The following is a 72,089-nucleotide window of genomic DNA, read 5'->3' as shown; positions in this document are numbered from 1 at the left end:
CAATCTGCATTTTTATTTCCTAATCATGGCCGGAGACATGGGCACGATGCAGGTCTGACGTGACATTTTCTAGAAGGTCCAGTCATCACGATAAAGATTCTGGAAGTAGCCTAGTCAGCACGATCTGAGGAGATATCTTAGGGAAATCCGTTTCTAAATTGAAATTAAAAATACATGAATTATATTTTGATTTGTTTTGAATTTCTTGTTAATTTTAAGAAATTAGAAGCCTATAAATACCTTCCATGGATATGCTTTTTATCAATTTTCACAAACAGGCTAAGTATGATTCATATCGTGCTTAGCTAATTTCTTTATAGCTGAGAGCTAGAGATGACACAATTCTATATGTGAGAATTGAAATGCACTTAATTCCCTTTAGGATACATTCTCGATTTTCTATTTTATTAGTTTGGCAATCAGCCTTACTTACAAAACTAAAACGCTTTCATTTCAAAAAGTCGACGTTGGTCTGGATGTTGTTTTAATTTATAGTCGGGAAGGAAGGATCGGTCTGTGGCAAATTCGACTTCCTGTGAACACACTTAGTGGTGGTCCACTAAGGAAAATCAAGATCGAATTCAATTCTTGACGAGACAACATAATCTGAGTCAGGCTTTTCCAGTTCTTAAATCTAATTGTTCTAACGGAAATAACTATAGTTAGTCCATTCAAGAATCAACTTTTGAAGAATAACTTTGGAGGATCGGTTACTAAAGAGAAAGTCAAGTTACAATGGGTTGGGCCTTGTAGACTGTAACCGACATGAATCTCAGAGTAAAAATCCATTTCGATGATCACACGGAATTGAAACAAAGCTAGATCGAGGAGATTTTCTTATTGATATTTTTCTTTATTTTACCGCTTTCTTCCATTCTACTTGAATTTTTAATTATTTATTCTCTACTACATCTCTCAATCATAAACCCTTTTTTGTTACACCTTCTTGGACTGAAATCAACACATAATTGCATTGGAAATTACTAAGTCCTTGTGGATATACCCTTTTCTCCACTCTACTACTTAATTCTGTTTATTTTATTTGAAAAGATGATTTATTTTATTTTGACAAGTAAAACGACACTTGTCAAATTGGCACCGTTTTCAGGGACTTCGACACTTTACTAATCTATATTTTTGTTTTGATTTTAAGACCAGGGGTAATCCAGGAGAATTAGTAGAACTTGACCCAGATATCGAAAAAAGAGCTCATAGAACCCATGCCAAATACTTCGACGAAAAAAACAACTATAACAAAACAAGCAACAATCAAATCTATAATCCACTTTCAAAATGCCATCCCATACTCAATCCTACGAAGAATCAGTGATGCCACTCCAACTACACCAGTCGCAGATCCCACACTGAAACAGAATCAATAAAAAATCGAACAATTATAGAGCTAGCCGCAACTCTCGTTGTACAACAACCACTCTGTATCACTTTTCCTAATGGTAAGACCCCTTATCAACTCAAAACAATATTAATTCATCTTCTTCCTACCTATCACAGTCTTCCCAGTGAGAGTCAGAATAAATATTTCGCGGAATTTCACATGGTTTGCTTCAGTATAAAGCCCACGGAGTATTCAATGATCAAATCAAACTAAGAGCATTTTCTTTTTCCTTAGTCGGATAGGCTAAGGAATGGTTATTTTATTTACCACCAAATTCCATTACTTCCTTCACATGTTTTTCTTGATAGATTTTTCATAGCGACGAAAGTAAGTGAACCGAGGAGAAACATTTTGGGAATTCGACAAGATGAAAAAGAGACCCTCTACGATTATTGGGAGAGATTTAAAAAGTTATGTTCTAGTTGTCCATAATATGGTTTATCCGAACAAACATTTATTCAATATCTTTATGAAGGAATGCTTCTTATATAAAAGAAAATAATAGATGTCGCTAGTGGAGGTGCTCTCATCAACATGACCCCAGACGCATCAATGAATTTAATTTCCACAATGGCAGCTAATTAACAGTAATTTGTCTCCTCGAGTGAACCCAATTGATGGGTTCACGAAGTAAGTGTTGTTTCAATTGAAAGTAAATTAGATAAATTAATTGAAATAGTTAATTCGCTTATTTCAGGAAAGATTGGAGCTGTAAAAGTTTGGGGAGTTTTTACGATGTCGGATCATCCAACGAATTACTACCCAATGTTACAAGATGAATCCGATGCACAATTCAACGCCGTAAGAAAATTTTTCAGGACCTCCTCAAAGGCCTTATAATCCATACGAAAACAATCAAGACCTGAGTTACGAAAATAATCAAAGAATCAACCCGATTTATCAATCAAGACCTCCTCCTTTTCCTATCCAAACGCCACCAAAATCCTCCCTTGAAACAATTGTCGAAAAATTGGCCTTTTCCTAAGAGAAATTTCAAACTCAAACACAAACCCACCTTTAAGAAATCGACAAACAAATAAGCCAATTTGATCAAATAGTTGGGAGCCTAGAATCTCAAGGTCGATTACCTTCGTAAACTAAATCAAATCCGAGTGAAAATGTTAGTGTAGTTACTCTCCGAAGTGGTACTTTTGTCTCGCCTGAACCTCTAAAAGAATCCAAGGAAGAAGACACGCCACCAAAGAAACAAGAAGATGCGCCACCAAAGAAACAAAAAGACGAATCTTCGACTCCACCTATATCTGGTAATCACGCATCGTCTTCTTCTTTTTCTTCTCCTTATGAAATTTCGCTTCATTTTCCTTCTAGATTAATTAAGCGAGACACGAAAGAAAAAGAAAAAGAAATTCTAGATATATTCATGAAAGTGGAAATCAACATTCCACTTCTTGAAGTGATTCAGAAAGTACCCAATTATGTCAAATTCCTCAAAGATGTTTGCATAAATTGAAGGCGATTAACCGGGAACAAAAAAAAAATAAACCTTGGCGAAAACATTTATGTTATCTTTCTAAGATGGCTTCCACCGAAGTACAAGGAACAAAGCATGTTTGCCATACCTTGCAAAATTTGCAATTTCGAAATCAACCGAGCTATGTGTGACTTAGGCGCATCCATAAACATAATGTTGTTCTCCATCTACGACAAAATTTCCAACGAACAATTGAAAGAAACAAGGGTCACAATTCAACTCGTCGATAGATAAGTTATTTACCCCGTGGGAGTATTAGAAAACATTTGGTGAAGGTAAATGATTTGATATTTCCTGCTGATTTTTATATAATTGACATGGAGAATGATCACAGCAATACCGGATCCAAAATTCTTCTCGGGTGACCTTTCTTGAGCATAACGCACACGAATATTGATGTCTGAAGTGGTATTTTGACTATGGAATTTGACGGAGAGGTCGTCAAATTTGACTTATACAAGGCTATGAAATATCCGGATAATGTGGCGATCTTGAATTTTGTTGATATTGTCGATCCATTAGCTGACGAATTTTTGAAAACTAATTTGTTATTTGATTTTTGCATGGAAATGGAAAAACAGGAATTCGACGAAAGGGAGTTTAAAGAAATTTCTTCAACCATTTCTTTTACTTCCAATTTTAGTTTAACGCCTTTAAAATCTAAACATCTTTTGTCAATTTTGCATGCACCAAAGCTAGAGTTGAAGCAATTGCTAATGCACCTTAAGTATGTATTTCTGGGCGAAAATGGTACCTTACGAATCATCACTTCTAGCGAACTGTTAAAGGAGGAAGAAAATGACTTAGTTTCTCTTTTGTATGTAAATAAAGAGGCAATTGGATGGACTATAGTCGATATTAAGGGGTTAAGTCCATCCATGTATATGCATAAAATCAAGATGAAGGAAGGTGTAAAATCAACAATAGAAGGATAACGCCGCTTGAACCCGTCAATGATGAAAGTAGTGAAAGATGAAATTGAAAAGCTCCTTGACATCGATATTATTTTCCCAATTTCTTAAAGTAATTGGGTAAGTCCGGTTCAAGTTCTTCTGAAGAAGACCGAAGTTACGATAGTAAAAAATTCAAAAGGTGAGATGATTTCGACACGAATACAAAACATATTTTTCCATAGCCCAGTGGCACCTGAAGACCAAGAGAAAACAATATTTACTTGCCCATTCGAAACGTTCACCTACCGCAAAATGCCTTTCGGACTCTGCAACGCTCCTGCAACATTTTAAAGGTGCATGCTAAGTATTTTTTCCGATCATATCGAGAAAAGTATTGAAGTGTTTATGGATAACTTCACTATTTATGGCAACTCTTTTAACCAATATCTTTCTAATCTTTCTTATGTGCTTAAGCATTGCATTGAATTTAAATTGGTTCTTAACTATGAAAAATTCCATTTCATGGTAAGTAAAGGGTTAATTCTTGGGCATGTTGTTTCATCTAAGGGAATTGCGATAGACAATGCAAAAACTGATATAATTCGCTCACTTTCATTCCCCACTTCGGTGTGTGAAATCTGTTTTTTTCTTGGCCATGCAAGTTTTTATCGAAGGTTTATCAAGGACTTTTCCAAATTGGCACAACCATTATGTAGATTGCTGCAAAAAGATGTTACCTTTGAATTTGATCAAGGTTGTAAAAATTCGTTCGACATCTCAGAATAAAAGCTCGTGTCCGCACTGATTGTTCAACCACCAAACTAGGATTTGCCTTTAGAAACTATGTGTGATGCTTCAGATTTAAGTGTTGGAGTTGTCTCAGCCAAATAATTAGAAAAGAACCTCACGTCATCGCCTACGCATCAAGAACTCTATATTCGTCTCAATGCAATTACTTAACTACAGAAAAAGAATTATTTACCGTTGTTTTTGCATTAGAGAAATTTTGATCTTATTTACTCGAAAATAAAATTTATATCTTCTCTGATCATGCAACCCCTGAATTATTTGATGAACAAGAAGGAAACGAAACCAAGTTTTATTGTAACATCCTCAATACCGGGTTAGTGATTAAAGTGTAAGATTTTAAAATTCAATGACCATATTAAATAAATTGAAAAGTGAAGGAATTAATTGAGATATATTGTGTAGGATGATTTAAGAAGGAGAAGTAAAAGGGTAAATGGGTCTTTGAACAAGGAAAATAATTAAAAATTTGGTTGAGGATATTATAATACCCATGTGGAGCATATGTTTGGGAAATCAAGTTTCCATACTTATCTTCTTCATCATCTTCTTCTTCTCCAACGTGAAGCCCCAAGCCAATGTGAGTTTGATTTCTTTTGGTTAATCCTTAAAATTTAAGTATGGTTTTGGTTAAGGAAGATTTAGGAAATATGAGGGAGATGGAAAAGGTCATAGAAACTTAAAGATTTGTAAGTTATTAAGGATTAAAGATAAGAAGTGGATAAGTGAAATTTTTGAATAAGGATGTATAAATGAATTTAGAAGTTGAATTTGACTTGTCATAGGTGTGAATAAGAAGTTATAAGTGTTAGAAGTAAGTTTGGATTACATTGAAAATTTAGTAAGAATCTTAGTTTTAAGAATCTGAATAAGATTTGGGAGATAATAAGGTGTTGGAATGATATAAGTTAGTTAAAATGGTTGTAGTTGAGTTGGGTGATATAAAAGAAGTTTTATATAAGGAAATTCAGTGAAGAGTTGATGAATTTTCGGGTGAAAAGGCTTGTTTTGGGTAGAGTGTATCGGTACCCTATGTATGTATACAGATACCCTCTTGCACGAAAAATAACAGAATATAATAAAGGTATCGATACCCTAAGGAGTATATCAATACCCCCTAAAGGAAAAACTGAATATTGATTCATTAAATTCGTTTAAGCTATTAGTATCAAATTACAAGGTTTAGGCATATGATAATTTCCTTAAAATTTATATTTATATAGATACTGAGCCTAAATCAGTTCCGAAACATTTGGGAGGTAAGAACGATCGGCGGAAAAGCAAAGAGATCTAGGTGAGTGCATATGCATAGCATGAATATAGTAGTATGTTCAGTTATAGACTTGTGATAAGTCTAGATTTAATATCTTGATGCATGATTTCATTACATATTATGACACATGACATGAATTCATATTATATGGATTATGTGACAATGTTCTAAGTGAATATGTTTGAAAAGTTACATGAGCTATGTGAATTGTGAAAGCCCATGTTATGTAGATGAGAACTATAGGTATAGTTGGCATGCTAAGAGTAGAGGGTTTACGCGGTTCTTTGGGACAAATTCTACGTGGTCCTTCGGGACATATATGTATTCTTTGGAACATATATGAGGTCTTTTGACACACCTACTTGATCCTTGGTATATGTATATGATTCTTAAGGAATTTTTATGTGGTCCTTATGGACAAATTTTATATGGCACTTCGGTGCATTTCTACGCGGTCCTTCGGGACAAATTCTACGTGGCACTTCAGATCAATTTATACGAGCTGTGGTGACATCATAGTGCACAACCTCACAGTACTCACATACCTCGGGTTCTCAGTATTGTATCATGGGCTATATGACTTGTATGGATTGAATATATGATTTCATGATATTGCATTTCATTATGACATTTTCATTATATTTTATTGTCATTATTATTATGCCTCACTAAGTCGATGACAGTGTGTGAGTGTTTCACAAGTAGAATCCGAGAAGGTAGACAAGCAAAGTTAGGTAGTTGGAACAACATTACTCCTGCAACTATCAGATCAGAAGCAACTTAAATAGTACGTTATTTTGTTATGTAAATCAGTGTTGGCATGTAATCAAACGTATAAGTCGTGTATGCTCTGAGTATTTTGGGAATTTTATATAAATCTATGTATATATATATGTTGGGCCGAAATTACTGTAGCAGGGTATTGGTATACTATAGCAGGGTATCAATACCCCTGTAGCATCACTACAAGAAATTTCGATTGTTTCAATAAAATTATTTATCACTAAAAGTATTAAATTTGTCACAATATATTTATTCTGGCCAATTTTATTTGTTACCATATTTGTTAGAACAACCTTGTCATGTAAAGTATATTGTGCCAAAATTGTGTTCGTTACAATTGTATAGTATTTATTGTAACAATGAAATTTCGTTACTGTAATTAACTTATTACAATAAAATATTTGTCACAATTAACTATTTCGTTATGAGAAGTATATTTTGTCATAACTAACTTATATTTAAACATCAAATATAAATGGTTTTTGTGACGAAAAAACATAAGACAACAAAAATTATTTTGTCACAATTGCTATTTCGTCACTAAATGTAAGTTACAAGACAAAATATTTGTTAAAATAAAATTAATTATTTAATCAAAAAAATAAATTTCGTCACAATTAACTTAAATTATAACATTAAACAAAAAAGTTTTCGCGACAAAATTACATATTACAACAAAATTTATTTTCTCACTACTTTTATTTCGTCACCAAATATTTTTTTTAACTTTTTACTGTGACTAAATAATTTGTTATTGTGAAAGATTATTATTTGTTACAAATTTTTATAATGAGAAATTAATATTTGTTATAAATTGTTATTTTGATTAAATAAATTTGTCACAATTTTTTATTTTGACAATATTATGATGAAATAAATTTGACATGATTTTTTACTTTGATTAAATTTAACGCGTTATTGTGACTAAATCATTTTGTTACAATTTTGTAGATGTTCATTTTGTCCGGGGTTTTATTCGAATATTGTTAGGGTTTATATTATATTACTAATAATATTATATTATATTTATATGTGTGGCCATATATATTATTATATCATAATTATATACATATTATATATATACGTATAAATAAGTAATTAAATAACATAATATATATAGGTATAACGTTAATACACTAAATTTTATTCTTTTCTGTTACAGGCTTACATCAGATATAAACTCTAACCCGTGCTCAATTGGATTAAGCCCAAACAAGGCAACATTTATTCGACCCAAATAGAGACCCGATTTGGAGCAAGCCCGGACAAATGGCAAACCCGAATGCTTAGATCGAGCGGGTGGATCCAGCAAGTGGAAATTACGCTCGTTGTTCCAGATGCCAACCGATTCACATGAGCCAGCTGTTCCGTTCTTGCTGAAGCCGTTTCGAATGTACCTGCAACAGAAAATAACAAAAATGGATTCTCTCTCAGCCACGTAGAGAGGCCAGCAAGGCATGCAGTTATGGAATAGAAGAGGAAATCAGCAGGGACAGGGGGTATTTTTAATTAAAAAAAAACAACCATTCGAGAGGGGGGACTCATGAGAAGGAGGTTTTTCTTCTTCCCTGGGATTGGAAAAAGAGTGAAAAGAGAAGTCTTCTTCTCCTTTATTGTTTTTACATAGTAGAGCAACAAATACGAAAAAACAGTGTGTAAAGAGATTTTTCCTCCCCGTATTCAAGAATCAAGCAGTGTATCTTTTTCGAAAGTAGTGTAACAGGTGTTTTCACAACAAATAAAGAAAAGACACCTGAAACATCAGATGAATAATTTACCTTCCATTCTTCAAAAACTCCAAATTGTCATCCAATTTTTTCAAAATCTGATTGGTCATTATAATGAATACGAACATCACCTTCTATATTAGATGCCATAAGAGCAATATTTGATCCATGGACAAGTTTTGCCATTTTCAAAATGTCAGCAAAGTATTTTGCATAATTTTCCTAGAAAATGAAGAACACAATGTCGCGACCGTGTGGGTCCGTAATTGGGCTTTGACTTAAATGGTTGTGTTAGAGTCGTCACCGATCATTTTAAAATAATATTTGGGTAGATCGGACACCATCTTACCTGATCTGCGTTTTACCAGAAATATGTCGGGCTCGGGAGTCGGTTACGATAGGATTAGCACCCTTGAATCGCCCTTTCGGTACCAATTAATTTATCGGTTGTCTTAATTGCAAAAATTAAAAAATTAAAATTAAAATTTAAAAATACGATTCAAATTACTTACATTTGATCGAAAAAAATATCTAAAAAGTCAAAAATGTTATATAAGAAGTAATAAATAAATATTAAATAAATCAAAGGAACAAATAAAATTAAATTAAATTAAAAAATTAAAATTTTAAAAATAGTAAAATAAATGAAGGACCATAGGAAGGATTTCCCCAAAGTTCAAAATCACTTGGAAATTTCTTTAATCTCACGCACAAAAAGCAAAAATCTACATTCCTCTTGCTGGCGACCGCCTGTCGAATGACCGCAATCATTTTGATTTCTTGTATACCCAGCACAAGTTGAATTCATGCCTGAAAGTTGGAGTGGAAGCATTAGGCGAATCTGCTTCTTCAATAGCTTTGTATTCATTCATTTTACACTCGGTTTTTCTACCGTTGGGAGCTTTTCCGTTGTAGAAAACCATGGTTCTTTTAAAGTCGATAGGTTGATTGTCCGACGAATAAACACAAGTAAGAGATCCAGTTGCTTTCCAGTACCCAGTCGTCGTTAGCCGCTTCGGCCTTCCTCCCCGAGCCTCACTCTCTTGCCTCGGAATGAAGAAGAACCATTGCTCAGGGTCCTTATGGCATAGGTAAACTGGTAATTGTGGAAGATCGAAAGGATTGGACTCATAAATGTCGACAATGGGTATAACCCGGTCCATAAGATGGTTCAGATCATTCCTCTCTATTTCTAACTTGTGATGAAGATAAAATGAAACCACTCTTCTTCTGTCGGGTAGAATCGAAAACTAGGCGGCCTCTCCTCTTGTCAACGACTACCCCGTCGTGGTCGTGCTGTTAGAACCGAGCCCCGCCAACATGGTGGCGACGTTCGTTCATACGATTTGTGATATCCTCCGGTTTTGAGATTATACTCTCTTTCCAGATTATCTTTAGCCTGCAACTCACGTTCCCTCCAGTAATCATCGTACTCTGCGATGTGAGCCCCCTTGTCTCCAACTTAAAGTTGGTTTAAATAATAAGCAAAGCACTAATCCTCATTCCCACTCTCATTTTTGAGAGAAAAATAAGCAAACATGTGAGGTTAGTTGAACTGTACGTGCGAGGTGGTGGGTGCGCACGTTCCCGGGAGGTCTACGTTCGGTTGAATTTTTGTTGCACTAGCTAGATTTTTAGGGATTTAATAAAATGGTGGGGTTGAATATGGGGCCTACAAAAATAATAATAATAAATAATAATAATAATAATAATAAAATATTAATAATAGTAATAATAAATAAATAAATAATATTTTTTAAACCCGTACAAAAACAGGTATCTACAGTTGCCCCTATTTGCACATTATTGTATTAACAAGGATATGACAAAGACAAAAAAAAAATCAGTTTTTGTCCGATCCTCTCAAATGTGATTGGGCTTCCTGGAATTGGGTCTTTGTCTTCTTCTCGATTTAAAGATTTCGGCTTGAAAATTCTTCCAGAAAGTAGTTCATCGCTGTCATCGAGTTGAATGAAATTAAACTCGTCAGTTTTTGTTGACATATAACTTTTCTCGACTTAAGTTATACTGTAAATTTGACATGCCCTTAAAGTTGAATGGAATCGAACTCGAAGGTATTTGTGTTTCAAGAGAAACATTTTCAAAGGTTTTTTTTCCAAGAGAAACGATTTCAAAGGATTTTTTGTGTTTCAAGAGAAACTGTGTCAAGGGAGGCAAAATTTGTTTCAAGAGAAACATGTTCAAAGATTGGTGTTTCAAGAGAAGCAGTCTCAAGAGAGACAAAACTTTGTTTCAAGGGAAACTGTCTTAAGGGAGACAAAATTTTGTTTCAAGAGAAACTTATACAAAGATTTTGTTTCAAGGGAAACTGTCTCAAGAGAGACAAAATTTGTTTCAAGTGAAACTTTCTCAAGAGAGACAAAATTTATTTCAAGAGAAACTGTCTCAAGAGAGACAAAGATAAAATTTGTCTTAAGAGAAACTGTCTCGAGAGAGACAAAACTTAGTTCCAAAAGATATTGTCTCAAGGGAGACGAAATTTGTTTAATGTAAAACATATTCAAAGATTTTGTTTCAAGGGAAACTGTCTCAAGAGAGACAAAATTTGTTTTAAGGGAAACTGTCTCAAGAGAGACAAAATTTGTTTTAAGAGAAATTGTCTCAAGAGAGACAAAGACAAAATTTATTTCAAGAGAAACTGTCTCAAGAGAGACAAAACCTAATTCCAAAAGACACTGTCTCAAGGGAGATAAAATCTGGCTTGAAAACGTGAACTGGACCCATTCTGAATTAGCTCTCAAACCCTTCTGAAGTTGATTCTAAGATCTGTCGATCTTTCAATATGTCAAATTGGTTGAGGCGTAGCTCATCGCTGTTGAGTTAAGCAACCACCATCGATTTTTTACAAACTCTTTTGAATCAAGTATCTTTCGCCTTGAAGTTAAAACTTGACTCTAAAGCTGCAAAAATTAGGTATGTGAAAAATGATAAATATGATGCTCTAAAATATATGCATAATGAATTAGTTCTTGTTTTATTCCTTGGACGGAATTTCCTTTTTTGTCTGCTGGTTCCTGCATGTGGAGGAAAGGCCTTCAGAAGATCTGATAATTCGCATCAGGGTGTTGAATCCCCGAAGATGCCCCAACATTCGATGTTGAATCTCCAAAAATGCCCCAACATTTGATGTTGAATCTTCAAAGGTGCCCCCATTGTTCCTCATTTCTTGCTTCAGCATTGATTCTAAGCATGAGATTAGTGTATGAGAGCCACATGTCATTTACCAAGATCCACTCTAAAGAGATTGTCTTGCTTTGAAAAAAAAGTTTTTCTTTCTCTTTTATTTTCAAAGTTATGAAAATATCAATTAAAAGAGTTTTGATAAATATTTGATCAAAAGTTTTGAAAATATTGTCCCTTTCACAGTTTTACAATTGAGACGAATCATAAAACTAGAGTTCATCGGATATCAAAGAATTAATTACATTGTTAACCCTTCAATAAATTATAGCTATTTGACAAGTGTCAAGATCAAAGCTATCTTTGGGAAATGGTTAAGTAAGGAAATGATAAAAAAATATCAGGTTATTGTGTTTGGTCAAAAGTTTGACATTTTTGTTTATTTGATGCTCAAATGTTTGATGGGGTAGCTTGCATGCTCCTCTACAGGAAGTGTTCTCTGACTCCCAACCTTCGTGGCCACACTCGGATTGTGTGATGCCTTATCAAGGAATTTGTGCAATAGCCTCAGCTGCATAATTTTTATATTCGAGCCTCCTTTTCAGGTTTTTAACTCGAATTCGCCTTTGGTTTTAAGACGTCATTCAGAATTTACGTCTTGAACTCCGTTTTGTTATTTTTCTCTATCATGCATTAAAGATTTTAGAAAACTTTTTACAAATAAAGATTAATCCTGATGTGCGGGATGAAATCTGAAGATAGTCTCTTCTGTTTAGAAATCCATGTATGATTAAAAGAGACTTTTAAGGCATGTAATGTAGATCAGGGTTCATGGTTATGAAAGAAAAAGATAAATAGGCTCAAACAAGTGTTTCAAGGTATTGAACCAAGGATCAATTTATTCTGATGCCTTTAATCATGTCTTGCTCAATTTGAATATGCTCGTATGTGTTTCTCTTGATTTTCTCTAGATGCTCCATAATCTTCGAGTGAAGTGATTCTGGAATGGTTGTGTCTGATCAATCTCATAATTTGAATTTCGATACGTCATTTGAATCGAGAGAATCTTTGCATATGCGTTTTGTCTTCTTTTTTCTTCACTTTTTCCTTTGTTTTTGTTTCTCTTTTTTATTTTCTCTTTGCTTTTTCTTTGTTTTTTTTCTTTTTTGTTCTGAATCTTCGCACTTGGCATTTGATATCTCCTTTGGATTGATGTCTTCACTCACGTGAACAGATTTCTTCCACCTTGCCCCCAGTGTGGAGGGTAATCCTTGGTTAGGGTTGAATCAGAAGAAAAATACTATAAGCTCAAAAGGGGGCACAAGGGATATATATTCTTCTGTTGTGAATGGATGAAGAAAGAAAGATGTTCATCATTTCATATATGGAAGTCTTCACATAGAGGTATCTCTAGGGGATAGATTTTCAGGATTGATTTTATTCATATGAAAACAATGTAATTAATGCATGCTAGAATTATTTCAATTTGATTCTTCTTTCTGCTTCTTGCTCCCAACATGTCTCAATGTTCAGGCTCCCTGCGAAATGCCCCGAGTTAGAAGAATTCTCATGTTCAAATGAACAACTCAATGCCTTAGGTCTTAGTGGTATAAAAAAGTCAATTTTGAGTCTAAAAAGACAGTGGTGTGACTTTATTGATTCAAAGAAAGGTTCAAAAGTTCAAAGGGTGGTAATGTTAAAATCTGGTCTTTTGGTAATGACCATGAATTATTTTGGGTAAAAAATCAAGGTATTTTATTTTGGGATTTTAGACAAAATAAGAGAGGTCTAATCTTGCCATATGTCAAAAATCTATAATTCTTGAAGAATTAAAAGAGTCCTCAATTCATTTAATATTCAAAGAACTAAAGATTAAAACCCGTTCAATTATTCCACCTTAAAAGGTAGCATAAATTCAGTCATTTAAAAGTTTAAGAAAACATGAAAGATTAAAAATGTGTTCAAACAAGACAATGCTCTCAATGCAAATGGTAGATGCAATTCCCCTTCTTCGGTTGCCCATGCCCCTGAATCCATCAGGTTTTGGATTTTGCACTTCAATGCCTTACAATTCTCAGAGGAATGTCTGAAGCTTCCTATGTGGTGACTGCACACAACTTCAACATCACATCCCTTAGGATATGGGGATTCTTTTCTCATATCATCCTGGCAGGCTTAGTCCTACAATCAGCTGATCAGGCTCCCACTGTACTGATTTCAGTTTTTTCTTTAATTATTAAAATCTTGCTTACATGTGGTGGCATGTGGTTAAGACTACTTCATCGAATCCTCCATGAAGAAATTTTAATGTTTATGAAAATACTTAAAAATGAAATGTAGATGCAAAATGCAAAAATACATGAAATGTTCGAGGCATTGATCTGAAAACATGTCTGTTATTATAAATAATCTTTATTGGGAAAAAAAGTGTTTTATCTTTTAAGAGACAATAAACATATTTAAAGGTACATCCAGACTAAATCCTCTAGACCCTGAAATGATTTGACTAGTTTTCAGTCTTCGTCTGTCACCGGTCGAATACCCTGTCGAACCGCTCCAGCTTCTCTGGCTAAATCGTGCAAGTGACGAGCTACTTTTTGTACTTATTCCCAGAAGTATCGAATGACTGCATCTCTGGCTTTCATCCTTTGCTGAATCTGTTCTATAACGAAAACGCCATTGAAATCCTCCATCAAAGGTATTATCTGAAGATCATTTGATTATTTCTTGAATTTGTCGATAATGATTTCCAATTCAGCTATCGTTTTGTCATCTTGTTCTTGTTGTCTTTGAAGGGACTCTCGAGGTCAGTAACCTTTTTCTCGTCTTGCCCCTACCAACTTTGTCAACCCTTTTTTGAAAAGTTGACTTTTTATGTATTCGATTGTGGGCACTATGTCTTCTTGATCGAATATGACACATAGTTGTCTTGCAGATTGTCCTCATTTTCTTTCTGAGTCTTTTCTGACTATAGCCGGACCCCTGCATTTTTCACTTCTTGTATTACAACACATTTGTCCATTAATGCAAATTATTTAGGTTTAACGAACACGTTTTAGTGGATCAACACCTTTTTTAAATGATGCAAATAATAAAAATAAAATGAAAGAAAACAAAAAAAATGAAGAACAAAGTTAGTGAGATAATGATAATAATCAAAATAATAATGAAAATAAAAAATCCTACCCCCACATGATATCTACCCCACATGCTTATTATTCCTACCCGGACATGATCTCTATCCCGCAAGTTGATTTTGAACAAGTCCTAACCGCATAAATTTCTAGTTCACATGCTTTGAACAGAAAATAAAGCAGGAAATAATCTCAAAATAGCCTAGGGTTTGAAATGAGGTTTTGGGGTAGGCTCTAATTCTATGTACTCTCACGGTTTAGGTTTTAAAAAAGGTATCTGAGTTTTCCTTGCGGTGCCCCCTTGGGCTTGCCAGACCCTTAGTCCTAAGCCCATTACAAGCTTATGTGGACTAAGTTAAACTCGAGAGGATACATTCCCTTATGCCTATGCGGTGAATAAATTCACACAAAGACATAAGGTATATGAATCCTGAAAGTTACCTGCTAGGCCTGTGCGGAGAATAAATTCTCACAAAGGCGTCACTTTCACCCTCACTTAAAAAGGGTTTGGAGCTCGGGTATAAAGCCTTAAATGGAAAAACTTTGAAAATCTGAAATCATTGAAAAAATATCAGTACAACTATTTATTTGAAAAATAATCAAAAGTAAATAATTTGAATCGAATAAATAAATTAAAATTTACTATTTTCGAATAAAAAGACAACCGAAAATTAATTCTGGTCTGACTCACTTACCTATCCCCCAGCAGAGTCGCGACCGTCTTTCGGGTAGGCCCGGGATTGGGCTTTGACTTAAATGGTTGGGTTAGAGTCGCCATCGATCATTTAAAATGATATTTAGTTAGATCATACACCACCTTACCTGATCTGCGTTTTACCAGAAATATGTCGGGCTCGGGAGTCGGTTACGATCAAGGAAGGATTAGCACACTTGAATCGCCCTTTCGGTAAAAATTAATTTGTCGGCTCTTAATTGAAAAAATTAAAAAATTAAAATTAAAATTTAAAAACCCGATTCAAATTACTTACCTTTGAACGGAAAAAAAATCTCTAAAAACTAAAAAATGTTAGATAATAAATAATAAATAAATAATAAATAAATCAAAGGAACAAATAAAATTAAAAAATTAAAATTAAAATTTTAAAAGTAATAAAATAAATGAAGGACCGTAAGAAGGATTTTCCCAAAGTTCAAAATCACTTGGAAATTTCTTTAATCTCACGCACAAAAAGCAAAAATATGCATTCCTCTTGCTGGCGACCGCCTGTCGAATGACCGCAATCATTTTGATTTTTTTATACCCAGCACAAGTTGAATTCATGCCTTAAAGTTGGAGTGAAAGCATTAGGCGAAGCTGCTTCTTCAATAGCTTTGTATTCATTCATTTTATACTCGGTTCTCTTCCGTTGTAGAAAGCCATGGTTCTTTTAACGTCGATAGGTCGATTGTCCAACGAATAAACACAAGAGATCCAGTTGTTTTCCAGTACCCATTCGTCGTTAGCCGCTTTGGCCTTCCTCCCCGAGCCTCAATCTCTTGCCTCGGAATGAAGAACCATTGCTCAGGGTCCTTATGGCACAGGTAAACTGGTAATTGTGGAAGATCGAAAGGATTGGACTCATAAATGTTGACAATGGGTATAACCCGGTCCATAAGACGGTTCAGATCCTTCCTCTCCATTTCTAGCTTGTGATGAAGATAAAATGAAACCACTCTTCTTCTGTCGGGTAGAACCGAAAACTAGGCGGCCTCTCCTCTTGTCAACGACCGCCCCGTCGTGGTCGTGCTGTTAGAACCGAGCCCCGCCAACGTGGCGGCGACGTTCGTTCAAATGATTTGTGACGTCCTCCGATTTTAAGATTATACTCTCTTTCTAGATTATCTTTAGCCTGCAACTCACGCTCCCTCCAGTAATCATCGTACTCTGCGATGTGAGCCCCCTTGTCTCCAACTTAAAGTTGGTTTAAATAATAAGCAAAGCACTAATCTCCATTCCCACTCTCATTTTTTAGAGATAAATAAGCAAACATGTGAGGTTAGTCGAACTGTACGTGCGAGGTGATGGGTGTGCACGTTCCCTAGAGGTCTACGTTCGGTTGAATTTTTGTCAGTGTTTTTGAAAATCGGATCGAATCGATCGGTTCAACCGAGAATCGTTATCTAGTCCTGTTCAATCTACACTGGTTGAACCGCTACTAGTGTACCGGCCAGAACCGCTGAATCGTTTGAACCGGACCGGCTGAAAATTGAAAAAATATGCCAATTTTGTTTTAAAAAAAAAATTAAACCAAACGACGTCGTTTGTTAAAACGAGCCAAGTCAAACTCGAGTATTGCTGAGCTCGACTCGAACTTGAAAACTTTAAAAATAAACTCAACTCGACTCAAACTCACGAGTTAAAAATTATCAAGTTCAACTCAAACTTGAAATATAATATTGAAACTTGAACTCAAAAAGGCTTGAACTCAAAAAAAATTTAGAAGCTCGATTGAAGCTTAAAATTCGAGCTTGATTGAAATGAAAGAATAGTTCAATCAATGCTCACCAAAAGACTCAATGATTTTGAATGCCAAATTACATCTATTATTTATAGAAGTTAGTTGTGATGCTCTTCTATGTTTCTTAGCCATGTCAGATTGTTTTGTTCTCATATTTTTACTCTTTAGACTTTTGGAATGCTCTTCTATGTTTCTTAGCCATGTGAGATTGTTTAAAAAAAATAAACCAAACAATATCATTTTGTTATGATTTTTTTAACCTCAAATTTATTTTTTAATTATAGTTATATAATTATATTTATTATTTAATATGTTTTACCTTAAATATTATGTTGTAATTAATTTGAATCATTTTGTTCCACTTGATTTTATGATTTTTAACTTATATATGTTATGATTTGCTTTGAATATGACTTGTGATATAAAAAATTATTTTTTATTAAATATTTTTGATATTTTTATTTAATTTTTAAAATAATTATGACGTCATCCGGTTCTTCCGACCGGTCAGACCGATTCGACCGGTTGAACCAGTGAACTGGTAGCATAGCCGGTTCGCTAACCGGATCGATTCTGAAAACCATGATTTTTGTTGCACTAGCCAAATTTTTAGGGATTTAATAGAATGGTGGGATTGAATATGGGGCCTATAAAAATAAAAATAAAATAATAATAATAATAATAATAATAATTAATTATAATAATAATAATAAATAAATAAATAATATTTTTTAAATCTGAACAAAAACGGGCGTCTATACACAATTATACATAACAAATGTAAAAATTAAAACCCAGGGGAAAATAGCTTCCATTTCCGCTAATTTTACCTCCATCATGTAGCTCAAATCCTACGACTTCCAATCCACCTTTCACACAAAACAATATTATTGTGATGGCGATGACAACAATGTACAAAATTTTATATACTAAATAAAATTATAAAAATGGTGATGCCTACCTTTATGTTATTGATCTTAACAGGCTCAAGATACTTTTGGAAAAAATTTCCCCATGCTTGAACCCTGATTGAAATCAAAGATTGAAAACACAAAATGAGCCCACAGTTGCAAAATGGGTGTAAAGATCCACCTAAAGAGCAAGAATATGTTAACACCCATCGGATTTTTTTCGATTTCCAGTATTGAGTGTGTGTGTGGGATTCATTTCGAAACAAATAAAAAGACAGAGAAAAAAATCATCAACCAAAAGTTCCTACCTTTTCTCATCAGATAAACGCTACCATCATTCAGCGAAGCCATCACTTCCTCGTATAATCGAAGGTAACCCTGTAATATTATTTCAAGTTTCGTTTTGAGGGGGGACTCTCCATTCAAGTAGAAATACAAATCAATAAAAATAATAATAGTAGAAAATAAGAGATAGGAAAGAATTTCGTTTTGTTACCTTCTTCGCTTGTTGTCCCCGTCATTGCCAGAGTATTTATCACCGGGAATAAAGGCTTCACCCGTTCGTGTCATCGTGATCGAGAGATGAGCAGTTGGGTTTCTGTTTCGCGTAACTTAGGGGGTATTCATTTGGTTTTCCAAGTTTTAGGTTGAAAAAGGTAGAGTTTAGGTCTTATTTGGGGCAGTCTGGTTATTCTCAGATCGTCAAAAATAGGAGTAGAGAAGGAATCGAAGGTCGGTGTGGGTGTTGGCCCTTTAGCGGCGGCTTAAGAGTGAGGCTAGACAGGAATCGAGGGGGTTTGTAAATCAATTTGGAGGGTTGTTTGGTTTCTCATTCGTGATAGGTGGCCAGTTGGATCAGGTATGGCCACCACGATGCGGTGGTCGGTCAGATGGCCCTGGTTTAGGTGACCTGCGATCGTGGAGAAAAATGGGGAGAGTTTGAGAACTCTCAAATGCGATTGAGGGTTTAGTTTAGAGAAAATAACCTCAGTGACCAAAAATGCCTTATAATATACGATTTTAACCAACTTTTTTTTGGATTTTCCAAAATGACCAACTAAATCGCAATGCGATCGATAATTCGCAACGCGATCTCCGGTATCGCAAATCAGTTTCCAGATTCGCAACGCGATTCTAACTATCGCATTGCGATTTTCCAAATTCGCGTTGCGATTTTCCGAAATCGCAATATGAATATGTAAATCGCAATGCGAATATGTAAATCAAAATGCGAATATGTAAATCGCAATGCGATTATGACTATCACAATACGATTCTGACTATCGCAATGCGATTCTGATTATCGCAACGAGATTCTGACTATCGCAACGCGATTCTGACTGTCGCAACACTGAATTTCAAATTCGCAACAGGTTTTAGTTTCGCAACACAAATGTTTTGGGTATATAACTATGCAACAGAAGCAACTCATAACCTAAATCCTTAAATCGTAACTCATTCCATCTCCATCTATCACTCTCTCCGGCAACAGGTTATAGTTTCGCAGCTCGTTTGTTTAGTAAAATTAATTTACAATAATGAAATCATCTAATGTTGATCATGTTTGGATAGATTTGTGTTTTGGAGGGTCATGGGAGAATGTTCATGGTGTTTTACAATATATGCCTTTACCCATGAATCTTCAACTAAAACTGTCATTAAAAAAGTTAACTTATGAAAGTCTAATGTTACATGTTGCAAATAAATTGAATTTAGAGCCCTTAAGTGGATTTAGGTTATCTTATCAGAGAAAAGGTAAAGTTTATTTGTTAATCGACAATGAAGATGTTGAACGATTCATTGCTTACATTAGTGTTTCGCAAGATGATGTTACATTGTATGTTGTTGAACCTAGAAGTAATGAAGTTGAGTTAGTAGCGGGTAGTAATCAACTAAGTTTTTCAACCCTAGTTTATGGTGCTCAAAATTTAATGGTTCCACCACAATTTAATCACCAAGAAAATTTTTGTTTCACCACATTTCTAATACCAAACACAATCTCAAAACCCAAAACCTTTCCCTAATCCAAATCCCAATCAACTTTTAGCACCAAATTTCGGTTTTCGTATTGACCAGTTAGATGATGATGAGCCAACAGAAAAAATTGTGAGTACTAGTCAGTATTCAAAATTTGATCTTGGTCAATACCCGGACTTTGATCTTGGTCAATACTCGGATTTTGATGATGTTTCAGAAGAAGAAACAGACCCTGCGTGTAATGATTTTGATATTGGTCAATACCCGAATTTTGATAATGAAACAGCCGCTGCCGAGGAAGATGTTGTTGATGATAATGAGGAGGAAGTTATGACTGTGAATGAACATGTTGAACATCCATTCTGTAATTCATATAACCCTGAAGAAGAAAAAGAAGAAGAAGAAATCCCCAAAGAAAAGTCCCCGAAGAAAATACCACGGGAGTATAACTGGAATATGCTTGAATTACTTCAGATACCGGAAGAAGAGTTGGTAAAGATATCAGTTGATTATTACACAAAAATTATTCGTATCAAGAAAGATGATTGTTTTGATACAAAGGAAAACTTGAAGATAGCTTTGTATACGAAATGTGTGGAAGATGGCTATCAACTAAAAGTTAACAAATCAAGCAAAGATCGTTTCGAAACAAGGTGTATGATTGACAAAAACTGTACGTGTCGTATGATTGCAAAGAGGATAAAAGATTGCGAAATGTTTCAAGTTAGGACTTTTATTGATAAACATACATGTTCAAGAACCCAAGTTTTTCCTCGCCATAGGCAGGCAAGCAAAAAGGTGTTGGGTGGTTTTCTAGCTGAGTTAATGTTTTTGAATGGCAGGGTATATCGGGGACATGAAATTATGACTGACATGAATGCTCAGTTCAAGATTAGTATCTCATATTCTCAAGCTTGGAGAGCCAAATGTTATGCCTTGGAATTGTTGAGGGGGTCGCTAGAAGCATCGTTTGCCCAACTGCCGGCTTATTGTCACAATTTAAAGCTGAAAAATCCTGGGTCGGTAACTTATATCAAAACAGATAGAGATAGATGCTTTGAGTTGCTGTTTATCGCCATTGGTGCTGCGGTTAGTAAATCAATATAATTTTGTTGACTCATTTTTGTTAGTTACATGCATTTCACATTTAAATGATTATATTTCTTGTGTATATGATTTTGTAGATTCGTTTGTTTATTACTTGCATGCGCCAGTTATTATAGTTGATGGAGCACATTTAAAAGGTCGATACCTTGGAGTAAACTTATTAGCAGTAGCCATGGATGCTAACAATGGGATACTGCCAATAGCTTACGGGGTTGGCAAATCTGAAACCTCTGATTCATGGACATGGTTTATGGGGCATCTTAGGGATTGCATAGGTCCTATTAGCAATATGACAATCATATGCGATAGGGCAAACTCAATTGACAACACTGTTAGAAGGTTTTCCCAGATGCTTTTCATGGGCTTTGTGGTGTTCATTTGTATAGAAATCTAAAATCAAGGTCTGCTGGTATAAAAAATCACAAATGGACATACTGGAAGGCTGTAAAAGCTTATCGGGAAGTGGATTTTAATAAGCATATAAATTGTTTAAGACGTGCTTTGCCTCAGTGTGCTCAAACACTAGAAGATGTCGGGTTTGAAAGATGGTCAAGAGTACATCAACTTGGAGCAAGATATGGTTTCATGAAGTCTAATAGTGCAGAATCAATCAACGCTCTAAGTCGTCATTCCCGAAAATTACCCATTACTATGTTAATGGAGTTTTTTCGAGCCTCTATTCAACAGTGGTACTACAAGAAAAGAAATCATGCAGGTATTATTTCTTTAAATTCGTAACTTAACATATATTTTACTAAGTATTATTTATTTAAATTTGCAGGAACATTAGAACATCGTGTTACACCATGGACTGAAAAAAGATAACGAAACGTGTTGTGAAGTCAACGTCATGGAGAGTTGAACCATGTTCAAACACTTTGTTTGAAGTACTGGATAATAACTTAAATGGGCTTGTCGATCTAAATGCAAAGACGTGTAGTTGTATGAAATGGAAAACATCTGGTTATCCGTGTGGCCATGTTATAAAAGTTGCTCTTCATCTAAACCAAGATGATTCAAGCGCATACGCTACGGATTGCTACACTACAGAAGTATATCGATAGTCAGGATCACGTTGCGATAGTCAGGATCGCGTTGCGATAGTCAGAATCTCGTTGCGATAGTCAGAATCGCGTTGCGATAGTCATAATCACATTACGATTTACATAGTCGCATTGCGATTTACATATTCGCATTGCGAATTCGGAAAATCGCAACGCGAATTTGGAAAATCACAATGCGATAGTCAGAATTGCGTTGCGAATCTGGAAACTGATTTGCGATACCGGAGATCGCGTTGTGAATTATCGATCGCATTGCGATTTAGTTGACCATTTTGGCAAATCCAAAAAAAGTTGGTTAAAATCGTATATTATAAGGCATTTTTGGTCACTGAGGTTATTTTCTCCTTATGATATACGATTTTAACCAACTTTTTTTGGATTTGCCAAAATGACCAACTAAATCGCAATGCGATCGATAATTCGCAACGCGATCTCCGGTATCGCAAATCAATTTCTAGATTCGCAACGCGATTCTGACTATCGCATTGCGATTTTCCAAATTCGCGTTGCGATTTTCTAAATTCGCAATGCGAATATGTAAATCGCAATGCGAATATGTAAATCGCAATGCGATTATAACTATCGCAATGTGATTCTGACTATCGCAATGCGATTCTGATTATCGCAACGAGATTCTGACTATCGCAACGCGATTCTGACTGTCGCAACACTGAATTTCAAATTCGCAACAGGTTTTAGTTTCGCAACACAAATGTTTTGGGTATATAACTATGCAGCAGAAGCAACTCATAACCTAAATCCCTAAATCGCAACTCATTCCATCTCCATCTATCACTCTCTCCGGCGACATCTGTTCCTATATCCAACCAACATCCTTCCCCATCCGGCAACATGTTTTAGTTTCACAGCTCGTTTGTTTAGTAAATTAATTTACAATAATGAAATCATCTAATGTTGATCATGTTTGGATAGATTTGTGTTTTGGAGGGTCATGGGAGAATGTTCATGGTGTTTTACAATATATGCCTTTACCCATGTATCTTCAACTAAAACTAACATTAAAAGAGTTAACTTATGAAAGTCTAATGTTACGTGTTGCAAATAAATTAAATTTAGAGCCCTTAAGTGGATTTAGGCTATCTTATCAGAAAAAAGGTAAAGTTTATTTGTTAACCGACAATGAAGATGTTGAACGATTCATTGCTTACATTAGTGTTTCACAAGATGATGTTACATTGTATGTTGTTGAACCTAGAAGTAGTGAAGTTGGGTCAGTAGCGGGTAGTAATCAACTAAGTTTTTCAACCCCAGTTTATGGTGCTCAAAATTTAATGGTTCCACAACAATTTAATCACCAAGAAAATTTTGTTTCACCACATTTCTAATACCAAACACAATCTCAAAACCCAAAACCTTTCCCTAATCCAAATCCCAATCAACTTTTAGCACCAAATTTCGGTTTTCATATTGACCAGTTAGACGATGATTAGCCAACAGAAAAAATTGTGAGTACTAATCGGTATTCGAAATTTGATCTTGGTCAATACCCGGACTTTGATCTTGGTCAATACTCAGATTTTGATGATGTTTCAGAAGAAGAAACAGACCCCGCGTGTAATGATTTTGATATTGGTCAATACCCGAATTTTGATGATGAAACAGCTGCTGCCGAGGAAGATGTTGTTGATGATAATGAGGAGGAAGTTATGACTGTGAATGAACATGTTGAACATCCATTCTGTAATTCATATAACCCTGAAGAAGAAAAAGAAGAAGAAGAAATCCCCAAAGAAAAGTCCCCGAAGAAAATGCCACGGGAGTATAACTAGAATATGCCAGAATTACTTCAGATACCGGAAGAAGAGTTGGTAAAGATAGCAGTTGATTGTTACACAAAAATTATTCGTATCAAGAAAGATGATTGTTTTGATACAAAGGAAGACTTGAAGATAGTTTTGTATACGAAATATGTGGAAGATGGCTATCAACTAAAAGTTAACAAATCAAACAAAGATCGTTCGAAACAAGGTGTATGATTGACAAAAACTGTACGTGTCGTATGATTGCAAAGAGGATAAAAGATTGCGAAATGTTTCAAGTTAAGACTTTTATTGATAAACATACATGTTCAAGAACCCAAGTTTTTCCTCGCCATAGACAGGCAAACAAAAAGGTGTTGGGTGGTTTTCTGGCTGAGTTAATGTTTTTGAATGGCAGGGTATATCGGGGACATGAAATTATGACTAACATGAATCCTCGGTTCAAGATTAGTATCTCATATTCTCAAGCTTGGAGAGCCAAATGTTATGCCTTGGAATTGTTGAGGGGGTCGCCAGAAGCATCGTTTGCCCAACTGCCGGCTTATTGTCACAATTTAAAGCTGAAAAATCCTGGGTCGGTAACTCATATCAAAACAGATAGAGATGGATGCTTTGAGTTGCTGTTTATCGCCATTGGTGCTGCGGTTAGTAAATCAATATAATTTTGTTGACTCATTTTTGTTAGTTACATGCATTTCACATTTAAATGATTATATTTCTTGTGTATATGATTTTGTAGATTCGTTCGTTTATTACTTGCATGCACCCAGTTATTATAGTTGACGGAGCACATTTAAAAAGTCGATACATTGGAGTAAACTTATTAGCAGTAGCCATGGATGCTAACAATGGGATACTGCCAATAGCTTACGGGGTTGGGAAATCTGAAACCTCTGATTCATGGACATGGTTTATGGGGTATCTTAGGGATTGCATAGGTCCTATTAGCAATCTGACAATCATATCTGATAGGGCAAACTCAATTGACAACGCTGTTAGAAGGTGTTTCCCGTATGCTTTTCATGGACTTTGTGGTGTTCATTTCGTATAAAAATCTAAAATCAAGGTCTGCTGGTATAAAAAATCACAAATGGATATACTGGAAGGCTGTAAAAGCTTATCGGGAAGTGGATTTTAATAAGCATATAAATTGTTTAAGACGTGTTTTGCCTCAGTGTGCTCAAACACTAGAAGATGTCGGTTTGAAAGATGGTCAAGAGTACATCAACTTGGAGCAAGATATAGTTTCATGACGTCTAATAGTGCAGAATCAATCAACGCTCTAAGTCGTCATTCCCGGAAATTACCCATTACTATGTTAATGGAGTTTTTCCGAGCCTCTATTCAACAGTGGTACTACAAGAAAAGAAACCATGCAGATATTATTTCTTTAAATTCGTAACTTATCATATATTTTACTAAGTATTATTTATTTAAATTTACAGGAACATTGGAACATCGTGTTACACCATGGACTGAAAAAAAGATAACGAAACGTGTTGTGAAGTTAACGTCATGGAGAGTTGAACCATGTTCAAACACTTTGTTTGAAGTACTAGATAATAACTTAAATGGGCTTGTCGATCTAAATGCAAAGACGTGTAGTTGTATGAAATGGCAAACATCTGGTTATCCGTGTGGCCATGTTATAAAAGTTGCTCTTCATCTAAACCAAGATGATTTAAGCGCATACACTATGGATTGCTATACTACATAAGTATATCGATAGACTTATGCCGAGATTATCTACCCTATTTCACATCCTTCTGAGTGGGACATATCAGATGACTTACAAACAGTTTTGCCACCAGCCATGGACAGAAGACTACCTGGCCGACCAAAAAGTCACGATCGTATACCGTCTAAGGGTGAAGAGAAGAAGAGATCGACATGTAGTCGGTGCAAGGAAAGTGGTCATACAAGGTTGATATGTGGATCACCAGTGCCATCATAATCATCTTTTCCTCTACCAAAATATGGATCCTCATCAAAATCCAAAGCTCATATGGTGTCAAGAAAAAGGCAATCAAAATCAAAATCCCAATCACAACCGGCTTCATCTTTTAGGACTATTAACTTAGGTGATTTTTAAATGAAATGTTGTAATATGTGTATTTTATGTGTAAACTTTTAACATTTTCAGTTAGGCATGTATTAGTAACTTGAGTTTGAACATTGCTATGATCTGTTCAGTTGTTCAGTTGTTATCACTTATTACACAACTTACATTATTTATTATCGTATACGGTAGTAAATCTTCCCATTACTGCAAGGTCCGTTTCCTCTTCCAGGAAATAACCCTAGGAATATCATTAGAAGTTTTTAATGCATATGTCTGCATGGCGGGAAAGGGCTCAAATATCCAAATCTACAAACAATATAATAACAAATATTAGTAATTGTTAAATAATTAATTATAATTTTGGAAACATTATATAAAAATTCTTACCTTAAAGGCCCAAATAAAGCCTGACAAAGTGTATTTGGAACCATCGCCACATAAACTTTTTCGATCATCAAAGGCAGACGACAACTTATTCCATTAGCTTTCCATAGATATGAACCCCACAGAAATAGGTTCCATGCATTTAGGTCCTCTACCAATTTAATTAGATCATTAGGAATAGGTTGTCTGGCCTCTCTGCCTAAAAAGCTGGCATGCAAAAGTATTAGAAGGCATACTCGGACAACATCGACGTCATCCATCTGAGTAAAACCATCTTTCTTATTCAATAATCTCGTCAAGTCTTCCACGTGTAAATTCGGCTTCTCCATTGACAGCTCAGGAAAAACCCGGGATAACCATGATAGGCGGGGTAATATGTCTAGTGTAGACCTACATCATCGTGTCCGAAGCGTAGACCGGTGATTAAGCAAAATTCCTCCCACCCAAAACACGTATACGCCGGTAGAAAATCAAACCATATCTCTTCATCACGACGTTGTATAGTCTCTGGTAGATCGCTAGTCATGGTTTGAAGAAATAGATGGGTCAACATAGCATCTCCACCCGGATGTTGTACTTTCAGCCATGGCCCGAAGCAAGTATCCTCAAATATTTTTCTTTGTGCAGGTGAAAACTTCGACAATTGTTTTGGCCAGGCTTACTTTATTTTTAAGGTCAATTGAGCCGAATAAAAGTTCTACAAAACAATAAACATACCAAGTTAGATATACCAAAAAACTACACTGTGAAGATATACCAAGAACAATAAACATAAAGAGTAGTAGTTTATTCTTCAAACTTAAATTTGCAACACTGTGAATTTAGTATTTGTCTTTGTTTTTTGTTGAAGTAATGCAATTCATTCAAGTTTCAATTTACAGAAGAAGAATAGTTTCTGAAACTTAAAATCGCAACACGAAAATGAAAATCGCAATACGAAAATGACTATCGCAACGAGAATTTGACTATCGCAACACGAAATGAAAATCGCAACGCTAAACTAAAATCGCATTGCGATTCTGTCGTTGCGATTTTCATTTCGCGTTGCGATTCTCGGTTTCAAATACTAAAATTGAAACTTGAATGGATTGCATTACTTCAACCAAAAGACAAAACAAAGACAAATACTAAATTCACAGGGTTTAAAGACTAAACTAGCAGTATTGGCAGCAATCGAATGAATAATAAGCAATCTAAATGAAATGGTTAATCTATTATTGAAATTACCAGTAAAATTATCATCAATTTCAATATGAAAAACCTAATAATAATGCAAAAATTTTAAAATAAAAATAATTAAAAAAACTAACCCTCGGTGGTTGGTTTGGTTGATTTTCCATTTCTGACCGTGAATGATTGTGAGGGTGGCTCTGAGAGATGGAGATAGATGGATTTCGCCGGAGATCGGGACGGATTTCGCCTTAGAGAGTGAGAGATGGAGATGGGACTGAGTTGTGATTTAGGGTTTTAGGTTATGAGTTGCGATTACGGGATATATTGTGGACGGTTCAGTGTTCCGATTGGAATTTGAAAAAAAAATACGCGTTGCGATAATAATGGCGCTTTGAAAATCGCATTGCGATAGTCAGCATCGCGTTGCGATAGTCAGAATCACGTTGCGATAGTCAGAATCTCGTTGCGATAGTCAGAATCGCATTGCGATTTACATATTCGCATTGCGAATTCGGAAAATCGCAATGCGATAGTCAGAATCGCGTTGCGAATCTGGAAACTAATTTGCGATACCGGAGATCGCGTTGTGAATTATCGATCGCATTGCGATTTAGTTGGTCATTTTGGCAAATCCAAAAAAAGTTGGTTAAAATCGTATATTATAAGGCATTTTTGGTCACTGAGGTTATTTTCTCTTTAGTTTAAGTTAGGTTTAATATTTTAATTATTTTATATATTAAAATTTTCGGGTAAATTAATGTTTAGCCATCATAGATTAAGGTTAAAATTATCCTTTGGTTCCCATAGATGTAGAGCTTATTTACATTTTAGTCACTTGAAGGGTTAATTTTGTAATTCAGCTTTATTGGTTTGTCCTGATATCGTTATTTTCCATATTTACCTTCTTGTTTAATTTGTTTGGTTTATTTCTTTTTAAGTCCCTCAACTTTAGGCATGTTTTTTTATTTTAATCCCTGCTTTAATTCTTGATATGCATGTCTAATTTTTGTTTATTTTAATTTAGTCCTTAGTTGAGCTTGCGAATAATTTAAATTTAATTCCTGGTTAATTTTTTGTTTCCTGATTTAATCCTTTGTTTGCTTAATTTGTTAAATACTAACTAAAGTTTATGTTTATTTTATTAATTAGATTAGTTTTTTTTCTCTTTTAAATTGTTCCAAATAAATGAATATATTTATATATGTTTTTGACATATTTTTAGGTTACTAGGTTTTTAGAATAGGTCACTAGGTTGATAACCTCTCTTTTAAATAATTATGGTTAATTAGAGCCTTAGTTTAGGTTTAGTCTCTATTCCTCATGTCGATCTTTAGATTTAGATTAATTTTTTTTAGATTGATTCCTTAAATTTAAATTTATTTTAATTTAGTCCATGGTTAGGATGGCTTTCTTTAATTAGTTGTTATATTTATTTTGAATGTTTATATGTTTATATATGTGCAAGTATGTGAATGATTAATTTACAAATCGTATGACATTTTTTACACGAATTGTATGATACACTCATGTGCATAATTCGACCCCTATCAAATAATTAGATTAAGGGTAATACCCTTTTATTTTAAAATCGTTGTGAGGGGCTTGTCTTAACTTTGCCAAGTATTTACACTTTAGTCATCTGATTTCTTTGTTTTATTTATTTATTTCAAATTTGAGCATATCAATTTTATTGTTTTATATTCTGGTTATTTATCTATATTATAGTTATTTTAACTTTGCATGCTGTTTTTTGTTAATTATATTTTGGTCATTCATGTTTTTGTTATTTATTTTGAATACAGTTTGGTGCTATTTTTGTTGAAAACATGATATTTCGATATAACAAATTAAGTTAAATGAATTTTAAGATTTTCCAAATGATTTTCTAAGTATATTCGATATAATTATTCGAATATCAAAACATTACTCCAAATATTTCAAAAATCATTTTTAATCCTTAAGTGTAAAATTAAGTTTTAATCTTAAAACAATTTCAAAATAATCTTTCAAAGTATTTCGAACCATTTCAAAGCCAAAAATTCCAGATTGCTCAGAGGGAACCGATTCCCCCCCAAGGGGGTACCGATTCCCCCTGAATGGTTTGGCTCCGAGATTTCCAGAATGCTCGGAGGGAACCGATTCCCCCATAGGGGGTACCCGATTCCCCCTATTCAACGGTCGAAATATTTGAATTTTACACTTAGGGAACCGATTCCCTATGAGAGGGTATCGATTCCCCTCACGCTCCAAGCATTTTTAATAAATGTTTTCACACTTAAATAGCTATATTATCTTCATTAATCATCCCTAACGTTCAGAAGTGATTCAAGGTGTATTTAAGCAAGCTTAGAAGCCATTGATCAAAAACAAGAACATCAAGCAACTAGAATCAAGAGAGAATCAAAGAGAAAGCATCAAACCTCAAGTTTGAGCATTTCAAGCCTATTTTCATTCAATATTCATTTTGCTTTCAAGAACACATATTGTGCTCAATTGTATTCATCTTTGAGTGTTCTTTTCTTTGTTCTAGAATTGTGCAAACAATCTACCTTGTGAGGATTTCCTTGTAAGTTTGCAAATTTGTATTGTTCTCTTTGGGAGAGAGTTTTCTCAAGAATTTGGGGTATAATTCTTGAGGGTTTGTAAGGTTACTCTTTGTCCTTAAAAGAAAGATAAATTAGTGAATTTGTGGAAAATCCTTAGTGTGGATAGCTAAGGTAGTGGACGTAGACTTTGATTGAGAAAGTCGAACCACTCTAAATCGCTGTGCAAATCTTTTCAATTTTCTGCAAAAGCTTCCACCGAAATTTTAATTGCCAATTCACCCCCCTCTTGCCCGATTCCGTCGATCGATTAACTCAACAATTGGTATCAGAGCCTAACTCATTTGAAGGTTCGCCTCTTGAGTCGATTCGGGAAGAGTTATATCAATAATCAAAGTCATCAATGGCCTCCGCTTTAAACTTCAACTCCGGTCTCAACTCGATGCCCGTCAACAAGCCTCCTTTCTTCAATGGAGCTAACTATGCCTATTGGAAGAATAGAATGATGTACTTCATTCAAGCAAGTAACATGGGAGCATGGAATGCTGTAGAAGAAGGATACATCAAACCTCTCACTCATCCAAGGTTGTGGAGTGAAGGAGAGACAAGAATGTTTCAGCTCAACTCCAAAGCCATCCATATCATTTTTTGTGCTCTTGGACCAGATGAATACGGAAGAGTTTCATCGTGTACAACCGCCAAAGAAATATGGGACAAACTTCAAGTCACTCATGAAGGTACCGATGAGGTAAAGAAATCTAAAATTAGTATTCTAACGCATAGCTATGAAAATTTCAGGATGAAACCAAATGAAGATATCAAAGCTATGACGGATAGATTTTCAACGATTGTCAATGGTCTCAAATCATATGGAGAGATCATTTCAAATGAAAAGCTTGTGAGGAAGTTAGTCTACTCCCTCCCAAAATCGTGGCAATCAAAGAAGATAGCAATCATCGAGTCTAAGGACTTAACGTCCTTAACTCTTGAAGAGCTAATTGGGTCACTCCTCACTCATGAAATAATGCTCGAAGATGAGGTGGACCTCGACAAGATTGACGAGACACCAAAGGAGAAGGAGAAGAAGAAAAACATTAGAGTTGCTCTCAAATCCACAAAAGATGAGAGTGATTCGAATAACGATGACGAGGAAATGGCATTGTTTGCCAAACGGTTCAGAAAAATGATGAGACCTTATCGAGGAAGAAAATTCAAACGAAATGAAGGCCTTAAAAATGAACCGAAAGAGAAGGACTCAATCATTTGCTACGAATGCAAAAAGCCAGGGCATGTTAAATATGATTGCCCACAATTGAAGAAAAAGGGTCAATCAAAGAATAAACACAAGGCTCATGTGGCTACATGGAGCGATGAAGAAAGTTTTGATGAAGAGGAACAAGAAGTAGCTAACTTGTGCTTGATGGCATTTGGGGAAGATTCTAAGGTAACCTCTAACTCATCCGATTTTGATGATTTATCCTATGATGAGTTATTAGAGGAATATAATGGGTTGGCTTCAGATTATGAGAAATTATTTTTAAAATATAAAAATGATGTTTCAAAATTGAAAAATGAAAACAAACTCATATCCAAAACCAACAACGATCTTGAAAGTAAAATCAAAGATTTGCAAATCAAACTAGAAGAGTTTGAAAAGAAAAATTTAGATTTGCAAAATTTACTTTCAAAGATCAATGATGATCATCAAAAGAAAATGGATGATCTTAAAACTTCTTTTGATAAAGTTAGAACAAAACATTTTGAAAAAAGTGGAAATTCAAAATCCAACTTTGTTAGAAAAAGTTTTAGAAACTACAATCATAGAGGTCCCCAAAGAACCTCTAATGGAAAAATCGTTAGAAGTATGTGAGTTCCTAAAGAACTCATTACTACTAAAGATAAAAATATCCTACACAAATGGATACCTAAGGGGACTAGGATTTTGGAAACTAATGAATATGGACCCAAAAGAATTTGGGTACCAAAAATCAAAAACTAATCTATGTTTGTAGGGAAAGGAGCATTGCTACAAGGCACGGGAAACAAATTCAAATTCATGGTACCTTGATAGTGGATGCTCAAGACACATGACCAGAGACAAAAGCCGGTTCATTGAGCTTAACGCAAAAAATGGAGGAGAAGTGACTTTTGGAGACAATTCAAAAGGTCACATTGAAGGTATTGGTACAATAGGTAATACCTCTTCCATACAAATTAAAAATGTTTATATGTGAATGGATTAAAGATAATCTATTGAGTATTAGTCAATTATGCGATAAAGGATTCAATGTCTTATTTGAAATTAATGGTTGTAAAGTCATTGACATTGCATCTAATCGGATTATGCTTGTTGGTCATAGAATAAGGAACATATACATGGTGCATTTAGATTATTTTGATATGACTAATTTATGCCTAGTTGCTAAGGATGAACATGATAGTTGGTTATGGCATAGGAGACTAGGACATGCTAGTATGAGTGTTTTGCAACGGTTAATTCAAGGAGACCTAGTAAGAGGGTTGCCTAAGCTTAAATTTGATAATGATAAAATCTGTGATGCTTGTGCTAAAGGAAAACAAAAGCGAGTTTCTTTCAAATCCATTAATGATGTATCAACTAGTAGAGTTTTACAATTGATCCATTTAGATCTTTTTGGGCCAACTAGAACTACTAGCTTGGGTGGAAAACAATATGCATTTGTCTTGGTAGATGACTATTCTAGATATACTGGGTTCTTTTTAAATACTAAAGATGAAGCATTAGAACAATTCATCACATTTTCAAAAGTAATCCAAAATGAAAAAGGTTACTCTATAACTAGTGTTAGGAGTGATCATGGAACTGAATTTGAAAATCTTGGATTTACTGAATTTTGTAACTTTAACGGTATTAGCCATAATTTTTCAGCACCTAGAACCCCTCAACAAATTGGAGTTGTTGAGAGGAAAAATCAAACTTTAGAAGAAATGGCTAGAACCATGCTTTGTGAAAATAATTTGCCAAAATATTTTTGGGCGGAAGCCACAAATACCGCTTGTTATGTTGTAAATCGAGTAATGATTAGGCCAATTTTAAAGAAAACTCCATATGAAATTTTTAAAAATAAAAAGCCTAACATTAGTTATTTTCATCCTTTTGGATGTAAATGTTTTGTTTTAAACAACGGTAAAGAAAACCTTGGCAAATTTGATGCTAAAAGTGATGAAGGAATTTTTCTGGGTTATTCCTTAAATTCTAAAGCCTATCGTGTATTTAATAAAAGAACTTTAGTTGTAGAAGAGTCTATACATGTTGTTTTCAATGATAATCCCCTTTTGAGGAAGGATTCTTGTGTGAATGATGATATAGGTGTTATAAATACAAATGACGTTAGACATGACGTTGGAGAACCATCATCAAAGGAAGAAACGAAAAATGAGGAAACTCATGATCCTCTTGAGAATCCAACCATTGAAGAAAGGGAAGTATCTTATCCAAGAGAATACAACTATGTCAAGGATGGTGAAATTATAGGTGATCCATCAAAAGGGGTAACAACTCGATCTTCTCTTAGAAATATTTGTAATTATGTTGCATTTATCTCATGCATAGAGCCTAAGAATATTAAAGAAGCATTAATGATGAACATTGGATTATGGCTATGCAAGAAGAGTTAAATCAATTTGAGAGAAGTAAAGTATGGACATTAGTTGAAAGGCCTAGTAATAATCTACTGTAGGTACTAGATGGGTATTTAGGAATAAGCTTGATGAGAGTGGTAATATAGTGAGAAACAAGGCTAGACTTGTTGCTCAAGGGTATACTCAAGAAGAGGGCATAGACTATGATGAAACATATGCTCCCGTAGCTAGGATGGAAGCAATTAGAATGTTATTAGCATTTGCATGTTTCAATGAATTTAAATTATATCAAATGGATGTTAAAAGTGCATTTTAAATGGTTTTATAAAAGAAGAAGTGTATGTGGAACAACCTCCAGGTTTTGAAGATTCAAATTTTCCAGATCATGTTTTAAAATTGACAAAAGCACTTTATGGTTTAAAGCAAGCTCCTAGAGCTTGGTATGAAAGATTGTCAAATTTTTTAATTGAAAAAGGTTTTTCAAAAGGGAAGGTTGACACTACATTGTTTTTGAAGCATAAAGGTAAAGATTTATTAGTAGTTCAAATTTATGTTGATGATATAATATTTGGTTCTACTAATGATGTTCTTTGCCAATAATTTTCTAAGCTAATGCAAAGTGAGTTTGAGATGAGCATGATGGGGGAGCTCTCATTTTCTTGGGACTCCAAATCAAGCAAAGAAAAGATGGCATCTTCATCAATCAAGCTAAGTACGTCAAAGATATGCTCAAGAAGTTTGGACTGGAAAATGGGAAACCTCATGACACTCCAATGAGCTCTTCAACAAAGCTTGACTTAGATGAAGGAGGTAAATGTGTAGATGTTAAATTATATAGGTCAATGATTGGATCTCTACTTTATCTAACTGCAAGTAGACCGGACATTATGTTTAGTGTTTGCTTATGTGCTAGATTTCAATCATGCCCTAAGGAATCACATTTACTAGCTGTTAAGAGAATCTTTAGATACCTTAAGGACACTCCTAGTTTAAGACTTTGGTATCCTAGAGACTCTAGCTTTAGCTTGCATGCTTTTTCTGATGCGGATTATGGAGGATGCAAATTAGATAGGAAAAGCACCTTCGGTACTTGCCAATTCCTTGGAAATATGCTAATTTCTTGGTTTTCAAATAAACAAAATTGTGTTGCATTATCTACCACTGAAGCCGAATACATTTCAGCTGGTAGTTGTTGTGCACAAGTTTTATGGATGAAACAAAAACTTTTTGATTATGGAATTGAAGTAGGTACCATTCCTATCAAGTTTGACAATACTAGTGCTATTTGTCTCACTAAAAATCCCATCCAACACTCTAGAACTAAGCACATTGAAATAAGACATCACTTTATTAGAGACCATGTCACTAAGGAAGATGTAGTTCTAGAATTTGTTGATACTTTGCACCAATTAGCGGATATCTTTACAAAACCTTTAGACAAGGAACGATTTTGGACACTTAGGAGAGAATTAGGTTTGACCAATCTATCTTCACTGAGTGTTTAAAAAATAATTTTAGCACTTTTAAGAATAAATGAAAAATGCTTATAATAGTAATTTTTGATTGCATTCGTTGCTATTAGTTAGGGAGAGTTTATGATTCTTGATGAAAATTAGTTTTATGTTCAAATATCGTTTAAAGAATAATTTGATTGTTTGAACATGATTAATTTTCAATATATGAGTTGCCAATACCACTAAAGAAAATTAATTTAGCATTTTGAGTGTTTAAAATCGGATTTTAGCATTTTTGTGCAGAGGGAATCAATCCCCCCATGAGGGAACCGATTCCCCCTTTGAAGGGGAACCGATTCCCCCCACAGGGGAATCGATACCCCCCTGGGGTTCTGTTAAATCGGGCAGAACACCCAAAACCCCAAAATACTCAAACCTTCTTCCGCCGTTCTCTCTCAACTTTTCTCAAATCTCCATTTTTGCCTCAAATCAACGATATTAATCGGAATTCGATTCAAATATCATCTTCTAAACCTGTTGGAATCATTAATCGTGCAAACAACATCAAAATCCCCTCAATCTTCATCTTTCAAGGTAAATTTTTCTAAACTCTCTATTTCATTGATTTTGAACATAAGATTAGTTTTAATTAGTTCTAGGTTGAAATAGTGATCGGGCATTGATTGTTTAATGATTAGAAACTAGATGTTACAACTAATTTCATCAAAAACACAAGAATTTTACAAAATTTTAAAATTTTCGAAATTAAAAAAATGTTAATTTCAAATTATTGTGTTTGATTAAATTATGTTGTTATGAAAACTATATATATATATAATATATATATATATATATATATATATATATATATATATATATATATATAATATATATATATATATATATATATTGTTTCTCAAAACCATATTTGTCAAAAAGTTTTTCAAAAACTTTGCCCAATAGGATTGATTTAGCGAACCTTGAAATATTGAGGACTCAATTGAGTTTGGGATTAATTGAATTGCATACATTTGTTTTTAAAATTGCAGGTTATCCAATCTATTCCGATTTCCTTTACCATGTCCAATCCTAAACGTGCTAGGTCTTCATCTAGTCGTTCTAGTCGTCAACCAAATTCACCTCCAAATCCTCCTCCTATTCCTCCTATTCCCGGGTCCTAAAGATTATCGTTTTTGGTTTTACCAATATTTTGACTCGTATAAGATTAGGAAGAACGTATCCATCTCTTCAAGCTATGGTTGCTATTAACTTTAAATATCTCCCTATCTTGCACGAATGGAAATTTGATAAACTTTTCGAACTTGAACCCGTTGTCTATCATCAACTTGTTCGTATCTTCTTTTGTAATGCCGTTTGTATCAAAAATCGTGACAAAACCAAAACCATAGGAGTACGTTCCTACCTCCTAGGTCAATATTTCCATCTTGATCCGGCTTACATAGCCAATGCCTTAGGCTTGGATAATGAAGGTTTATCAAATGAAAAACAAGTTTTAGGCTCTCGATATAAACGAAATGATAGTGCAAGTGTTCTAGATCTTCATGAGCGTTTTCTTCATCTCATGATCACTTGGTGGTTTCGACCATCCGGGGGTCGTTATTCTACTCTCAGAGCTTTAGATCTTTGGTGGTTGCATTGTTTTGAACACAATATAAAAATAAACCTTTCCGAGATTATCTTTGCTGAGATTGTTGAAACCGTTAACCTAGTGCCAAATAAGAAACTCTGTTCTTCACTAGTTTACGGTTGTATCCTTAGTAATCTATTTTCTAAAGCCGAGCTTCGAGTTGGTCTAGATGCCTCCTTTCCTCTTAAGAAACAAATCAATCTTCTTTCTTTAACAAGAGCGGGATGGGTCAAAGATAAAGAAACCGGTGAATGGGTTTGATCTTCTGCAACTACTCCGGGAGCTAGTTCTTCACAAGCTCCACTCGAAGCTGACGAAGATCCAGAGTTTGAACAATTAATGAGGGATATCGATGAAGCTGAAGATGAGCCTGAGCAACCCGAGGAGCACGCACATCAATCGACTCAAATGCCTCCATATTTTCAATCCTTTATAGAGACATTTGATTTCCGATATGCGACCATGGATTCGCGCTTTACTTCTATAGAGTCCCATTTATCCACAATGGGAGCTCAACAATTAGAGATTCTCTGAAAGATGCGCACAAACAACGCTTCGATGAATGAACGTATTAATGACCTCACTAACGAAATAGCCGCTATGCGCGCTCGTTTTCCTCCTCCTGATCCGGATATGTGATTAAATGTTTTACTTTGAACTCCAAACTTATTGTTTTAACATTTTGAATATTTTGGAATGTTTGAATTTGTGAATTGATTGATTGTGAATTTGTTTGGATTTATGGATGGTATGAACTTATATGTTTTGTGTGATTTATTCATTATTGCATCATTTACTTCATGTTAGATATATGACCAATTTTGCCATATCACATTAAATATGAATATTGATTATGAAGCTAATGGCTAACGTTTCTCTTGATTGTGATCTTAGCAGCTTATGCATACATATACCTAATCAATTGGCTAAATGTTTTTCACATTTATCAAAAAGGGGGAGAAGTGTGTGTTTTAAGTGTGTTTTAAAATAAGTGTGTTTTAAAATGATAAATGGGAGAAGTGTTAAAGTAAGGGGGAGTAATTTCAAAACTTGATTTCAAAATCTTAAAATTACTAAAATGTTTTGTTATATCAAAAAGGGGGAGATTGTTGAAAACATTTTGATATTTCGACATAACAAATTATGTTAAATGAATTTTAAGATTTTCCAAATGATTTTCTAAGTATATTCGATATAATTATTCGAATATCAAAACATTACTCCAAATATTTCAAAAATCATTTTTAATCCTTACTTAAGTGTAAAATTAAGTTTTAATCTTAAAACAATTTCAAAATAATCTTTCAAAGTATTTCGAACCATTTCAAAGCTAAAAATTACAGATTGCTCAGAGGGAACCGATTCCCCCCCCAAGGGGGTACCGATTCCCCCCTGAATGGTTTGGCTCCGAGATTTCTAGAATGCTCGGAGGGGAACCGATTCCCCCATAGGGGGTACCGATTCCCCCTATTCAACGGTCGAATATTTGAATTTTACACTTAGGAAACCGATTCCCTATGAGAGGGTACCGATTCCCCCCACGCTCCAAGCATTTTTAATAAATGTTTTCACACTTAAACGGCTATATTATCTTCATTAATCATCCCTAACGTTCAGAAGTGATTCAAGGTGTATTTAAGCAAGCTTAGAAGCCATTGATCAAAAACAAGAAACATCAAGCAACTAGAATCAAGAGAGCATCAAAAAGAAAGCATCAAACCTCAAGTTTGAGCATTTCAAGCCTATTTTCATTCAATATTCATTTTGCTTTCAAGAACACATATTGTGTTCAATTGTATTAATCTTTGAGTGTTCTTTTCTTTGTTCTAGAATTGTGCAAACAATCTACCTTGTGAGGATTTCCTTGTAAGTTTGCAAATTTGTATTGTTCTCTTTGGGAGAGAGTTTTCTCAAGAATTTGGGGTATAATTTTGCATGTTGTTTTTTGTTGATTATATTTTATATATTTTATAGTTGTTTATTTTTGTTGATAGTATAATTCTTCATAATGATTAAAATATATAACTACAAAAATAATTGATGCTAAAATGACTACTAATTTTCTTCGTAATTTCATTTTTTCCAGGTTCGACACTTCGAGAGCAATCACATGTGATACGGGAGACACATTTCATCAACCGAGTCATCGAAGCTCTAATGAAAATGTATGGTGTGGCTCAACGGATTGCAACGACCTATCATCCGCAAATGAACGAACAAGCGGAGGTGTTGAATCGAGGAATCAAGATAATCCATGAAAAATTGTCAAACCAAACCAGAAGGATTGGAGTTTGAAGTTAGACAACGCTTTATGGGCATACCACACGGCTTACAAAGGCTCCATCGAAATGTCTCCATACCATTTTATTTTCGAGAAGCCATGCCATTTGTCAGTCGAATTAGATTATCACAATGTCTGCTGCTAGATTATCATCACGCTCAGCATTAGCTTCCACTGTCGCCGCTGCCGCCGCCTCCACGCTCCAGAATAGTTCCTACGCCGATTTTCCATTTTTGGTTTCCGTTCTCCTCATCCTCTTCTGGTTCGCAGGCAGAGCAATCATCAAATGCGAAGGACGAGCCCGAGGAACCCAAAGGGGCAGGGTTTTATCCAGAGGCTCTCGAAAGAGGCGCTGAAGCTCTTCGCGAGATTAACAACTCTCCTAATGCCAAACGAGTAACTATTTATTTTACTTGCCTTTAATTTTTCACTCTATGCAAATAAAGAAACGGAAGTAGATTTATAGGAAGTTTGATTTCTTTATTTTGAAACACAAATAGATTAAAGGAAAACGCTTAACTGGCTGTGGATTCACCGGGTTGTGTGAAATTAATTTATTTGCTGATATGAAATTTTGTTTCTTCAGGTTTTTGATCTTATGAGAAAGCAGGAACAAACACGACTAGGTCATTTAGATGCTGAAAAAGCTCATTATGAAGCAATGAAATCGCAGGCTGATATTGTGAGTGACAAGCTAAACCCTTCCACAGTTTCAATTGCCTTTCTTCCAGTCCATTGTTCTAATCATGTTGTCGCTACTCACAATTACCGCTTAGCAATGCAGTTTGTAAAAATACTTCTATGATTTTACTGCATATTACGGCCATCTTCCATCACATGGACAGGAAAGGCAAAGGAAGTTGGCTGAGGAGCAACGGAATTTAATGCAACAACAAGCTCAGGCAAAAGCACAAATGCTACGATATGAAGATGAGTTGGCTAGAAAAAGAATGCAGGTAAAAGGAGCTTTATTATCTATTTTTTTAATTCTATGTTAAACTTGCGGAAAAGGGTTGGAATTGAGAGACTATGAGTTCTAGTCTTGAAACAGACATTAGACTTTTGTCCTTCCACTAGAAGAAGTCATGTTACATGTCTTGCGTGTGATTTTTACTTGATAATGTGTTTGACATGGGATGTTTCGTATTTATCTTAGTTATTACATATATTTGGAGGTTCCTTAGAGTGTTATATATATATATATATATATATACACTCATATCTAGATGTGTGTTGGACATGAGTATTTCAAGAAAAATGAAGAGTTGGAGAAAAAGTCACTAACATTTGTTTAGCACAGTGTTTAAAAAGGCGCAACTGAGGCGCGCCTAGTTGCTAAGGCGAGGTGAGGGTGAAGCGCATAATTAGGTCTAGGTGAGATGATTTCAATGAAGCGGAGCAAGGCGCGCCTAAGGTGAACTAGGAGTTGAGGCTCCACCTTTTCAATTTTTTTGTCTTTTTTTATTATGTTTTACGTACTAACTTATATATCAACAACAAAAAATGAGTAAAAATAAAATGTCAGTGAAGAAAAAAGTAAAAAATGACGGGAGTGATTAGAAAAGAGAGTTTCATGGGAGGCGTATGAAAATTTGGCCTGGAATACAGGTAAAGAGGGTGCTTTACAATATATAATTACTGTTTATCTTGAATTTTAAAAGAAAGAAACAAAAGGGGATGAATAGATACATTTTTGGTGTTAAAAAAGACAACCGACTGAGCATGCAAAATGCGAGAGGCATGCATGCACAAATTGAGAATCGGGGAGTAAAAGATAGGTTTCAGTGAGTTTTGTTGCATAGTGATGGGTTTTTGAGCATCACGTTGAGCACATGGTGAAATTTGAATCCATGAGAAAGAAAGAAAAGCTTGGAAACACAATTTAGAAATACGAAAATAGAGGATTAAGGTGTTAGAGGAGGGGTTTAGGGTGTAGGTGGTGTTAACAAGGAGGAAGGCACGTTTGTTGAGGGTGCTAGGTGGAGGGACAAGAATGAGACAAGTAAAAAGTTGATGCCAACTCATTATTAGGCTTTTATTTATTGTTTCAGTTTCTTACTTGGAATTGTGGACCAAGGAAGGAAGGGGTTTTTGTTTGGGTTCTCAAGGTTCAATGGTTGATGGAACAAAAGTGATGTTTAATACATAAAATGCTGATAATGAATATTCTTTGGTATTTATATTGCATGAACTTTTCTTTTTTGTTTGATTATACAACTGGAAAAAACTTGTATATCTTTTATTTTTAAAAAGTGCACCTCACCTCAATAATCCCTGTAACACCCATTTCCCGTATACATTCCGTACACAAGTCATCGGTGTCGCATGACTTTTTAAAAACATCCACTCATTTGTAAAACCCATAAAATTTTGTTTCGATGTTTACAATAAAATTTTTATTGTACAATAACAAAACAGACGTTAAAACGTGTTATAAAATTTTTTCACTTTAATTACATTGTAGAGCATTTTTCTTAATTTTAGTTACATGCCAGCTAATTTTCGAAATAAACATGATTGTCCTACTGTTACCGATGAGGGTCAACCTTAGATTGATGATAGCTGCTACTGCCCTTACTAGCTAGTCTTTGCTTTTACCTACGCGTGAAATCAACACACTTTAAGTATTTACTTAGTGAGACATAATATTGTAAGGAAACTGCAACTTATACATAAGCATATCACGACTATTTAATTACGAACTAAATCGCATACTCCATAAGGATCAGATAAATTCTTCTCAGTTAAACCAACTTTCTTTCATAAAATCATCGAAATTATTCTTAGTATGCCCAACATACCTATCCTTCTGTATATCTTTCCCAATTATTCTTTATTTGCCCTATGTACGTTAAATGAGAAAGTAATATACATGTATTGCACCAAAGTGCTAAATGGTCATTTATCTTTTATAATCAACATGAGAGACACCTTATACGTTTTTAATACACCATTATACATTTTCATGCAAAATGCCAAATGATCATTTATCTTTTATAATTAACATAAGTGACACCTTATATGTTGTTAATACACAGTTATACATTTTCATTTGTGGCATCCTTTTATGTCATTTATGCATTTTCATTTATGGCATCCTTTCATGCCGATAATGCACCATTATGCATTTTCATTTATGGCATCCTTTCATGCCGATAATGCACCGTTATGCATTTTCATTTATAGCATCCTTTCATGCCGATAATGCACCGTTATACATTTTCATTTATGGCATCATTTCATACCGATAATGCACCGTTATGCATTTTCATTTATGACATCCTTTCATTCCGATAATGCACCGTTATACATTTTCATTTATGACATCCTTTCATGCCGATAATGCACCGTTATGCATTTTCATTTGTGGTATCCTTTCATGCCGATAATGCACCGTTATGCATTTTCATTTATGGCATCCTTTCATGCCGATAATGCACCGTTATGCATTTTCATTTATGGCATTCTTTCATGCCGATAATGCACCGTTAGGCATTTAACTTTTCATTTTAGAACAATTCCTACTCTAAAAATTATTCATAATATCAATTCCATACACATTATAAACATATATCAAATATGATAAAACATACATTAAATCAAAACATTAGAGACTGACTCATTATGAGTCTTCCTCCTCTCCTATAATTACAATAAATGCACTCACTTGATATACCTCCCTAGTATGCTGTAATGACGTCCAACTACTCGGCAACTTTATCCTTTTCCTTTTTCTTGCTTGACTCTAGAGCTTGGTTACGATCTACACAAGCATCCATTAAGTACACATACCATACCAATGTTAGTATATTCTCTAACATTTATACTTTAGAAATACTCAAAAGTACTATTATTTTCACTTTCTATTACAATCTCAACCTATCTTACAATTTCAAGCTCAAAAGTATCGGTACCTTTACCATGGTATCGATACTTCTACTATGGTACCGATACTCCCTTTCAGTATCTATACCATTTATGCATTCTGGAATAATGGTATCGATACCTTCCTTTTAGTATCGATACCCACATCAATATCGATACTAATTGCATCAGTATCGACACTGTTCATCCTAATTCTTCAAATTTAAACCTATACTGTTCCTTCAGTACCGATACCCTTACCCAAATTTTTCATTTTTCAGCTCGATTTTTACCCAAATTTGGTCAAATTCCCTTTCTTTTACCTCCAACAATATTATTAAACTCTTCTTTACTTATCCTTACTATCTTCCCTTTATTTAGCTTTTTATAACATCTAAAATCTCCAAAGAACATCTCAGACCAAGAATCATACCACTTTTTCTAACATGTTTTAATCACATCCAATGCTTCTAATCTCTATTTACTTATTTGATAAGTCAAATATACTAGTAAACCTTAATAAAAACTCATATTCCAACATATCATTCAAAAACTCATTTCCTTTAATCTCAAATAAAACATCAATTTCTTAGTTTTAATCCTCTTTAACCCTTTCTTAAGACTCTAACACTCAAGGTTTCAAGAACAAACCAAAAACGAAAGTAAAAACTAGGTAGATGAAACCTTACCTTTGACTATGGAGAGGAACACTGTCATAGGGAAGAAGAAGAGAAAATGGCTTAGAGTATTTTTCACTTTCCCCTTTTCCCCTTTTATTTAATACCCTATTTAAAAATACATTTTAAATCCATTTCCCTTTAAAGGACAAATATACCCTTTCATTCTTACTAATTGGTCTTAATCACAATTTCTAAATCATTTTCTTATACTTTACCTTTATTCAATTTAATCCTCCGAATTTTTAAATCCTTTCAATATAGTCATTGACCTGATATTTGGGGTATTACAAGCCCTGTGCCCCTATCACCTTATTGCTCCTTGCGTCCTTTTTAACATTGGTTTAGCATTGTTTGGTAATAATAACTAAAAAAAGAAATCGTTTTAAGCATGCTAACTGAATTATCAACTATTTTAATTCAATCATTCTATATTGAAACTTTGTTTCGTTTGGCTTAAGATATTGTAATATTGTACGTCTCTTGGTGGTGTAAGTGTCAGGGTTTGGTTTTGGTTTTCATTTAGATGTTCCTTTTCTCTCCCCTTCAAGCATCAAATCTGCTTTAACTTTTGTATCAAACTATTATATTTACAATCTTATCGATCTTTGCAGGCAGATCATGAAGGTCAGAGAAAACATAATGCTGAATTGGTTAAGATGCAAGAAGAGTCATCTATCAGAAAAGAACAAGCAAGACGAGCCACTGAAGAGAAAATACAAGCTCAGCAACGCGAGACAGAGAAAGAGATGGCTGAAATAGAAAGGGAAACTATAAGAGTTAAGGCCATGGCTGAGGCTGAAGGACGTGCCCATGAGGCAAAATTGACAGAGGATCATAAAAGGCGGACGTTAATAGAAAGGGTGAATGGAGAAAGAGAGAAATGGCTTGCTGCAATTAATACAACGTTTAGTCACATAGAAGGTATGTTTTTGTATTCTTTGCTCTACTGGTATCTGATTTCTATCTTTATGACTTTTAAATCCAACTGGAGGTTCTTGTATGGTAATATTTCCTTGAAATGAAACTTACAGGGGGATTTAGAATTTTGTTGACCGATAGGAATAAGCTGATTATGACTGTTGGAGGAGTTACTGCATTAGCTGTTGGTGTTTCTACAAAAATGTTTTTTTTTATTTTTGTTGCTGCTGTCAATCAAAGTTTGGTTTAGTGGATTAAACTATTTAAAATTTTTCCTCCCTCTTATTTCTGCCAAGTTTTGATATCATTAATTTTTTTGCAAATTCACACTCCTAATTTGCAAACAGAAGATACTAATTTTTTTGTCACAAAGGAAAGCACATTTCAAATGTTTGAGACACTGGAAGTAGGTTTTTGTATAATCCAATCAAGACATCTCCATTTAGGCGGTATGGATTTTTTTAGATGTGCAGCTGTGGTGGATGTTATCATGTTAACTGGATTAAAAGATGTTATAAAAACACGTGAAAGTATATTGGCTAAAGCACTTAATCTTCCATATGACAAATGTTACTACCACAGCTAATGGCACCTTGAACTCTTCCATCACCAGCTTCTTTTGGGGTGGGATAACAGTAATAATAAGTGTAATGCTACAATGTTTGGTTGCTATGTTGGGCTGTGCCCAATTCACTAATTTATTGAACAGTTGTTTACCCTCAATAGGCTTTCAGGTTTACGTCATAAAATATGTTCTAACTTTAATCCACAAGATTTATTCTCTTAGTGTACTGCTATTAGCATCATGTTAAGCGGTACCCTATTCACAGATTTGTAGGAAGGGTGAATAGTTCTTAATTGAGTATTGGCTCATTTTTATGTCACAAAGACATTATTACTTTAATTGATAACCAGTTCTTAAATCTTTTTCCCATTTCAAGACATGATAAAAGTTGAATTCCTTATTGTGATTACAGAGGAGTTAGAGTCACATGGGGTTATGTTAATAGGATTCTGGGACAGCCATCACTGATAGGAGAATCATCCATTGCTAAATTTCCATGGTCGGGTGTGATGTCTCAAGCAAGGAACCGGATTTTAAATTATAGTAAAGCAGCACCACTGGAAAGAAAAAAGAGTCTTCAGAATGTTGTTCGCCACCCCTCACTGAAAAGGAGAATAGAGAATCTTGCTAGGGCTACAGCAAACACCAAAACCTATCAGGCTCCTTTGAGAAACATGCTATTTTATGGGCCTCCAGATACTGGTAAAACAATGGTTGCAAGGGAGATGTCACAAAAATCGGTAAGTGGTGATTTGCCATTTCAGTTCCCCCCCCCCCCCTAATCATACATACTGTGAGATACTTGTACCATACCGTCAAATTGTTGCCTTAGCAACATGTTTCTCAGGATGGAGCAATTCCTATAAGCTTCATAATATGAAATACAAAAAGAAAATCATCTGAGAATGCTGAATTTCATAGAGAATTACTCGTCTATCGGAGAAGTAAGATCCAATCTTTGACCCTACTAAGCTTTTTTGCTGTGTTTTGACACTATATGTTGCAGGGATTAGATTATGCAATGATGACTGGAGGTGATGTTGCACCACTAGGTGCTCAGGCTGTCACCAAATTCCATGAGATATTTGATTGGGCTAAGAAGTCAAAGAAAGGTTTATTGCTTTTTATTGATGAAGCTGATGCTTTTCTATGCGAGTTAGTTTACCATACCCTTGGCATGTGTAAAGTTTCTAGGTGGAATTCCAATATGCATTTTGCCAGCAAATGAGTCCTTTTTGGTGACATTGTTGCTGTTGGTTTCATAAATACAGGCGTAACAGTATACATATGAGTGAAGCACAGCGGAGTGCTTTGAATGCGTTGCTCTTTCGAACAGGAGATAAGCCGAGAGATATAGTTATTGTGCTTGCCACAAACAGACCAGGGGATCTTGACAATGCTATCACTGATCGTATTGATGATGTGATTGAGTTCCCATTTCCTGGGGAGGAAGAAAGATTCCAACTTTTGAAGCTTTATTCAAACAAATACCTTGGTGGTGAAAGTGATGGTAGTACTGTTCAATAAAGAAACACAGAAGATAACCATAAAAGATTTGTCTGAAGATGTGATCCGACAAGCTACCAAAATGACAGAAGGTTTCTCTGGCTGTGAGATAGCAAAACTTGTGGCTAGCATCCAGGCAGCCGCGTACGGCCACTCAGACTGTGTGTTGGATTCTCAGTTGTTTAAGGAAATAGTAAATTACAAGGTCGCAGAGCATCACCAGAGAATAAAATTGGCAGCTGAAGGTGGTTTGCCATCTTAGCTTTGCATACTTTCTAAGAATGACTTGCATGATACCTTAATCTTTCCTTTTTTACGCTTGAAATCATGGATGTGAGAATTTTGTTTTTGTTCTCACATATTTCGACAGATGGTCGATACGTGATTAGTAGTGTTTGAATGAAATTATGGATTCTGAGAATGTGTTACGTTCATCACCCAATTTAAATTGGGATTATTTAGATTTATTGCAATAACAAGCTTCTAACTTAGTCTGGAAGCTTGAAATCAAATCTCATCTGCAATGCTAGTTCAATGTGTTATAACACATGTATAGGATTATTGTCAATAAATCTTAGGGAGGTAGAGATTAAAATGTCAAATTTTCATAGTAATAAATTAATTTGATGATTTTGATAGAAATATAATTAAAATATTTTCCCTTTTAATATAGAAGTATAAAATTGCAAATTATAATGAAAAAGTAATTATATATAATTGAAAAGTAAACCCTGGTATCGGTAAAAGTAAGGGTAAAATACTCGATGATCATGTGAAAAATGAAGATCATGTTTTAGAATCACACACAATGATCTGGAATGCACTCACCACCAACTCAATTGTTTCTAACAATAATGCAACCTTCTCCTTCGCATAGACGAACCCCCCCCCCCCCAACACCACCACTACCCCACCACCCCCCAAAAAAATGTCTTTGTTCAAAAATCACGGTGAAAAATATGATCACTACTACTGGGTCTGTAAACAAATCGAATTTCATCGAGTCGTTCGTGAAATGTTCGGCAGAAAGTTCTTTTATTTATTAAATGAACAAAGATAAACAAGATTTTATTTATTAAATGAACAAAGATAAACAAGATTTTATTTATATGAACAAACATAAACAATATTTTATGTTCATTTAATTAAATGAAGAACAAAAGGCTCGTTCATTCAATTACGTTCGTGAACGCTCAATAATATATTCGTTTATGTTCATTTGTTTATGTTCACTTGTTTATATTCAACCTAATCTCCAAACCCGTTTAAAATATTATGACCTAATAAATTTTAACCTTAAACTCATTCATATTTAAAAAATAATAATTTTAAACTCAAATAAAAATATCTAAATCAATGAAAGAATTAAACCCTAATTTTTTTGTAAAGAAAAAAAATCTTCTCAAATATAAACTCAATTAATTTTATATTTGTTCGTTCATGTTTATTTACGTTCGTTTGTGTTCGTTTTCTTAGAACCAAACCATAATAAATATGAAATCAAACCAGGATCTAATAATGCCAAACCTTTAAGAATAAAATAAATACTAGATTTGCGGAAGCGTACCTCGGGGCCGGGGCTAGGTTGTTGGAGGCCCTGTGCAAATTCTTGTAAAGGGGCCCTTAGATCTCGAACTTATTTTTCTAAAATAATAAATGACTAATTTCATTAACTTAAAAAACCTATTCTGGGACCCCTATGTAAATTTGAACTTGTTTTTCCCAAAAATAATTTTGCTTGTTAACGAGATTCGAATTTAGGATCAACAAAGTCATAGACCCAATGATCTAACCAGTGCTCTATACCTATTTTTCTGCTTCTTAATGGCAACAACTAATAGATATACTCTATTTCGGGCCTCCTATTTTTTGAGGCCCTGCACCGTTGCGCACTTAGCACATGCTCAGCCACTCCCCTGGCGTACCTGAATCCTTTGTTGAGATTACCTAGAAGATTGAGATATTGAAGATTGAGATATTGAAGATTGCCTTATGGTTGTATTCTTCCAAGAAGATAGAATTCCCTTGAGTGTAAACTCTCTGACAAGGATAAGAGAAAATATGAGATATCTATTTCTTGGGGACCATATCCTCTTTAAATAGCTGATTTAAGAATCAATTATTGTCTGTACTTATAACTCCGCCCCTCAACAAATTATAAATACAACTTTAATACTATCTAAACTTTTGTTTCCATGATGTTTCTAATGCATAATGACTTTATAACATAATTGGTCACTTAATTTATTCATATTTTATGATAACAATATATATTATAAATATGTGTCCATAATTATGGATTTTAATCTAACAATCTCCCATTTGGGAAACATATGTTTCCTGATAAATGTATAACCTTATGAACTCAAAATTTGTTATTATATAGTAAATATTCTATAACAATCTTATCCATCAACTATATCCATATAGGACCAAAGCAACATTTGTCGTATCAATCAGGACTAGATCTATTAGTGGTCAATACAAACACAATCAAATGAAATAGATCAATCATGGAGTGTAGCATGGTAATTATATATAATGTGAACCGCATATGTCTATTTCCAACTGGTACTCTTTAGACATAAGTTAAGTTAATCTCTAAACAATAAAAGAGAATGAATAAATTGAATATTTTAATTCTCATAAGAAAATAACCAAATACATAAATATCTAAAAAAAAACAAACATAAGCAAATAAAACTCTCACTCAAACAATTATATCATTAAGTGATATAACACCCATATGAGTAGTGTGCTCATGAAAGACCTTAGGTGCTAAAGTTTTTGTGAGCGAATTCGTTATCATGGAGTTTGTTCTAATGTATTCAATGGATATTTGTCCATTTTTCACTCTCTCTTTCACAACTAGAAATTTTATGTTTTTGATTTAGACGAGCTACTATTGTTGGAATATATAACTATTAACTTATTGTAACAAAATAGTTTAAGTGGTCTTTCAATATTCTCCAAAATATGCAACCCACTTACAGAGTTTCACACCCATATTCAATGGTTTGATGCTTCATAGCATGCAACAAGCTTTGTTGCAATAATGGAAGAAGCTACAAGTGTCTGTTTGGCACTTTTTTAGGATATAACTCCTCTAACTAGCGTGTAAATATAGTCTAAAGTAGATTGTCTACTATCTTAGCATCCATCAAAATCAGAATACCCGATGATCAGCAAATGATCTGATCTCCTATAAGTGAGCTTGTAATTTTTTATTCTCCAAAGATACCTCATAAACCTCTTAGCTGCTATTCAATGGTTCATATCAAGATTGCTTGAGTATCTACCTAATATCCTAACAATGTAAGCAATATATGGATGCATACATATTTGAGCAAACATTAGACTCCTAAATCCTTATGTGTAGGGAATCTTTTGCATTTTCTAAATTTTAAGATCAGTTTTAGGACATTGAGCAAGAATAAATTTATTTCCTTTAGCGACAAGGGTGTCCGCTAGTTTACTATTTTGCATGATAGACCTTTTAAGTACTTTATCGATGTAATTCTTTTATGATAATCCAGGAATACCCTGAGATCAATCTTAATGTATCTAGATTCTTATGATAAAAGAAGCATCACCAAGATCTTTCATTTCAAAGTGCTTAGACAAAATTCTCTTGGTTTCCTGTAACAAACCTACATCATTTGTGGCAAGCAAAATATCATCGACATATAGAACCAGAAATATATGCTTACTCCCACAAAATTTTTTATATACACAATCATCAACCATATTCATCTCAAAATCAAATGAGATAGTTACTTGATGAAACTTATGGTACCATTGATGAGAAGCTTGCTTGGGTCCATATATAGATTTATTTAATTTACAAACTATATGCTTTCGATCTCCCAACTCAAAGTTTTTCAGTTGCACCATATAAATTGTTTTTTCAATGTTGCCATTTAAAAATACAGTCTTAACATCCATCTAATGTAACTCAGAATCAAACTGAGCAGCAAGCATCATGGTTGTCCTAAAAGAGTATTTCGATAAAACTGAATAGAAAGTCTCTGTAAAGTCAATGCCTTCCTTTGAGTATATCCTTTAGCTACAAGACGTGTCTCATACCTCGCCACATTACCATTTGTATCCCTCTTGATTTTAAATATCCATTTGCAACCAATTGATTTTGCACCTTCAGGTAATGGGACAAGTTTTCAAACTTTATTGTCTTGCGTGGACTTATACTATTCTTGCATGACATCAGTCCACTTTTGAGAGTTAGTACTTTTCATGGCCTAATAAAAGTTGATTGGATCATCTTCCATCATTCCTTTGTCATCCTCAATTTCTTGAAGAAATACAATGTAATCTTATGGAATAACATTTCTTCTTTGTCTCTTGGATCTCCTTAATGACACTTGTTCTTGAGGTTGTTGAGTTTGTTCTTATGAAACGATTATCTCATCTTGAATAGGGATTTGTTCAACATTATCTTGATAATATTCTAGATTCACTTATTGGTTAATAGGCGTAGAAACTTTAACCCCATCAAAAGTGATGGTAGGAACTGAATTATAATATGATTCCTCTTCAAAAGTAATTTCTTTAACCTTGTTTCTCTCTCTCCAAACTCAACATTCTAAAAAAATGTTACAATTACCGTCTAAATTTTTTCTTAATTGTAGGATCATAAAATTTATAGCCCCTAGATCACTCAAAATAGCCAAAGTAGTTGCTCATTGTTTTGGAGTCTAATTTATTTTTATGTGGCCTATAAGACCTTGCCTCAACTAGACATCCCTAAATATGAAAATACTATAAATAAGAATTTTGAGTTGTCCAAAGCTCATAAGGTGTTTTTACAACTGCTTTAGTGGGTACTCTATTCAGAATGTAAACTTCTGTCTTTAATGCTTCTCTCTAGAGAGACTCACGTAAGATAGAATGAGTAATCATACTTCTTACCATATCCTTATGATTCCTATTACTTCTCTCAGTTACACCATTAAACTAGGTGATCCTTGCATGGTGTACTGTGGGACAATACCATATTCCTCTAGGAATTAAGCAAATGGTCTTGGACGTGGTCCACCTGATTCAACATATCTACCGTAGTACTCAACACCACAACCAATTCTAACTTTCTTAATTCTTTTGTTGTGTTATTCTCAACTTAAGCTTTATAAGCTATGAACACGTCCAAAGACTGAGATTTCTCATGAATGAGATATAGGTACCCATAACTTGAGTAATCTATGAATGTTATGAAGTGTGTTTGACCATTCTAGGATGTTGTAGGGAATGACCCACAAATATCCATATGAATTAATTCAAAGACGTCTGTACATCTGTTGGCACTTAATCTCTTAGTTTTGGTATTTTTCCCTTGATACATTCAACATATACATTAAAGTTTGTAAAATTAAGGGACCCCAAAATACCATTAACACTAAGCGCTCAATTGTACCTTTTGAGATATGACCTAGGCTCTTATGCGATAATGATGCCGAATTTTATTTATTTAATTTCCTTTTAGTACCACGTGATTCCATGTGCAAGATTTCATTATTGGATGCAATTGTATCTAGTGAATAAAGGTTGTTATATGCATTTAAATAACTAGTTCCAATAACATTTGAATATAAAGACAAAGTAAATTGATTGTTTCTAAATGAACAATAATACCCAAATTTGTCCAATAAAGAAACAAAAATAAAATTTAGTCTAAAAGACAATACAATGAAAAAGTCTTTTAAATCCAAATAAAAATATTTTAAATCCAAATAAAAATCAATTCCTAATAGCAACCTAAAGTGTTCAATTGCTTCCACCTCTAGCGATTTTTCATCGCCCACAAAGATATGTTTTTCACCATTATTTGGCTTTCGGTAGTTCAAGCAACCCAGCATAGAAACACTTATGTGAGTGGTATCACCAAAATCTATCCACCAAGCATTTCTTAGTACTGAAGTCAAACCTCAGAACAAACCAAAGTAATAATCATACATTGCTTTGCACGTGAAGAGTGATATTTGGTATAATCTTTCTTCACGTGTCCATACTTATTACCAAAGAAACATCTTTCTTTATCCTATTTTTTGTTTCTTTTGACTTGGACCCTTAACAACTTTATTCCGATGTTTCTTTTTCTTGCCCTTATCTTTAGAGGCATAGGCCAAGTGAGCACTTTTAGTTTTTTTCTTAATTCAACCTTTCTTTCTCTTGCACATAATGAAATATGAGCTAATTTAGAGTCCATTTCTCCTTTTGGAGGTTATAACTGATTTTAATTTGGTTAAAATACGTAGGAAGAGATACCAAAACCATAGGAACTAGTAGATCTTTAGAAAGTTCGATCTTAAGTCCCTTAAGCTTTGAAGCAATATAGAACATTCTCATTACATATTCTCTCACATTTCCTTAACCCATATACTTCATAGACATCAAAGAAGTTAGAAGTGATGTCATCAAAACCTTATTATTTTTAGCAAAACATTTCTCAAATTTGTCAATGAAAACCTTAGCCTTATTAATCTCTTTAGATTTTGTTCCCCTAAAAGCCTTCAGAGTGTTGTGTTTCATGATCATCAAACTCATGCGATTTGAATGATCTCACCTCTCAAAATCCCTTTTTGCATTAGGGTTGCTTTCTGCAGTGAGAGGTACAGGTTGTTCTTCCCTTAATGCAAGGTCTATGTCCATACAACCAAACACTATAAGTAAGTGCCTTTTCCATTTCTTGAAATTTGTGCCATTAAGCATGCGAATAGAATTGATATTAGTAAATAATAAATTCGAAATAATGGCTAATTCCCATCACAAGATACGAAACACTACATTAGTACCAAGTCTTTAAACAATAATACTAACAGTAAACAATACTCTTGTCGAAGTAATCAAACATTGACAATAAATTATATTGAACAAAACACTAATCTTTGGACTATTACAATGCTCACATAAAAATAAATTATAATTGTCATATATTTATTACCACTGTGTCTCTTGAAGTCCGACCAAATGTTAACTTTTCTTTAGGTCAATTAATAAATGCATGAATCACAAGAGCACATAATCATATTGATATTTCAAATAAATTAATCTATTTAAAAGAGGTCACTTTGACAAACATTTTGTTTGAAATAATTCAGTAAAATACCAGACATAGCCAAAATACAAATTTATTTATTCCTGAATAATTTCTTTAATAACAAAAAATCAAATTTAAAATTTTGATCAAACCTAATTAAATATATTTCATATATTATCAAACAATATATGTTTTTTTTTTTAAAACAAAGTAGGCGCATGAATTCCAAATGATAAAACCAATTACATAACTTCCAGTATTATCGAAATTGTGTAAAGTAATATTAAAACTAATTTCAAAAGGGAAAAACATACGCAAATTTCATTAAAGGCAATAACAAATCAATTGCAATTTTTCTTTCAATTTGTTTTATGCAGTGGACCTAAATCCTTTATTTATTGATTATGCGATGGAAGTATAATATCTTTTAATAAATCCAAGGGAATATAAGTAAAGAATAAATAAAATTTAAGGTTGTCACAAGTTTTAATCCCTAAATTATAAATGCTAAAATCAATCGATTCTTAATGATTCAATAAGATAAAGCTCTGCTACCACTTGTTAGAACCAAACTATAATAAATATGAAATTAAATCAAGATCCAATCATACCAAACCATCAAGAATAAAATAAATACTAGATTTGTGGAAGAGTATCTGAATCCATTGTTAGAGATTACCTAGAAGGTTGAGATATTGAATATTGACTTATAGTTGTGATCTTCCAAGAAAATAGAATTTCCTTGAGTATTCTCTATGACGAAGATATGAGAAAATACGAGATATTTATTTCTTGGCGATCATAACCTCTTTATATAGTTGATTTAAGAATCAGTTATTGTTTGTACTCATAACTTTGTCTCTCATCAAATTATAGATACAACTTTAATAGTATCTACACTTTTATTTCCATGATACTTCTAATACCTTATGACTTTGTGACATAATTGGTCACTTAATTTGTTCATATTTTATGATAACAATATACATTATAAATATGTTCCCATAATTATAGATTTTAATCCAACACGTTTACGTTCATTCATTTATGTTCGTTTATCATTTTAACAAACGAATATGAACAAGATACAATCCTTAATGTGTAAGGTTAGGGGCCACAACTCCCTGAAAATTTTTATTATTAAAAGATATATAGGGATAAGCATGTATTTAGACATTTATCTTTTGGTTCATTTTGATTTTGCAGCTCCTATTTTGATTTATTTTTATTTTACTATTTTCATTTTCTATTGTTAGTTATATCTTGCCCCATTGAGTTAGAATCCTGACTTCGTCCCAGGATTATTGGTTATGGAAACTTTTATGAAAACCTTGTGTTATTTCATCAAAACGATTATAAATCAATAAGGTGTTGATAAAAAAGTGTTTTAAAGGATCAAATATGATGTAAGGAGCTTAGGACAGTAGTGTTAGTTGATGGTTTAGAGTTCAAGGAATGAAGAACATTTGGATGAGAGAAGATGAAGTAATGAGGTTTTTCTTTCAAAACGAGAGGTGTGGGCGAATTTAGGAATGACTAGGGTTACAAAAACTTGTTTTTAAATATTTAGATGGGTTTGAATAGGTCCCAAGTGTAACACCCTAATCTAGTTCGACCCAAAGATCACTGGATCACGATGTCACATGAGACCACTAAAGTGGCTAACCCAAAAATTTTCTTTTAAAACATCATGTGAAATGTGGTTCATAAAATCCATCCATAGAAATAATTTAAAAACATAAATAAATTGGGTTTGCAAGTACGGGGGAACTCCCAAAATATTTAAATAATACAATGCTGAGTTTAAATCAAAATAGAGTTACATCTGACATAAATAGGGTCTACAATAGTACATGTCTTGTAAATAAGATCAAGATGCACTCTAAATCTCTCAGTTGAATCAGAATTACTGTCGATGATAATGCTCTGCCACTGATCACCTAGGAACCTACGCATGAAAACACATTTTGAACGCTGAGCTTACGAGATTAGTACCATACTAATAACAATACTATACTATATGCATGCTTATATGAGCTAAGTAGCGGTAAATGTATGAATACATGCAAAGTACTAATATACTTTACTAAAATAGGCATCATGGTACGGTTGAGGGTTATGCATCTTGGAGTTCACACACCCCTCTAGCCTTTCTGAGATACCCTCAGGTATATGGGGTGAGATCCCGAGCTACATCAGAAACGTACACCCAACCAACTTACTCCATCGAGTCTTAGGGCATCTGTTCCTGGTCGGCTACTTAAGTGTCTTGGCTCTGATTTGGATATCCAACTAATTGTCGTATTCTGCTAAAGAGTCTCGGGTGTCTTGGTTGTTTCCCAAGCGTCAAACAAGGCTAGTTTTATGTTATCCTAGTTGTTAATGTTTCTAGTTGTTCTGAGTTTATTATTGTTCTCACTTGTAGTTTTATCTGTTGATATTGTGATATTATTGGGTCCCTCAATTATAATCCCTTAATGAATGAATTACTTACCTAAATTTGTCCGTCGGTTCCCTTGGTACAAATATTGTCCCTTTAGTATCGATGTTGAACACTGAGTATCGACACCCACCTCTTGGTATCGATACTAACTGACTCAACTATGTTGATAAAGGGGGAAATAGTATCTATACTTTTGGCTGAGTGTCGTTACTCTAGTGTTGGGGTATCGATATTGGTCTAAGTTTCAATACCAAAATTAGGCTTGATGTTTTGAAAAATACACCAGTATCATTACCTCTACTAAGGATATTGGTACCAGTATCAATACTCCCATGAGTATCTGTACCAAAATTGCCTACTAGAATATGCTAAATGAACTCGATATCGATACCACCCTATGATTATCGATACCCTATCTACAATATTGACACCCATTGAAGGAGTATTTATACTTCAGTCTTAAAATTCCTTTTGTTTTTAACATCTAAAGAACAATATCGGTATTATTCCTCCAGTACTAATACTCGTACCCAGAAATACCCTATTTTGGGCAAGAAAAATGTTAACTTTCCTCCCTAAATACCCTACTGAGGTTCTCAATTGTTATTAAAGTGTTATGTCTAATTATAGGGGTCATAATAAGGCTGTAAACATGTTGAAAACATCAAAAGGTTAATATACCATGGACATGCTTCATAACTCATACAACCTACTGAAACACACCTAATGATCTACATGTGGTAGAGTTGAGTTAGAAGGGTGTAACCTATAATTTCTAAGTTGCTGGAAGTGTCCAAGGCTCAGCCCAAAGTAAGCTTTTCCTTCCCTTTTCTCTTGGAGCATTCTTCAACTTCTCTCACTAAGCAAAAATCATCATATAGATTACTAAAGTTATTGAGAAGTTTAGGAAGGAATTTTTAACATCTCTTAAAGCTTAATTCTTTCAAAAATGGGTTGATTTGCTATGGTTTTCCAAACCCCAACTAAACCCACATTTTGGGAACCATGAAGAAATGAAGAGGTTGAGAACTTGAATTGAAGCTATGGAGATAGGGATTATTATTCTTACCTTTCCTTGGTAATACTAAATGAGAAAGCCACTAAAGCTTTTACCTTTGCTCTAGCTCTTAAAGAAGGAAAGAGTTGAAGAAGGTGAGGAAAGTGAAAAAATGAAGTGGAAGGAAAAAAGAGATATCGATGGGTGACATATGCCAATTAAGGGAATTCATCTTTTTTTTTCTAATTTTTTTTAAATTGCTTCCTTGGTCATTCAAGCTTTTGTCTCTAATTAAAAACACATTTTTTAACTTATGTTGCTTAAACCAAGCCCAATTCCACACAACTTGGGTCAAAACTTCTTACAAGCTAATGGATTGTTCTAAGGCCCACTCGAGTTAACACGAAACTACTAACCCGAGATTCTGGGAATTACAACTTCCCCTCCTAATTAAATTTCATCCTCAAAATTTACCTGGATAAAAGAAGTAAGGGTAATGAAGCAGCGTATCATCCTCGGCTTCCCAAGTTGATTCCTTAACGACATGGTTCCTCTACAACACATTCACTAGAGGAATCCTCTAGCTCCTTAGCTCCTTAACATCTCTTGCTAAGATTCTGATGGGTTCTTTTTCATAGGTCATGTTTTGGCTCACCTCAATATATTCTAGGGATATGGAGTGTGAAAGATCAAAATTGTATCTCCTGAGCATAGTTACATGAAACAAATTGTGGATGCACTCCAATTCTAGTGGTAATGCTAACCAAAAAGATATTGGGCCAGTTCTCTCTAGTACCTTATAAGGCCCTATGAAGCGCGGTGTCAACTTCCCTTTGTGACCAAAATGAAAAACTTTCTTCCACGGGGAAACCTTTAGGAACAACTTGTCCCCTGATGAGAACTCTATATCCTTATGCTTCATATTTGTGTGGGATCTCTGCCTATCTAAGGCTTATCTCAACCAACTCTGAATTAATCGAAATTTCTCTTTGATTTCTCTGATTAGGTCTAGACCCACTTTCTTAACCTTATTGAGCTTTGTCCAACATATAGGAGTTCTACACTTGCGCGTATATAAGGCCTCATACGAAGCTATCTGGATGCTCGACTAAAAACTAATATTGTATGTGAATTCTACTAGTGGTAGGTGGTCCTACCAATTACCCTCGAAATCTATGATATTGAACCTGAGCATGTCCTTTAAGATCTGAATGACTCGCTCTAACTGGCTATCTGTCTGAGGATGGAAAGTTGTACTGAAGTTTAGTTTGGTGCATAAGAACTCATGAATGGCTTTCCAAAAACGGGAAGTGAATCGGGGATCTTTCTCGAATATGATGAAATTGGTACACCGTGAAATCTCACTATCTTACGGATGTACAACTAAGCTAACCTTTCTAAGGTATAGTCCATCCTGATAGGGAGAAAATGTGTTAATTTGGTTAAATGGTCAACTATGACCCAAACTGTGTCATGTCTCTATCTGGTCATTAGTAATCTAGTCACGAAGTCCATGGTTACTCTGTCTCATTTTCACTAAGGAATCTGAATTGATTGATGTAAACCTGTTGTTCCACTTTAACCTACTGACACACTAGACATTTAGCTGAAAACTCTGACACTTCTCTTTTTATGCTCTGCCACTAGAACAACTGTCGGAGCTCCTGATACATCTTGTTAATGCCTAGATGAACTGAAAGCATACTGAAATACGCCTCATGAATGATCTTATTGCATAACTAAGCATCTGCAGGTACACATAATCTACATCTAAAGTACAAAGTTCCACCATCAAGTAACTCAAAACCCGGTGCTTTGCCTTGACAAACCTTCTTAATCCAACCCTTTATCTACTCAGTTAAATTCTATAATCTCTGTGTCTCGCCTACTAACTCTGGCTCAACTCACAGTTCGACTAATAACCCACCTTAACTAGACAAGCTCAATCGTTCTAGGAGAGCTGACAACTATGACATCTATTTTCTACTCAAGGTGTCTACTACAACATTTTCCTTACTTGTATAATAGTTTATCATGCATTCTTATTCCTTGAGTAACTCAACCCACCTACGACATCTCAAGTTCAACTTCTTCTGTGTGAGTAGATACTTAAAACTCTTGTGATCCGTGAAGATATGTCATTTCTTACCATAGAGGTAATGTCGTAAAATCTTCAAGGTAAACACTATTGCTACTAGCTCGAGGTCATGAGTGGGGTAATTACGCTCATATGGTTTAAGTTGACGAGATGTGTAAACTACAACCTTGTCTTCCTATATCAAGATGCATCCAAGGCTATTCAATGAAGCATCGCTGAAAAATGTGAAGTCTTTGCCCAACTTCGGTTGGGTCAAAACTCGGGCCTGAGTTAAGATGGTCTTTAAATATTTAAAGCTCTCTTATTGCTTCTCATTTCACACAAAGGGAACTTCTTTCTAAAGAAGCTTGGTAAACAGGGCGGCTATCATCAAGAAGCCTTGAACAAATCAACGATAGTACCCAACTAAACCTATGAAATTGCGCACCTCTAACACATTATTAGGTGGCTCCCACTCAACTATAGACTGAATCTTCTTATGGTCGACTCTAATGCCATCTGTTGATACCACATGACCCAGAAATGAAATCTCTGGTAACCAAAATTCACACTTCACAAACTTAGCATACAACTGAAGGTCTCAATGTATTTGGAGGACAATGTGTAGATACTAATCATGCTCATCCCCTAATCGGGAGTATACTAGGTTGTCGTATATAAACACCACTATGAACTGGTCTAGGTAGGGGTGAAAGACTCAGTTCATCAAGTCTATGAATACCTCCGAGCGTTGGTGAGTCCAAACGGTATTACTAGGAACTCATAATGACAATATCTCATCCTGAAGGCTGTAATCGCTACATCGGCATCCTTGACTTTCAGCTGGTAGTAACCAGACCTCAAGTCTATCTTTGAGAACACACACCCTCCCCTTAGCTGATTGAAGAGATCGTCTATCCTAGAAAGTGGGTAACAACTCTTGATGGTTAACTTGTTCAACTATCTTTAGTCAATACAAAACCTCATCGACCCATCTTTCTTCTTGACAAATAATACATATGCTCCCCATAGAGAAATGCTCAGTTAGATGAAACCCTTTTCTAGTAACTCCTAAATCTGAGTCTTTAACTTCTTCAACTTTGTCGGTGCCATGCAATAGGGAACAATGGACACCAGAGCTGAACCCAACATTACCTCAATGCCAAACTTTAATTCACGGTCCGACGGTAAACCTGGAAACTCCTCTGGGAACACATAAGGGAAATCTCAAACTTCTCGGATATCTCGAGTGTTGGAACTGAAATTCATGTATCAACCATATGAACCAAGAAGGACTCACATCCACGATCGATCATCCGCTGGGCTTTTATGAATGATATTATCCTTGACTGACTTGATTTCTCATTGATCATCACTAACTTGGTTCAATCATCTGTCCTAGCTTGAGTAGTCTGGCCTTGCACTTCTGGTATCGTGCTCGGATAGCCAATCCATGCCTATAATCATGTCAAAAATATCTGAAGGGCTCCATCAAGTGTTCTAAAAAGGTCTCAAACTCATACCTCTAAGTCTTTTGTTGAAATTTATATTTCTTGAACTAGGTTAGAACAAATGTAGAAGTGGGTGGAACCAATATCTACCAAAGCAGTAAATGGAATGTAAATTACTATAAAGGTACCTAAGATCATATTGGTTGTATCACATTCCTCGTGGGTTCTCACTACGTATTTTCTGGAGGTTGCCCTCTACATTGCCCCTGCCATTGATTTGCCTATCCTCGATTCTACTATTCAGAAGTAGTTCTACCACCTCTTGCTGGCCCTCGATCTTTATGAATGGGTAGTACTAATATCTGAGTCAATGTTAGAGTCCTCCCTAAACCCCTAAAATATCTCGTATAAAGTGGTCTAAGGGGCCATAACTATAGCAACTCTTAAATCCCTATTGGCATGTCTTTAGGTGTCTCCTCCCACACTGAGTATAAAGGGGATGGGTGAAGCCTCTGTTCGTCTCGCTGGCACTAGCTCTTGAAACTATTGACAAGGCTCTCCTCCAAGACTCATATCTACCCCCGCGATTGGAACTCTAACTGACTCTCCTAGACTGAGTTATTGAGGGTGTCCATAAACTCTGACTATCACTGACCCTCTTGTCCAGAGTTTGAACTGATCTTGCTACCTCGGGGGCTCTCCTGGTTTCCCTATAGTCTCACTAGCCTACTTGGACCTCATACTAAGGACCCTCTCAACTATTTTTGCTATTGGGACCGCCAATACACCCTATGGCGAAGCAGAAAAATAATCTGACGGTCTCACCAGTGATCCAAGTACAAAAACCAGAATAGAGATGAAATATGATCATTTCACCTTGGGTTCTTTGGAAACCTGCATGACAACAGCAGTTGCGAATGGTTCGATTCATAAGCCTCCACTAAAAATGTCTTCGCCTCTACTCAATTTACAAGGCTAAAAAAGTTAAGAGCAAATTCTTTTTCTCAAAACTGTTTTGAGAAAAATATATTCCAAAAAGGATTAAATGACTGCTAGACCAATAACCTCCTTTTATATCGTGTTACCCTAACCCTTAATGTTTGATTCTAAAAATTATAAAAGGAATATAATTTCCCTAATTATATTATGTTTAATTAAATTCGACATTCTATGTATAATTAAAATTACAACAACATATATATCAAATATATATATATATATATATATATATATTAATTATACATTTTATTAATGCACAATAAAACTATACATGTGTAACTCATTTATAAATTGATTTTTCAACCATGGGGTGTGACCCTGTAGGTTCCTGTAACATTAATAGTAATTATTAGAACCATTCTAATATTACAAACAATAAGTGACATCTAGTAATAATCATTGTTACCAAAGCTACAGGAAGTGATGATGCAACATAATATCTTCATGACTAACTCTTTTAATGTATTATATCCTTTTATCCTTTATATCTAAATTAGACACAAGTCTTGAAATAGTCACACTTGTATAGCCCATCTATTATTTCTTGATATTTAGAGTAGACTATAATAAAAAAAATAATTTGTGATATCTCATATCAACTTATTTGAGCAAGACAATGCATTTATAGTCTCACTCAATCAGGTGGCATGTGATATATTTCCCATTATGTATGAAGTAAAATCATATCTTAATAATTCACATCCTACTACAATATTGTGATGTGTTCAATATCAGTCTTTATAATGCAACCAGTTACGGAGCATGTTTAAATGCATCAAAACATACAAGAATATATGTTGAGATAGTAATGATCTCAAGTATGACGATCATACACATAGTTATCACCATGAGCAATGTTGTGACTGTCACATAATAATCCAAGACATATGCTCATTGTTGGTCATTCCAATATGTCATTCTTAAACAACAATTCATGCATTGATTGTGATATCTCTATGTTAATGACAACTCATTGCCATCAACCAACAACATGTTAGTCTTAAACGTATTATTATTATCCATATCCATAATAACATTCAACTAAGAATATTTAATAATAATCACATTACTATAAGGAATTTACTATCTTTCAATTTATTTGAGATAAAGAAATATAACTGAAATAAATAATGGCAATGCCTTTATTAAAAAATCTAGTAAATATAATGTACCACTAAAATTATCTCATGATTGGTCTTTGGGCATACTCTAACAATCTCCCACTAGTAATAAGACCAATCACTCACATATCTAATATCGAGTGACTCAGTGTGATGATCATGCTTCTTCTTTTCCAGAGGCTTCGTCAGGGGATCGACAATGTTTTCATTTGTGTGTACTCTGCATATCTCCACATCTCCTCGATCTATGATCTCTCGAATGAGATGAAAGTGCCTAAGAATATTAGACCATTGATGATATTAATGTTCCTTTGCTTGTGCAATGGCTCCATTGTTGTCATAACGAAGTTCTACATCATCTGATATGCTGGGAACAACCCCTAATCCAGATATAAACTTTTTGATCTAAACAACCTCTTTTGGTGCTTCACTGGTTGCAATGTATTCATCCTCTATTGTAAAATCAATTACTATGTATTGATTTGATCTTTTACAGCTCACAACACCTTCATTAAGACAAAACACAAAACCTGATTTCGATCGTGAGTCATCCTTGTCAGTTTGGAAGCTAGCATCAGTGTAACCTTTTACACTAAGCTCTTCTACACAAGAAATGTATCCTTATATCTTCTTAAGTACTTAAGGATATTTTTAACTACAATCCAGTGACTTTCAATAGTATTTACCTGATACGGACTCATCATGCTTAAAGCATACGATACATCTGGTCGAGTACATATCTTGGCATACATGATAGAACCAATAGCCTAAGCATATGTGATCTTATTCATTTGTTCTCTCTCTCTTGTGGAGTTGAAAGACATGTTTCCTTCGAGAGAGATATACCATGTCTCATAGGTAGAAACCCTTTCTTGGATTCTTCCTTGTTGTTCCTTTTCAACACTTTATCTATGTATGTACTTTGAATTAGGTATATCATTTCCTATGATGAATATGTCTTCTACATACAAGATTTGGAAAGAAACAATGCTCCCACTAGCCTTTTTATAAACACAAGGCTCATCTTTGTTTCTGATAAAATTTAACTCTTTGTTTGCATCGTTGAAACAAAGATTACAACTTTGAGAAGCTTAATTTTGTCCATAAATGGACCTCTATAGCTTACAAACATTTCCAACATTTCCTGGAGCGACAAAACCTTCTGGTTGTGTCATATACACATCCTCTTTAAGTTTTCCATTAAGGAAAGTATCTTTGACATCCATTGATCATATTTCATAATCATGGAATGCAATTATTGCAAGCAAAATCCGGATAGATTTAAACATAGCAACATGAGAGAAAGTTTCGTCATAGTGTATACCATAAACTTGTCGAAAACCTTTAGTGACCAATCACCCCTTATATGTTTGTACATTACCATCCATGTCAATTTTCTTTTTGTAAACCCATTTACACCCTATAGGTTTGATCCCTTCAAGTGGTTCAACCAAAGTCCATACTTGGTTTATTTACATGCAATCGATCTTAGTTCTCATGGCTTCAAGCTATTTCTTGGAGAATAGGCTCGACACTACCTCTTGATAAGTTCTAGGATCATCTTGATCCATAAAAAGAATGTCTCCATATGTGGTAACAAGAAATCCATATCTATCAGGCATATGGTGTTCTCTTGTGGATCTATGCAGTGGTTATGTTTCTAAATCTGTTGACTGTTCCTTAACAACTTATGAAACATGCTCAACCTCAGGTTCATTGATTTGTTGTTCTTGAACTTCTCCAAGTTTAATATTTCTACCATTCAATTTCTTTGAGAGAAATTTTCTTTCAAGAAAGTCTCTCGTTCAAGAAACGAACACTTTGTTCTCGTCAGGGTTGAATAAATAATATCCTTTAGTTTATCTAGGATATCCAACAAATATACACTTATAAGATTTAGGTTCGAGCTTTGTATATATTCGATTTTTTACATAAGCTTCATAACCCTAAATCTTCATAAAAGACATACTAGGTCACTTCCCAGTCTGTATCTCATATAGTGTCTTTTGAATGGATTTAGATGGAACACGATTTAGTGTGAAAGAAGATGTTTCAATTGTATGTCCCCAGAAAGAAGTCGGAAGATCACGATGACTCATCATCGATCAAACCATGTCTAACAGTGTTTTATTCCTCCTCTCGACTCTTTCAGGAGTTCATCAAATTCTATGCTCAAGTATTCTCCACCTTGATCCGATCGAAGTGCCTTAATACTATTGCCTAATTGATTATGTACTTCATTTTTGAATTCTTTATACCTTTCAAGTGCTTCAAATTTATGGCACATAAGGTAAATATACTCATACCGACTGAATTCGTCAGTGAATGTTATGAAGTATTGGAATCCACCTCTGGATTATGTCTTCATTAGCCCACATACATCATTATGTATTAATCCTAATAAATTACTTGCTCGGTTACCTTCACTATTAAAGGGAACCTTATTCATTTTTCCCAACAAGCATGATTTGCATATATAATTTTGTTCGAAAACAAATGAATCTAAGAGTTCATCTTTATGTAGCTTTGATATGTGTTTATCACTTATATGGCCTAAACGAAAGTGCCAAAGATAAATTTGATTTGAGTCATTTGTCTTTGATCTTTTTGTATTTATTTTATAAATAGTATTATATTGATCCAATATATATAAAGACCATTAACTAATTGTGTCGAACCATAGAAAACACTATCGAGAGAAAATGAACAACAATTATTCTTTATAACTATTTCAAAACCAATCTTATCCAAACAAGAAATAGAAATAATGTTTTAGTCAAACTCAACACAAAATAGCAATCCTCTAAATTTAAATCAAGTTCACTAGGAAAAGATAAAATATGTCTATATAGCTAACGTAGCAACTCTTGCTCTATTTTCCCACTCATAGGTCCACGTCTCCTTTAGCCAGATTCCTTCTCTTTTGCAGTCCCTTTATAGAAGTACAAATTTGAGAACCATAACTGGTATCTAATACCCAAGAAGTATATGTTGACAAATTAACATCAATAACATAAATACCTGAAACAAATGTTCTGTTTGCTTTTGCCTGTTTGACCTCTTCAAGGTAAATAAGGCAGTTTCTTTTCCAGTGACTGGTCTTGTTACAGTGGAAACATTTTCCTTCCTTGCTAAATCCTCCTTTAAATTTCAATGCATCTTTTCCTTTAGGCTTGGGCTTTCCATTACCCTTAGACTTTGTTATTATTTTATTCTTTTCTTTTCCTTTGTCCTTGTGGACCATCAAAATGGGTTTAGGTTCAACCTTTTTCATGTTGCTTCCAGTTGTTCGTAACATGCAAAGTAATTGCGACAAAGTCTTGTTAATTTCATTTATGTTGAATTAAGGAAAAATTTGTTGAAGCTATCCGACAATGATTGCAGGATGACATTAGTGGTCAATTCATCCTTGAGTGGAAATCCTAGATTTTCCAACATTTGGATATAGCCCATCATCTTGATGACATGAACTTATACAGGAGATCCCCCACTCAGTTTACATTGAAATAGAGCTTTAGAGGTATCAGACCTCTCTTGACGTGCTTTCCCCTCATATAATTCCTTGAGACTTTCAATCATCTCATATGCAACTATGTCCTCATGCTACTTCTGAAGCCCAGGGGTCATGGTGGCAAGCATTAGACATCTCACGTCTAACATGTCATCCATGTGTTTTTTAAACTTGTCCTTATCATCTCTAGAAGTAGTAGGTGCTGGTTCATTAGGAACGAGTTCTTCAATGACATATTCCTTCCTTTTCAGTTTGAGAACAATTCTCAAATTATAGAACCAGTCAAGGAAGTTCAAGCCATTTAGTTTATCATTGTCAAGGATTGATCGCAATAAAAGTGTGTTGTTTGCCATTAAGTCTACAACAATGACAATATCTAATGAAAGTAAATTTACCTAGTTTATAATTTACAAATAGGTCTTTATTAATAAATTACTCCCACTATTTTATTCACAATTAAAAATCATCATGTTTTAATTTCGAAAAAACATCTTGAAAGTTTTTCTGGTGAGTGAGGATCCATATTTCACCCTTTTCCTAAATCAACTTTGGTTTTTGTTTTCGGAGAATGGTTATTTAGGTAAGAAACACCTTACTAATTACATCTCATGTAACTCCTCCACTTGGTGAATAACTTTGTCCAAATCATCTCATGATTTATCCAAATAATTAACCTCTAGGTTTCTAATCCTATTAGAATATCCTAGTTAATTTATTACCAATATTACAACCGGTGAATATCACTTGCTTATTGTTTCACATTTAACCAGGATAGATTCATGTGTCATTGCTTTGCAAAGCCCACATAATATCGATCAAAGCCTTAACGAGGGTAAATATTAGACGATTAATTTAACTTAGATTAACATAATTATCTCATCATTGTTCATTTTAATATTAGGCCCTTATTGATCTCATCAACTTATTAGAATGCTAATACATCATACATTGCATCACATACATGATAGATATAAAACAGTAAATAAAATGAATAGTTATAGCCCAAATAAAATATCTAATGTGGCCCATCCCAAACCAATGGGAGAACCATGAAACCTAAAGATAAAGATAATTTCTCAAGCATCTTCTTGATTTCGCTAATCCATTTTTCTTCTCCTCTGAATCTTCATATGATTACAATTTTAGAAACTCGTTTTACATATGAGGGAGTAAGATGAGAAGAAAAATACAATAGAACTACATGAATGCACGACACGCATGTCGTATTTAAAATTTACAACCATTGTAAATAAAGGGCTATAATCATGCATGTCAAACACCGTGCATATCATACATATCATATATATGTCATTACAAATTTTGGTAATAATTACCGATATGGGCTTTGCAACAAACATCACGATTTGACAACTTTTGCAAACATAATCGTGTTTTTGGGAATCTTTCAATCCCTAATGTTTTTCATGCTGGAACAAATTTTTGTTCCTCAGCCGACATTGATATTTCATCATAGTCGCAAGTTCACGATATTAAAAATTAATATACAAACCCCAAATCATATAGCAACAAATATATAATTAATGTTTAATCAATAATCGTAATTATTTGTTTAACCGAATTAACATATTAATCGTAACAACCATTGAATCAAAGGAATATATCATACATATTTGCCAAAAATAATAAAAACAAACATGCATCTCATACATGTCGCATCAACCATGAATTTTAACCCGAATCCAGATCGTACAAGTGGTTCTAGTACCACTGTTGAGACCGCTAATACACCCTATGACACATCGAAAAAAATAATTCGATGATCTCAACAGTGATCCAAGTACAAAAATCAGAATCGGGAGGAAGAGATATGATTATTTCACCTCGGGTTCCTTGAAAAATAACATGACAACAACAGTCGCGAATGGTTCGAATTGTAAGCCTCCATAAAAAACATCTTGGCCTCTACTCAGTTCACTCGGTTAAAAACAGTTGAGAACAATTGTTTTTTCTCAAAATTGTTTTGAGAAAAATACGTTCCAAAAAGGATTAAGCGACTGATAGACCAATATCATCCTTTTATATCGTGTTGCCCTAACCTTTAGGGTTTTATTCTGAAAATTATAAAAGGAATATAATTACCCTAATTATATTATTTTTAATTAAATTCGACATTCTATGTATAATTAAAATTACAACCTCATATATATCATATAAATATATATTAATTATGCATTTTATTCATGCACAATAAAAATGTACGTGTGTAACTCATTTATAAATTGCTCTTTTCAACCCTAGGGAGTGACCCTGTAGGTTCCTGTAACATTAATATTAATTATTAGAATCGTTCTAATATTAAAAACAATTAGTGACATCTAGCACTATATCATTGTCACCTAAGTTACAGGAAGTGATGATTCAACATAACATCTTCGTGACTAACTCTTTTAATGTATTATATCCTTTTGTACTTTATATCTAGAATAGGCACAAGTCTTGGAATAGTCACACTTGTATAGCTCATCTATTATTTCTTGATATCTAGAGTAGACTATAATAAACGAATAATTTGTGATATCTCATATTAACTTATTCGACTATTGTCATGCATTTATAGTCTCACTCAATCAAGTGGCCTGTGATATTTTTCCCATTTTGTAGAAAGGACATCCTATCTTGATCATTCACATCCCACTACATATATTGTGATATGTTCAATATCAGTCTTTATAGTGCAACTAGTTACGAAGCATGTTTAACTGCATCAAAACATACAACAATATATGTTGAGATAGTAATGATCTCAAGTTTGAGAATCATATATATAGTCATCACCATAAGCAATGTTGTGTCCGTCGCATAATAATCCAAGACATAAGATCATAGTTTGTCATTCCAATATGTCGTTCTCTAACAACATATTCATGCATTGATTTTGATATCCCTATGTCAGTGACAACTCATTGTCATCAACCGACAACATATTAGCATTAAACGTATTATTATTGTTCATGCCCAAAATAATACTTGACTAAGAATATTTAATAATAATCACATTATTATAAGGACTTTATTATCTTTCAGTTTATTTGAGACATAAAAATATAACTAAAATAAATAATGACAATGCCTTTGTTCAAAAAGCTGGTAAATATAATGTACCGCTATAATCATCTCATGATTGGTTTTTGGGCTTACTCTAACATTTTTTGGTGGGACAACTTAGAAAAAACCCTATGAGGGTCGACTGTAAGGTATGACAGGATATCGAGGTGTAAGACGTCCCTGAACCTACAATAGTAGTGCTCCTCTGAATAGATCAAATCTATCGCGTTCCTACTCAGTATGATGAATTCACACTCGTATTCTACCACTGATTGGTCCCCCTAGACTAAGTACAAAAATTCTTCCTTCAAGTCATCAGTGTGAGCTTTAACAATGAATTTCTGACGAAACTCTGATAAGAACCACTCCCATGTCGGTCTCTTTGGCTCTAGTGCCATCTCTATTGTCTCCCACCAATCTATGGTGTCACCCTTGAGAAGGGAAGTGGCATGCTCGAGCTTACCCTTTGGGTAAGGTGCAGTTGTCTGAGGGTGTAGAGGGTTTCTCTAAGACACTAGTCTGCTTCTATGGGATCACCATACCCAGAATCGTGGAAGTACTACTGGCTGAGCTTGGGGTACTGGTGGGGGAGGTGGTGGCGCTAAGGCACTAGGTAAGGACCTAACAATCTATCTAAGTACGGATCCCTGAAAAAGGTCGCCTCATCAACCCTCGTATCTACGGGTACCTCTGGCTGGTCTGAATTCAGGACGAACTCATCACATGCATCAGTTGCTAGTGAGTCATGTCTCTCGTCTCTGCCATTCTAACCATATGTTGGGTCATATGTCATAGGTTTACTCTAAAATTAAAAAAGAAATGGAGGTCATTATAGTCATTCAAATCATTATAGTACTCTTGACTCCTTAGAGGCATGTACACTTTATAGATGATGACTTACTCTAACTCGCGGATCCTAGGAAAGGCTAAACCTGATGCTCTGATACCACTAAATGTAACACCCTAATCCAGTCTGACCTAAAGATCACTGGGTCACGATGTCACACGAGACTACTAGAGTGGCTAACCCAAAAATTTTCTTTTAAAATGTCATACGAACTATGGTACGTAAAATCCATCCATAATAATAATTTAAAATGTAAAAAAATTGGGTTTATGAGTATGGGGGAGCTCCCAAAATATTTAAATAATATAATACCGAGTTTAATATAAAAATAGAGTTATATATGACATAAATAAGGTCTATAATAGTACATGCCCTCTAAACAAGATCAAGACGTACCCTGAATCTCTCGGCTAAATAGGAACTATTATCGATGATAATGCTCCCCCTGATCACCTAGGAACCTGCGCATGGAAACACATTCCAAATATTGAACTTACGAGCTTAGTGCCACACTAATAATTGTACTATACTACATGCATTCACTAGATGATCTAACTATCGACACATGTATGAATACATGTAAAATATTGATATGCACTGCTAAAATAGGCATCATGGTGCGATTGAGGGTTTTGTATCTCAGATCTCATATACCCCTCTAGCCTTTCTTAGATATCCTCGGGTATTTGGGATGAGATCTAAAGCTGCATCGAAAATGTACACCCAACTAACTTACTCCATCGAGTCTTAGGGCATCTGCGCCCAGTCAGCTACTAAAGTGCCTTGGCACTGACTAGGATATCCAACTAATTGTTGTATTCTACTAAAGAGACTCAGGTATCCTGCTTTTTCCCAAGCATCAAACAAGGCTAGTTTTATGCTATCCTAGTTGTGACTGTTTCCAACTGTTCTGAGTTTATTACTGTTCTCACTTGTAATTTTATCTGTTGATATTCTAATATTATTGGGTCCCTCAAGTCTAATCCCTTAACGAATGGATTAATTACCTAAAATTGTCTGCTAGTACCAATATTAGTCCTTCTGTATTGATATTGAACCCTAAGTATCAATACCTACCTCTTGGTATCGTTATCAATTGACTGAGCTATGCTGATAACGGGGGAAATAATATCGATACTCCTGGCTGAGTATCACTACACTAGTGTTGTGGTATTGATACTGGTCTGAGTATCGATGCCAAAATTATGTTTGATGTTTTTAAAAATACATCAGTATTGATACCCCTACTGAGGATATCAGTACCGATATCGATACTCCTATGAGTATCGGTACCAAAAGTACCTACTGAAATCTACTAAATGAACTCGGTATTAATACTACCATATGGGTATCAATACCCTATCTATAGTATCAATACCCATTGAAGGAGTATTGATATTTCTATCTCAAAACCCCTTTTGTTTTTAACATCTAAAGAACAATATCAGTATTGTTCCTCCAGTACTGATACTCGTTCCCAGAAATACCCTGTTTTTGGGCATAAAAATGTTAACTTTCCTCCTTAAATACGCTATTGAGGTTCCCAATTGTTATTAAAGTGTTATGTATGATTATAGGGGTCATAATAAGGTTGTAAACATGCTAAAAACATCAAAAGATTCAATCTACCATAGACATGCTTCATAACTCATACAACCTACCAAAACACACCTAAGGATATACATGTGGTAGAATTGAGTTAGAAGGGTGTAACCTTTGATTTTTAAGCTGCTGAAAGTGTCCAAGGCTCAACCCAAAGTAATTTTTCCCTTTCCCTTGCTCTTGAAGCTTTCTCCAACTTCTCTCAATAATCAAAAATCAACATATAGATTACTAACATTGTTGAGAAGTACATCTCTTGAAGCTTAATTCTTTCAAAAAT

The 72,089-nt window shown here is 34.4% G+C and overlaps 3 pseudogenes; 1 reads left to right on the top strand and 2 right to left on the bottom strand.

Moving 5' to 3' along the window:
* Positions 1–9,096: 9,096 nt before the first annotated feature.
* On the bottom strand, positions 9,097–9,799 carry LOC120171838 (annotated as a pseudogene).
* Positions 9,800–15,867: 6,068 nt separating this feature from the next.
* On the bottom strand, positions 15,868–18,586 carry LOC120171837 (annotated as a pseudogene).
* Positions 18,587–39,242: 20,656 nt separating this feature from the next.
* LOC120171779 lies at positions 39,243–46,974 on the top strand (annotated as a pseudogene).
* The last annotated feature ends 25,115 nt before the right edge of the window (positions 46,975–72,089 follow it).

The sequence above is a fragment of the Hibiscus syriacus genome, unplaced genomic scaffold, assembly GCF_006381635.1.
Source record: "Hibiscus syriacus cultivar Baekdansim isolate YM2019G1 unplaced genomic scaffold, ASM638163v2 tig00111837_pilon, whole genome shotgun sequence".
NCBI classification, from domain to species: Eukaryota; Viridiplantae; Streptophyta; class Magnoliopsida; order Malvales; family Malvaceae; genus Hibiscus; species Hibiscus syriacus.
Note: the sequence above shows the minus strand (reverse complement) of the source record. Positions and strands in the feature narration are given on the sequence as shown.